We start from the raw sequence: 72089 nt of genomic DNA on the forward strand, positions 1-72089 counted from the left end.
GTTTTGATGGAATGGTTTGATAACTATGGTTTTATTTAATGGTTTAAAACGAAATTTTTGGTCATGATTTTTGGGATGTTACAAGTTGGTATCAGAGCCTTAGTTTGAGGGATTCGGGCAGACTATCGGGTGTGTCTGGACTCAAACTGAGGACTTGGTATAAAATTTTCAAAAGAAAACCATTTTTATAAAAAGGATTTTGGAAAAGAGAAAAATGGTGTGGTGCATGCAATCAGCCGAGCTCAAGTAAGTTCTCCCAAATTACCCATACAAGTTTGTTATGTTATGATTATGAGAACTGTATGCCAGATTAGGGCTAAGGATCTAGGAATGATGCATTGTATGCCTGTTATATGTGTATGAGAACTGCATGCTAGTTTAGGGCTAAGGATCTAGGAAGGATGCCTTATATGCCTACTGTATGAGCTTATTGAACTGTATGCTAGTACTGATTAGTCAGTAATATGATGGACTGAGTCGGATATGCTTGATTATGGTTACTCAATGCTCGAGTGCTGCTTGCTTTGTGCTTTTAGGTGTCCTAGTTATCTTTAACTAACTAGTAAACGAATATGTTAAGTTACATATTACGAGGACTAAATAATTTACGAAGGTTAGGTTTAGCTCTATTTCGCAGCTCTCGTTTAAGTCTAACCGTTGTAGGGTAGGACCTCTTATTCGAAGAATTATCTGGTCTTAGTGATATGTAATGTTATTTGTGAGCTAGTTAGGGGAGATAGCAGGGACTTCTTATGCAGCTGATGGCGGAGAGTGGGTTGGAGATTACCCTAGGGCAAGCCTAGGATGAGATTAGCGCAGAGAGCAGTAGTAGTGAAAGGGACTTGGTGGAGTCAAGGCAGTTGTTGAGGAAAGTACGGATAGATGTGGAAGGTAGTATGGGCCCATACCACTGAAAGCAGAGGATCTGTACTCGAATCAAGAAGGGCTGATATGAATCCAGGGAACTTGTAGTGTGTGTGATCCGTCGAGTTATGATGAGTATTCTGATATTTGTTATGGCGTATTTTCAATACGGTGAGGCTACGCACTAAACCAGTTGGCAGTTCTGGCGCCGGTGAGGGATCAGGATCGGGCTCTGGAGCCGGGCAGCTTGATGATCAGATGAGAGAGTTCATTTCAGCTGAGGTTAAGCGCAATATTATTGACCAGACTCCTGTGATCTTCGGTACGGTCAAGGAGGGTATTTTGGAGATTCTGGACAAGAGGTTGGGTGCATTCCGCACCAACATGGTGGCCATGGTGGGGGCACACACATTGACATTCAGGGAGTTCAGAGCTTGTGGAGCTCCAGACTATCATGGGGCTAGGGACCCCATTGCTAGAAGTCGGTGGTTGGCAGATTTCGCCAACGCTTTTCGTACTAGCCGGTGTCCCGAGGGGGACAAGGTCCGACTCGCCTCCTGTCTTTTGAAGGACAGAGCACGTGATTGGTGGGAGGAGGTTGGACATGCTATTGGAGACGATGTCGCTATTGACGCGATGACATGGAGTGACTTCTCGGCCAGGTTCAGGGCCGAGTTTGCACTAGTGATTGAGGTGCATCAGCTGGCATGGGAGTTCTAGGACCTCCCACAGACTATGAAGACGGTGGCGGAGATCACCGCCAAGTTCAGAGAGAGGGCCCTTCTTGTTCCGCAGTATGTAGGGGACGAGGAGATGAAGAAAGCCCAATATCACAAGATGCTAAGGAGCAACATCAGGCAGTTTGTGAGCCGATCCAGCTGCAAGACGCTGGAGGATATGATCGCTCGAGCCAGGGAGAGGGAGATCGACTTGGAGGCAGAGAGGAAGAGGAAGCCAGATGAGGTTCAGACATCCGCGGGATCGGTCAAGAGGCCCAAGGTATCGGATTATAGATTGAGGGATCATCAGGGCCATAGCCATTGTGGCAGGTGCAGCAGGACGCATGAGGGTGCGTGTAGGAGTGGCAGTGGTGGTGATTCTGACTACTTTAATTGCGACCGGATCGGTCATTATAGCAGGGATTGTACTACTACCACCACCCAAGGATCAGACCTGGTGTGTTTTCATTGCAGTTAGAGGGGCCACAAGAAGGCCTTATGTCCGAGTTTGGTAGCAGTGGGACAGATGATGGCACCTGCCCTGCGACATTAAGGATCACTGACGGCCGTCGGGGCCGGGCAAAGGCGCCTGCGGTGAGGATCAGGGCTTTCCAGCTGACTACAGAGGAGGCACGAGCAACTTTCGATGTTGTAGGTGTGTATCTTTTGCTTTCCTATCAATTCTTATTTATGATTTTATTGTTATTTTTCATGTATCGGTATGAGTAAGTGTATCTTGGAATTATATTTTCTGCTTATGTTCGGATTATATGCCATCTACATACCATGAATCTTATAGTAATAGTGTGAGGTCGTCTCTTTATATAGTGGGATTCCAGGATGCAGTAGTTGTAGCAAGTGTGATTGGAACTCGGGAGGTGTTCTGTTAGTCTTCAAGAGCTGTACTGCTTTAGTATTGGTTAATTTTGGAACACTAACAGCGGTAAGTGTTGGTACCCAACAGAATTGATCATTGGATGGTAAGAAGGATTGGGAATCCTTCCAGTCTTGTGTACCGTAAGATGATAGTCGAATCTAAGTGGGGGAGAAGCGTTCAGGTACTCGGGAACAGAAGTAAGTGCGAAACTAGGACGAGTTCGCATTTCCGACAGGTAGGAAGGCGGCCCAAATGGCTGTTTGGATTGAAGAGTGTGTGAGTTGGGAGTTTGGGAAACTTCCCAACGTTTGGTTCGCGTCTTTTTGGTGTTTGTTAGCTGATGTTGTGGAATCCTCGTCAGGACGCGAGTTCAGTCATGATGTTAGGTCGTGTGTGCTCGATGAGGATCTGTTCAGTTTGGAAATCAGCAGATGACACAGTGTGGGAAGTGTTGTAAGATTGCAGGATACCTGTAGCATACACTAGCGGTCAGATGGAGGGGGGAAAGTATGGTGCAACTGCGGGGTAGCCGTAGCATTCTTCATGTGGTCAGATAGTATGAGGAAGTGTTGTTAGACTACAGAATAAGTCGTAGCATTCATAGATCTAGTCAGATAAGCTAGGCTCGGGTGAGTCAGATCGTAGGGTCGTGGACAGACCACAACGTGATAGGAATCAGGAAAGGAGAGGTCGATGGGATTCGAGGTGGAATTGGACCGGTATAGCTCTAGATAGGTGAGACCTTTGGGCAGGGCCACTCCGTAGCATGGTTTGGGTGAGACCCGTGGGCGAGGCCCGTGTGCTTATAGCAATACAGGTGGAACCTGCAGAGACCGTTGGGTCAAGGTATGGGATTGGGGATCCCAGGATTTATAGAGCCAAGAGTGGTAATGTGGGTAGAGTAGTTTTAGATAGACGAAGTTTTCTTCGGAAGTCGCCGGGAGCGACTGAGAAGGTGTTTTTTGGTTCAGCAACCGGGTGGGAATCCGGTACTCCGAATAGTTGACAGATAAGTTGGGACCAGGGTGGTCTTGATTAGTTTGGAAAGAGGACAATAGACAGCATGATGTTCAGTTAGAAGTAGTGATGTGAGGATTCTTGTGTGAGGAGTAGTTTTCTAATCGAGGATGCTAAGTCACTTACAGTTGGATTAAATAATCTTAGAGTAATTGATTTAACCCTGTTGCGTAGCTCTCGTCTGATTCTAACCGTTTCAAGGATGAATCTTCTACTCGAAGGATTATCTGAGCCTTCTGTCAAGTATAAGTATTATACAACTGGTTATGGATAGAGATTTTGTTCTGATGGTAGCATCGAGATAATCGGGGTGAGAAGTTTTATGGTTGAACAGTTATTCGATGAGGTTTTGGCACGGTAGTTTTTGGAGCATAGGCGGTCCGTCAGGGAGACAGACCATTATAGAATTCAGATCTCGGAAAGACAGAAGTAGTTCTCTGTATAACAGTAAGGATTATCCCTCATTGGGTTTGGAAGGTCTAGATAGTTGGGTTCAGTTGCCTTGGGAAGGCCATTGATTGCGCGGGATAATGGTTGTACTCCCAGGATGGCGGGTGTCAATGCCCGTGGGAAACATCAGATAGTTCAGGGCAGGTAGGAGGAAAGTTGAGGGTGTGACACGTGAGATGTTTGCGGGGTAGGTGACTGTAGCGGACTTCGAGGAAAAAGTCCAGTTTAAGTGGGGGAGATTTGTAACACCCAGAAACCAGAAGGCCAATTAAGGAAAGACAACCTCCAATCAATAAGGCAACTCGTCAAGTCCAAGGGTGAGAACTCGACGAGTAGGAATGTTGTCAAGCGTGTTTTTGGAAGACCAACTCGACGAGTTGGAGGGGACCAAATCGACGAGTTGGACGGGGTTTTGGAAAACCCTAGATCTGGGATTTTGCACCCTATTTAAACACTTTATGACTTAGGGTTTGGCCTCATTTCCAGCCTCCATTGTCCAAACCCTAGATCTCGAAACCCTAATACTATTGTGATCCATTTTGAGTGTTCTTGTGGGTGCTTGAAGTTCTTGGAAGGAAGGAAAGCTTGAAGGAACAAGGAAGAGTTACTAGATCCAGAAACCTCACTCCATTTTCATTACTTACTGGTAATCAAGTCTCAAACTTTCCAAGTAGTTGAGTAGATCTCCTTCTTAGCACTTTTATGTGGTTTTTGGTCCAAATGATATGACTATTGGGATTTGGACGTCCCAAGTGAAGAACACTTCAGATCTAGTGTCTAGAGGGGCTCTCATGGCATAAAGGTGCCAACTTTATGGCCATGGAAGTCCCATGCAACCTCTAAGCCTCTATTTTGGCCTTTCTAGCTCGAAATGGCCATGCATGTGGATAAAGCTTGAAGCTTTACGTGATCTTCTTGTCCATGGACTCCAGATCTATGACCCCATGGTCTTTCTTGTAGTTTTGGTGATGTTTGGATTAAGACTTTGGCCTTTTTGGGTTAGGGTTTGAGCTTAATCCATTTAGGAAAGGTATTAATGGGTAAAATTGGAAACTTTACCCTTCTAGAAGCATTTCCAGTCTAGATTCAGAGTATAGAGTGTAGATCTAAAGAATAAGGGCTTAATCCTTTAAGAAAGGCTAACAGACTGAAGAACTCGACGAGTTCATAGAGGAACTCAACGAGTTGGGTCGAAGAATCCCGACTCTATTTAAAAGGAAGAACTCGGCGAATAGGAAGAAAACGCTCGCAGATTTGGGCTAGTCAATTTTAAGACAATAAGCGTCAAAAATGACTTTTTGATAGAACATATTTAGAATAATTAATATTAACCAAGTTATAGTATATGTCATAAGGGTTCCGTACGTATAAAGAACGCCGAAATCCGAGTTATAACAAAGAAGTTATGACCTGTCGAAGTTTTACGGCTAAACCGGCACGGCACCGCGTAACGTAAAAAGTGAATTTTTGATAAATTACTTTTTAGCCTTAGCGATCTAAACGAATGTCGTAGTATACGTTAAACCGAGAACATGCATAAAAAGAACGCCCAAATCTGACTTCGTATGAGGAAGTTATGATTTTTCTAAGATTTGGCATAGCCGTGCACAGCCCGGAATTCGAATTTTAGATCGATCGATTTTTTTCCAATGCAACCTAAATGAGAAATGAATATCTCATTAATAGGAGCTCAACGATAAAAAGACAGACGAAAACGGATTCCGTATGTAGAAGTTATGAATTTTACACGGTCATTTAACAGTGTAATCTTCTCATACTGTTAAATTCAAAATCGGTTGAGAGTTAGTCGATGGAATCAAAAGGAGAGTTGTAGATCTTGTCAATACCTACGCGTGGATATAAAGAAAGTCGAAAACGGAGCTCGTATACGAAAGTTACGGGGTTTAGAAGTCTGCAGGTTGTTGCTGCGAAGAAGGTGACGTGGCTGAATCTGAGCCATTGCTTTCTCCCCAAGCCTTGCCACCAGATGGAGACATGTGGCACCAACTCGACGAGTTTGAGGCCAAAACTCGACGAGTTGAGCTGTGTTTTAGCCTATAAATACCTTGCGAGATCACCTTCATTTCTCACACCAAAACCCACTTCCCTCTCACTCTAACTTCTCTCTAAACCTCCCAAAACACCCCTAAGCCCTAGGAAACTCCCCTAGCAATAGAAGAAAGCCCTGGAGCGCCCGAAGGCTCCGAAAAAAAGAGCTTTTCGGCTCAGAAGTTCTGCTCCAGCAGAGCCCGGTTTTTAGCAAAACCCGTTGTAAGTGAGATACGCCTACCCTACTTTAAATATAGCTTATATTTAAATATAATAAAGTTATTATGAACCTATAAACAAGATTTATCAGTGATTCCAAGTCGTTATATCGATTGATCTACTTACGGGGATGATGTCTAGGCTGTGATTTAGTGAGGTGTTCAAAGTGAGATTTCCAAACAGTATACTTTATATACCAAACGGACCCTACCTCCGATATGATCCTACCTGGTTGTTCCTTACTTGATAGATCATGAAAGTAGACTTTGAGTTATTGATGAATCTAGACTAATAATTAGTCGCAATAAAGGTTAGACTAAAACTTAGCGATAATAATGCTAGGTTTCGTCGAAGGAAAATAGAATCGTTAGAAGCGAAGCGCTGCCCGAGTTTGGAATCATCATTTTAATAGGTGAGCGCATAGTCCCTTTAATGAACATGATTTTAATACAAGTATTTATTGAAGTATTAAATATATGTTTATGTGTGAAATATTTGATGTTGCCTGAAATACGTGTTAAAGAGCATACTTGATAATATATGATGATTTAGGATAAAGAGTAAACCTAAATTAATTATGAGGAATATTGGGTAGTATCTTCTTATGAGTACGAGTGAGATATACACGGATAATAGAACTTTAAATTATTTCATAGATCCGGGAGCATGGATTAGACATATTCATTTGTCCCAAGTCTGAGAGTATGGATTGGGCACAGTCATTTGTCATTAATCCGGGAGCATGGATTAAGACATAGTCAGTTGTCCTTAGTCCGAGAGTATGGATAGGACATAGTTATTTGTCATTAATCCGGGAGTATGGATTTACACATAGACAATTGTCCCTAGTCCGAGAGTATGGAAGAGGCACAGTTATTGATCCGAGAGCATGGATTAGATCCGGGAGTATGGATTAAGTAAAGAGATAAATTTTATGGTCCGAGAGTATGGATAGTGTCGTTGTGAGGATCGACGGGGTGGGGTAAGAGTTGCTTTAATATGGTGAAATTGTATACTTTGTGAGTTCTAATATATATATATATATATATATATATATATATATATATATATATATATATATATATATAACATTGTGGGATTGAAATCCCTATGCACTCACCAGGTTTCCCAAACTGACCCACTCAATTTTATTTGTATCACAGGTGTCGATATGAAGCTACTTTACACTGAGAGATTTAAAAGAGATGTAGATCTCTAGTGTAAATGAATGTAAGGTCTGTTTATGCTTATGTTTCTGTATTGACAAGGACATCCCAATGTTTTAAAATAAATAAAATATATTTCTTCGGAAATTCTTTGATAACGTACTTATCATGTTTTCTGGGAACAAATTCTGCAACATATTTCTTTAAAAGATACTATGATTTTCAAAATAAAGCATAAACAAATCAGTCTTTTCTGGCAGTGAAAATGGGGATGTCATATTATCGAACATGGAAAGGTTACTAAGGATTGTTTTATGTAGGGGTTTGAGTAGAGCCGATCGCAGGGCAGAGACGTTTCAGCTATCATCCGACACTTGAGGTGAGTCTCCTCCAGTAAGGACGGGTAGAAGGCACAAATGTCAGCCCGTATGTATGATTGTATGTTTTCCGGATTACGATCTGATCCCGGGCGGGGCTCGAGGAATGTTTATATGTATGTTTCCGGACTAAGGTCCGATGTCGGGCGGTGCCCGAGGAATGTTTATATGTTTAGTTATACTCGTGGTCTTTGTGATACTTGTATGTGCCTGGTAGGGAGGTGAGTGTGGGCGAGGCCCATATCTCATCATTAGCTGAATAAGGACGGGGTTCCATATCTCATTATTAGTAGAGTAGGGGAGGGGCCCAGGATAGGCGAGGCCTTAGGACTGGAATATATAGTACTGTGTATGATTCTTTATGTGCTTGTATGATTATATGATATAGTTTATATGTGTATAGCGGGCGATGCCCAGAGACGGGCGGGGCCTAGAAGAAACAGATTTGTATACAGAGCGGGGCTCGATGCCTGGTGGGGCCTAATGCTGTGCGGTGCCTGAGGAAGGGACTGGGGACCAGTATATGTGTTATGTGTATGGTATGTGGTAGTATGTGGAACTCACTAAGCTTCATGCTTACAGTTTTCAGTTTTGGTTTCAGGTACTTCCAGTTGCAGAGAGAAGAGCTCGGGATGACTGCATTGCACACACCATGATGTTTAGCCTGGGATGTTTACTCTGATGTTTTGATTTGGAAACTCTGATAATAATGTTTTGAAATACTTTGACTCATGTTTTGATGAAATGGTTTGATAACTATAGTTTTATTTAATGGTTTAAAACGAAATTTTTGGTCATGATTTTTGGGATGTTACAGTAACAGATCAAAAGTAACCCATAAAATTAAAATGAAGATATTATATGGTGTAGTTTCAGAAAATAACCCTTTGCCTTTCCATTCTTCCACAATTTCATTGACTTTAAATAATAGGAACACAAATCATGTCGTGAAAAAGGGAAGATGATGGAAGGGTGTAGGACATTGCTAACGCGTTGTTGCGGGCGTATTAAACAAATAAATGTTCACTGCTAGTTGCACTATTAATCTAGCATAGAGAAGCAGGGTCGAATCTTCAGGGACACAACCTAACGGTCAATGCCTTTTTGCGTCAGGCACATTCTAGTCAAGAAACAGAAAATATAAAAAGGGGGTTTTTTTGAATTAAAATAAAAACTAAAAATTGTAGTGAAAGTAAATTAAACGAAAATAAATAATAAAAACAATTTCGGTTCTGCTGCGACTTTCCTAATCATGCAATCGGTTAAGATCTGATTATTCAGAATGCATTCTATCTAAGCTGATACTAAGAAAAACTAACAAGCTCTAGTATAATCTTGTTTACCTAAATTAGTTAACCAAAACAAGCTCTTTGAATTAACCTTAAATTTTTATTGTTCAATTAAACAAGCTCTTAATTAAATAAAAAAAATTGCATTAAGTTTTGTGTAAAATCCCCATCAATACCTAATACTTCTCACAAGCTCAGAAGCGTAAATATATGATTTTTACAGTTTATATCAGAGTTAAATCCCAACACTGAACCAATATGATACTTTTTACTTTTTACCAGTTGACAAGAACAATTACGGATTCTAATAACTGATTAACTGGAATGATAAAAACCCTAGCTAGGTGATCATACTAACAAGAATTTGAAACCAAACATTCATTAAGCTCAAAATTGAAAAATCTAGATAGAAACACAAAAAGAAAACCATATCTGAAAACTAATCAAATGAAAAGTATTATTCTATGTAGAACTGAAAACTAAGGTTTTAGACAGATATGATTAAAAACGAAACTAAACTAATAAAGAGAAACATTAACCGAATAATCAAGATAAACTAAACGAATGAGATGATTCGCAGTTTCAGATCCTCAGAAATCTTTGTAAGGTCTCAAAAATCGTCTTCAGAAGGGTATTATACCGTCTGGAATCGTCTAACCCTCGGATCTGATAATGGGGGTCATATTTATATGCGATATGGAAACTTTCAGAGAAAGAAACCGAAAAATGTGATTGCATATTTTGAAATACGATCGCATATTTTATGATTTTTTCCAGATTTGCCCCTCAATAATGCAGGATGCTACTTTCAACGTTTTCGGGACTTCGAGACAAAAATGCGATCGTATATTTTGGTTTTTTTCTTCAGATGACTTCCAGATGACTTATTTTGACCATGAGAAACTTTGTGGCAAAAATACGATTGCAAAAAAAAATGTGATCACTATACAATCACATTTTGGCCTATGTGACCGAATTTGTGGCCTTTTCACAAACACTAAAGTCGTCCGAAATTTTGTCTAGTTTTCATAACATTTTGAATCTCGTCTATCGGAGTTACGATTCATGAGATATGGTCAAAACACTGACAGGGGGTCAAAGCTGCTATCAACATCCTTTGGGCTTCAGATCGTAGCAATCTATCTTCGTATGATCAATTCGATCGAAATCTTCTTGATCAAAACATCTTACAAGAATTCCTCAACATCCTCCTTCAGTTCCAAATCCATTTAGGCTCCAAATATGCATCCAACTTCTCCCAAAGTACTACTCCACTCGAACTATCTGAAATTGACACAAAAATGCTAAGAGTACGGGAATTCTGATAAAAGACATGAACTGAAAATTATTTAAACAAATTACATGCAAATGTACAAAATGTGATACTAAATGATAATAAAAACTACCCTAAAAGATGCATAAAATGGAATCTATCAAATTTCCCCAAGCTTGAACCTTACTTGCCCTCAAGTAAGAAAAATGATTAAACATTATGAACAAATGGAAAGATGTAGAGGACCTAAAAAGAATTTAGAATAAAATAAAGGAACATAAAAACTTGAAATAAAAATACTTCACTCGTTTTTCTTCACATGATCAGATTCCACAACGAGGAAGCTCCAATGAAACCACTACCTAGACAACAGTCTCGATACTTTTATTGCAAATTCAGAATTCATATTTTAAGTCAAACCAAGCTTGAGCAAATAATTTTTACGACGAATTAAATTTTGTGAAAAACAGTGTATTTTTAAAAATATTTTCACAAAAATTCGTTAATAAAAACTTAGCTTGACCGACCCCTCCTTTTTTTCCAAACTCGTCCAGTAAACGTGGCAAGCTTCATTATGGACATAAAATCCAAGCTTACCCCTATGATTCCACTATCGAGGTATCAATCTCATTATACCACACATCTTCTTTGTGTTGATCAACTCTTCATATTTAACTTGCTTGCTTCTTGATTTCGAATTGAACTTGACTTGTATTTGACTTTGAATTTCAGATTTCTTCAAGTTGCTTGATGTACCATTTCTAACATATATATTGAATGGGCACGAATTTTACTTTGTGGTCCATCATATCTTCAATACATCAAAAATGATAATAAATTGTGGATATAACAAGAGTTCTCTTTAACCTCAAAAGGCGTAGAAATTATAGGGTTCAATACTTCAAGGAAAGAAAAGGGTTATCAAATCTAGGTTCTTTTTAAGGCATCTAATAAAATTATTTCTAAAACACTGTTCGTTTTTCTATCCTACACTTCCATTGTAAAAATTATCTGACTCATGTGTTGGTTCATATTTCGAAAACATTTAAAGCACTTGAAAAGATAATTCTTAAAATTGATTGTAATGAGACTGTTATTTTCAATAACTATCACACTTCATCTTAACAGAGCTATCGAATGTAAAAAGATATCCTCATCTCATGATTTTTTTTAAATCCAGAAAATAAAAAATAAATAGAAATAACTAGAAATAAAATCTTTTTGATTTTTTTTTATGAATGCAGAAAAATAAAAAGGAAAATATTTTTTGGACTTTTCGAATTTTTTATGCAAATGCAATGCAGAAAATAAAATGCAAAAAGGAAAATAAAATTTGAAAATTTTTGCCTAAAAATCAAAAAATTTAAAATTTTAAACAAAAAAATGCAAATTTTTACAATAACCCCCCCCCCCCCCCCAAGCTTAAAATGATGCATTGTCGTTAATGCTCAAAGATGAACGAACAACTCAATAAAGCATATAAAAATAAAAAGGGTGCAACTAGGAATAAATGTACCTGATAAGTTTGAAAAAATTCTGATTTTGACGATGAATGTTAATGAAAATTTTGAATTTCAGCAACTTTTTAGATCCCCTGATTTCTCCAAGCTTGCTTGGAACTGTGACTATCTCTTTATTGAAAACGTAAAAAAAAAACTAAAAACTACTCATCAGGTTGCCTCCCAGAAAGCTGCTCATTTTTAAAGTTGTTGGCTCTACTTTGCTCAACCAGATTTGCTAACTCGTGTGGTTGGGACTTCTCTGAAGTTCAATTCTCTTCCTTGTCACTCCAGATCCTTTTATGGCAAGATTGGTGGATCTAGAACTTGTCCTACAAACTGAAAAGACTTCAGATTGTCTTCAGATAGGTTTTTCAAATGATTTCCAGACTCCTTTTGTTTTTTGATCTTCCTTTTCTTTCCAGAAATCTTCTCATTGAATTCTTCAGATTCTGTTCTTTTCAAAAAAAAAAATTCAGAAACTTTCGCAGCAAAAATCATCACTTTTTCTTTAATACTTTTTTCTAGAAATCATCTTTTCTTCCTCCCCAAGCTTATCTTTTTCTGCCAGCCCCTTCTCTGATGTTTCTTCAACAAAAATTATATATTCCTTCTCCGTTTCAGTTTTATCAGCTTCTACTAATTTCTTTTCAACAACCAATTTCCCTCCTTCGATTTCCCCAAGCTTTCCCTTTTCCAGCTCTTCTGATGTGTCTAATAAATTTCTGTCTACAAATATTTCTTACACAGAGACATTAGAAAACTCACAGCAACCCTCAGATAAAAGACTGCTGGTACCCAGATAATTAACAGAAATATTATCAAAAGGAAAATTATCATCATAAATTTTAAAATTAACCACTTCCTCATCAAACTCCATTGAAATCGTGCCATTAAAAACATCTATTTTTGTTTTTGCAGTTTTCATAAATAGCCTTCCCAAAATGATAGATTTTTTATCTGATATGTTTAAATCACCCATGTCCAAAATATAAAAATCAACGGGAAAGATCAGATTATCGACTTGGAGAAGAACATCCTCAGTACACCTTTTAGGTGTACTGTCAAGTGGTTAGCCAACTTGATAATTGTCCCAGTCTTTTGTAAAGTTCCCAATTTTAATTTTTCAAAAATAGAAAAGGGAAGGACATTGACTGATGCACCTAAGTCAAGCATGGAATTTGAAAAATTAAGGTTCCCCAATTTACCAGGAACTGAGATAATCCCCGGATCCTGGCACTTTGGAGGTAAACCCTTTTGCAAAATGGCAGAAATATTTTCGCCAACTTTGATAGTTTCATTAAATTTCATTTTTTTTCTTTGAAACACATAAATCTTTCAGAAACTTAGCATATCGAGGGATATGTTGGATAACATCTAAAAGTGGAAGATTTACCTCAACCTTACGACAAATTTCTGTTGGGACTAAAACCCTAATTGTGATTTGATGAACAAGATGCGGAAAATAAGAACAAACACAAATATGAAGATTATGTCAAATGATTACTCGATTTATTCAAAACATGAGGAATAAATTACACTTTCAGCATAGACTAAAGAATCTAACACTACATAAGAAACCTCACGTGGCGGCTACATTTTGCCTCACTCTTAACCCTAATAATGAATAATACATGACTATTTATAGGGAAAAGACAAGTCTTGGGCTTTTAACCTACACTTCATCAAGGGGGCCCATTGCCATCATCCATGGAGTGCTTTGAAACCTTACAATCTCCCCCTCAAAGTATGGAATGGATGACAATGCTTTAACATCCAATACAAGCATCTAGCAAATAAAAAGATCTGCAACGAGGAATATATGAAGCAATCCACGAATCTTGATTCTTCAATAGTCTTCAAACACGGGCTCTAGGATATATAAACCAAGCACTGAAGTAATGTCTTTAAACTTCATTTTCGAATGTAATCCTAAAAAAAACTTCATGAAAACCAAACCCACCATAAAAAACCCATTTCAGAACAAAGAAACCAAATCACTTCTTGTCTTTGAAGAGCTCCCCCTCCAAGTCACAATGATCTTCAAATAAGCTAATGATATAAGCCATCAAAAAATATCATGTAACAACCCAAACTTTAAGATTCGTAATGTCACTTGATCGAGAAAATACTAGAAGTCGGAGATATAACAAGTCCTTAGCAGAGCTCGATAAAGAACTTCCGCTGTAAATGATACTTCTCTGTAAAACCTTTAGCAGAGCTCGATGAAGAACTTCCGCTGTAAAAGCTACCTTCATAATTCTACCACAAGCTTTATCAAAAAGTCACAAATCCAATTTCGAATGGCCATACCAAATTCTCCCCCGATTTATAATCAAAAATGTGATTATAAAGCCTTCAAATGGTCATGAGAATGATCTTGAATGAATAAAAACTTATCGTGCTTCCCCGTGACAAAATGATATACATAACAAAGTATAAAATCCGAAAAAGTCGTGAAAATTTGACGTTATCACGAAAAACGACTTTCCGAACCCCTGAGACTTGATGGAATCTTTATTTTTCTGTTCACGAAAAAAAATATGTGCATTAAATAATTCAAAACTGTTCACCAGCCCTTAAAATTGCAAACTTTTCGAAAAATGGGCTGAAATTGGCACTTGCTGAAAAACAGGGGATGGAATGGTAATTCTGCATCAATATACCCCTTTATTTGTAACAATTTCTAGGATTGGTCCAAAAATATCAAACTGTGAAAACAACAGGGACCAAAAGTGCCAATTCGCTGAAGTTATAGGGACCACATATGAAACATTAAAGCATCTTCTTCCCCATTTAAACACCTGATAAAAGGGATGCAGCGACTGGAACAAATGCGAGGCCCCAAAATTAATACCCGCGAATTATACTTTCGTTCCAAGTACTAGGATCGTTTGAGAGATGTGAGATGCGAATCGACCATTCGTTCCAAGTACAAGCAACCGAAACCAAGTTCGGTCCAGGTTCATTGAAACGAAACCATGTTCGGTCCGAGCACAGGTTCGCTTTCGGTCCTTACCTCTTTCGTTCCAAGCATAATCACGCGAACCCAAGTTAGATCGAGGTTCGTTCCAAGTCCGTCGATTATACCCCAAGGCGAATCTCCATTCTGAGGTTCGCTTATTGTTCTCACTCTACATTCTCTTCAAGACCTTTCGTTCCAAGTTTTAACAAGCGAACCCAAATATTCCAAACTCCGAATCAATTGGCTCCGATTGTTCGTGAAAAGGAACGCAAGCACAGACAAAAAAGCTCGAATCGTTCACAGGTGAGATGTTCGCAGTATCTCAAATTTTGACTTTTCATTTGACTGGCAATTGCGAACAGATCCACACCAATTTCATCTGAGTTCCAATCACGACTGTGAGTCCATCCAATACGAACCACACTTCCAATTTTGACTTTTCTTTCATTAACCGACAAGATCGATTATTGACAAACCCAAAAACATCTTTTCTCAGATCAATACAATCCCAAAAAAAATCGATATCCAATAAAAGAACGGATTCACAAGTTTGAACACAAAATCAAAAATCGATTTTGATAATAGTATCGTTCACAGATAACGACTCATGAATGGAAGAACAAAGATTTCAAGATACGATATTTACAGTTGGGTCGACTGGTAATAGTATCAAAACAACAATCGATTATTCAAGTGTTGACAAACAATAGCATCAGTCAATCGTTGATAGTTAATTTTGACGAACTTAGATAGATCGATCTTTCGAAAAACCATACCAAGCAGAAGTGACGCAAATGGAAGTTCTTGATATTGAATTAAAGCAAAAGGGATGGACAATGAACAGTGAGTCGGCCAAAAGATTGGGCCAGATCAAAATAAATTGTACGCACGGATCAATTGGGTCAAAACAAATAACTAAAATCGATTGATTTTTGGATTAAGCGAACAAACAGATCCATTATGAACATATGAACGAATCAGATTGAAAAAAATACCAGATGAACAGTATAAATCTCCATGAACAGTAACTTGTACAAAAATCTTGATTCCATACCGCCAAAACACCAAAATCTTCAATAACTTGTGCAGAAAATCATCAAATCAAGAACCGATACTTCAAAAATCAATAGATCTTCAAAGACCCGCTATGATACCACTTGTTGGGATTAAAACCCTAATTTTGATTTGATGAATAAGATGCGGAAAATAAGAACAAACACAAATAAAGAAGATATGTCGAATGATCACTCGATTTATTCAAAACATGAGGAATAAATTACACTTTCAGCATAGACTAAAGAATCTAACACTACATAAGAAATCTCACGTGGCGGCTACATTTTGCCTCACTCTTAACCCTAATTATGAATAATACATGACTATTTATAGGGAAAAGACAAGTCTTGGGCTTTTAACCTACACTTCATCAAGGGGCCCATTGTCATCATCCATGGAGTGCTTTGAAACCCTACAATTTCCATAATGTCTTCATCCTCTCTTTCATGCTTCATATTTCTCAATCTTGATGGAAATGGAGGTAGAGGTTTGTACTCCTTCAGATTCGGTTGGACTGGTGTTGGAGTCTCTTTTCCTTTATCTTCTTTAGCATCTTCTTCAACCAAAACCTCTTCAAACTCTTCTTCTTCTTTTTTTTTCTGATTCTTTTACATCTTCTTCTTCAACCATAACTTCTTCATAGTCTTCATCAGCTTCTTCTTCTTCTAGTTCAGAAGCACATGGGCCTCCATAATTTTTCCCACTTCTCAAGGAAGTAGCACTCACATTGTGCTTTAGATTGTTTTTAGTGTGGCCCGGTAACTTTCCTTGAGATTCCATAAGACCCATAGAAGTGGCAAGTTGAGACACCTGTTGTTCCAGATTCTTGATCGCGAGTCTACAGGCCATTGATGTGATGACGGCAGGACCGATATAGTACCGTGAGCTTATCGTTTAGTGGTTAGCAGGTGTCACGATGTATCGTGGACTAGTGGTTGTATGATTTGTATGGGTAAGACCTGATAGCCTTTTAATTGAGTGTCTTAGGTCTCGGATCATTAGCTTTCTTGGCATATTTAGGTGATATTGCATTGTGGGAGTCGGGAGACGCAGTGGCCAACTGGTTTGGATCATGTGGGCAGTTAAAGGTTGTTGGGAATAATAGTTGTGCATTAGTAGTCACTTGCAGAGTGTTTGCATTATGAACCCCGTTTGCTTGCAAGCTATTATCAGGAGTTCGGTTGCTAATGTTAGGTATCGGTTATGGAATCTCAAGTCATGAAGTTCATTGTGAATGTCTCAAGTAATTTTTCAGGTGGGGGTACACCTGAGTTGATATTGGATTTGAATGCAATGTGAGAATTCTTGGATTAACCATCCCTATGCTCGTGGGATCAGCAGGTTGGTGACGACTTGTCAGGAAGTCAAGTGCGTATTTAAGGTTGTTAGGCACAACCTCCGGATTAGGGATTGGGTGAAATTCACTACCGATATATTTTGAGTATTACTTATGCATGGTAGAGTAGTGTTCCTAGTCAGAGACTAGGGGAGGGTACAACGAATGAATGATCAGCAACCTAGGGAATAATTTATGGGGTTTAAATTGATGGGTTCATGTTTTCAGGAAGTTTCCTGCTTTGAGTGGTTATCGCTGTAATCTGAGGTCTTTTAGTTGGCAAGAGTAAGGTAGTTGTTTCAGTTTACAGGCAGAGCAGTTGTGTTTCTTTCTTTCGCTGAGGGCGGAGTGCTAAGGTTCATTATTTCGGAGGTATAAGTGCTTTCTGCGAAGATGGGGTTTGGTGGTAGGATTGGGAGGCGGTCGTCAGTATGGGATGAATCTTCGATCTTAAATGGAATGCAGGAAGTTTAGGAAGGATCGACTAGCATGGTAGAGGAAATAGTAATGAATGATTTTGAGGACGAAATCTAATTTGCGTGGGGGAGAGTTGTAACATCCTATTTCGAGAAGTTTCTTATTTTGGGATTGTGGGAAAAAATGGATCAAGAAAAGGCCTTGGGCTTCAAGGGACTAAGGTTTACTCACTATTGGATGTTGATAATATTGTTTATACAATCCAATCCCTTGGTTCTGTTATGGAATCAGAGGGTAAAACAAGGAAAAATGATGTTCCAGGTGTCTTTATGAATTTAGGATTTAATATTGGAAGGTTTTTGTAACATCCCAAAAATCATGACCGAACATTTCTTTTTAAAACACTACTAAACCATAAGTATTAAATCGTTTCAACCATAACTAAAGGGTTATATAACAAATCGGAGTATCATTTCAAAACACTTGTTCATTTTATCAGAGTAAACATCCCAGGCTAATCTTCTTGGTGTGTGCCATGCGATCATCCCGAGCTCTTCACTCCGTTACCGGAAGTACCTGAAACCAAAATTGAAAACCGTAAGCACGAAGCTTAGTGAGTTCCCCAACATACCACATACCATATACACATAACCAAGAACACATAACCACATACTGGGCCCCCGCCCGCTGCATCGGGCCTCGCCCGGCATCGGGACCCGCCCGGCATCAGGCCCCGCTCGGTATACAGATATGTCTCCCTTAGGCCCCGCCTGTCTCCGGGCCTCGCCCGCTACACACATACATACAATCAAATAGCATACTAGAATATACATAAACATACTCTAACTGTACCCTGATCTAAGGCCTCGCCTAACTTGGGCCCCGCCCCTGGTCTGCTACAGAAGTAGTGGAACCCCGTCCATACTCCTACTAGTAGTGAGATACAGGCCCCCACCCACACTCACATCCTTTCTATCACGTACCTCGCCCCTACTCTGCTAATCATCGAGATATGGAACCCCATCCATACTCATCTAGTGATGAGATACGGGACCTCGCCCACACTCACCTCCCTACCAGGCACATATAAGTATCACGTAGACAACAAGTATAATCTAACATACAACATAAGAATCTTCCTCGGGATTACCCCGGCATCAGACCCCCGGTCCGGAGACATACTATTATCTATCATACTTCGGGCTTACCCCGACATCGGACCCTCGGTCCGGAACCTATCGTACTGACACATGCAAGAATCACAAAGACCTCTAGCATCCTAACATTCCTCAGGCCTCGCCCGACATCAGGTCGTAACCTGGAATATATAACAATAATTGCCTAGGGCTAACCCCCGGGCCTTCCTTCTATACATAAACATAACCATAAACATAATGGGCTGACATTGTGGCCGTAGACCCATGCACACAGTGAGGAGACTCACCCCGCACTGCTGAAGACTAGCTGAACACTTCTGACTGCTAACCGGCAACTTCTGAACTGTTGATCCTTCGGCTTCCCAAACTATCAATACCCAAAATAACATTTAGACCACAATACCCTCAAAAGTCAACCCAGGTCAAACTTGGTCAAAGTCAACGGTCAAGGTCAACGCTCCGAGTTGACCCAACAACTCGTCGATTTGACCCACCAACTCGTCGAGTCCCACAGTCCACACAAAACTCTGGACTTCGATGCTACTCGCCGAGTTCTCCGTGAACTCGTCGAGTGCACTTTCAACACATCGGGACCCTCCTTCATCAGACTCGTTGAGTTCCCCTTTGAACTCACCGAGTCCACCTTCATAAATTAAGGAGATTGCCTTAGACTCGCCGACTTCCTTCCTTGAACTCGTCGAGTATGATGATCTTCATGTCCACTATGGACCCAGACTAACTGAGTCCCTTACCAACTCAACTCATACCCTTTTAATAAAAGGGTTTGGGGTAGAAAAACGGTCTGACGCGCTGAGTCCCACAAGTGACTCGTCGAGTCCCTCTACGTCCCAATCTATTTAGACGATTCTGAGGATCTCAAAGCATTCAGAACATAGATCTGGACCCAACCACCTCATATCCATGCAAAGCTACTGCCTTTTTCCTCCATTCATGGCCTTTTGAGCTAAAAAGGCCAAAAGAACACTTCATATGCTTGCATGGGGATTCCTATGGCATAAAGCTTGCACCTTTATGCCATAACAGCCCTTAGTGGTGCTAGATCTAAAAACACAAGCCCTTGGGACGTCCATTCCTCTCGTGCTAGGGCTCTTAGACCAAAAACCCCCAAAAGTGACAAAGAAGAGATCTACATGCATAATGATCAAGGTGGAAGATTTCTTACCAGAAAATGGAGGAGAATGCAAGAGGTTTTGGATCTACTAATCTATTCTTATATCCCCAAGGCTTCACCCTCTTCTTCAAGCTTCACCACACTCAAAAATGCTCACAAACTCATGGAAGGCACTAGGGTTTCGTTCTGGTCTTGAGAGAGAATCCAAGAGGCTGAGGAAATGAGAATGTGATGCTTAAACAGGGCACCAAGTCCCAAAATTAGGGTTTCCCAACCCAGACCAGACTCGCCGAGTCAGTCCCCCGACTCACCGAGTCGGCCACTTAATCCGCGACACGAAACTCGCTTCTACTCGTCGAGTTCTTCCCTGGACTCGACAAGTTAACTCCTTGACTTAGGGTTTTCCTTTCCTTTCTTGGTCTTCTGAATTCGGGTTGTTACAGTTTTAAGGCAGGGGAGAGTTGATAGAATTGTAGAGCTTCTCAATGCCTTTCAGTGGACATAAAGAACGTCGAAATCGAAGTTGGAATGAAGAAGTTATGACCGTTTGAAGTTACGAGGATTTTGGGCTAAGCCGAGTATCCTGGGCATATAGGGATTATGTTGGGCGTAAAGGCTCAAGTTTGATCGCGGAAGGCAACCACGTATGCTGGGCGTATATGGCATACACTGGGCATACGGATATTTGCGACAAACCCTAGTTTTTAGGGTTTGGACCTTATTTAAACACTTTATCTTTCTCTTGGATCTTCTTATCATCAACCTCCTTCCCTCTAAAGACTCCCCACGAACCCCTAGCTTGTTCTTGTGTGTTTTTGAGCCTTGGTGTTAATCTTTTGGCATTTTGGTACTCTTTGAAGAAGGAAGATCTTGGTGGTGAAGCTTTGGTTGGATTAAAGCTTAAAGATCTAGAGTCTTCATCAACTTTGCTAGCATTTGAAGGCATAAAGCTCTTATATTGATGACTCTAAGTGTTAGATCTGATTTAGGGCTTGTTTTGAGCTTAATATGGTCCCTTGAGTCATCCTTGTGAGTATGAGCTACTCTTGGAAGCTTAGAATGTTAGATCTTAGCATTTATGATGTTTTTAGGGGATAAAAAGGTCATCTTGATGGGTTTTGATGAAGCATGTAAGAGTTGGTATCCATATTATGGACTTAGATGGATAAAAACGAGTATTGGGTCCCATTAAGACATGCAAACGAGTAAAGTTGCCAACTTTACGTATTAAGAATTTATTGGCAGTAGATATGAGGTTTGGGCGTTGTGGGCTTAATGGATTAAGTCATTTGGATTGAGAAATGGGGACTGACCAGTACGTTGGGTGTACTCCAGAGTACGCTGCTTATACTGGGCTAAACATGTGTACGGTGGACGTAAGTCTGAGTATGCTGGTCGTACTCAGCAGTTGTTGACTAGTTTTGACTTTTGTGGACCTGTTGGCCTTTGGTCAACTATTGAGTAGCTTGGACTTATTGGGAGGGGGGGGGGGAAATGGTCTTTTGCCCACTCTTAGAATTGTTGAGTTGTTGTCTCGCTCGATGGGTATTATCTTAACTATTAATTAGGATAATGGTTTTTACTTGATTAGTGTACGTGGAGCTTTCTTCGCATCGAATCGTGAGCATAGTTGGTTATCGACTAGTTGAGGTGAGTTTGCTCACTATATTGTAGGACACTAGGGTATGTTATGTGTTTGTAATCTTTGTGACTCCTGTTGTATGTGTTGTATGCATTTGTGCCTGTTTGATATATATATATATATATATATATATATATATATATATATATATATATATATATATATATATATATATATATATATATATATATATATATATATATATATATATATATATATAGACACACACACACACATATGATTCGAAAGGGAAGAGCATGGCTTGATCATAATGCTTCCACCCATCTTTCAGCAATCATATGATTCTTATATTGTACTCTGATAACTGTTTTACTCTGATATACTTTTGAATGATTGAAATGGTTAAATGGTGTTTTTGGTTGACTTAAAAATGAAATTTTTACCTTATAATTTTTGGGACGTTATAGGAGATCATCCCCATTCCTACACATTTGAAGGAAGCTTGCCTATGCAAGGGTTTTTGTTCAACCCTCACATGATCAACCTTCAAATGGATTCTTAATGTTCCTCCTTACTATATTACTTCGTTTGCTCACTTATTTAATCTTTTTAACAATCAATTTTCTTGTAGCAGAACATTCGAGAAGATCACTAGTGATCTTTACCGGGTAGTTCAGGATCCTAAGGAATCCCTTAGGGATTTTTTGAACAGGTTGGGTAGGGAAGCCCTAAGTATCCCCAACATCGATATGGCAACTGCCGTAGAAGCCTTCAAAATGGGCTTAAAGAAGGACTCTGCTTTCTACGAAGACCTTATAATGACTCCATGCAAAAGAATGGACAAAGTGAGAAACAAAGCACTAAAATTCATAAGGATCGAACAAGACAAGGAGATCCAAAAAGAGGAGTAACCCACCAAGCTCCTATGATAACCCCAATAGGAAGGCCGACTCCTCGGCCCAAAGATCCTATAAGTCTAAACCTTATTCTAGACCTGATCATCATACGGTCAACGCCCTTGAAGATGAAGGGGAGGAAGAAGAATTTCCTAAGATCATTAACTATTGCTTTTCTGTGGATGTTTCAGCTTTAATATTTGCTATGCAGGATCTTGGCGACAAAGCAAGATGGCCAAGAAAGAGAGAAAAGTCCACCAACTGGAAAGATAAGTCCAAAGGGTGTGCATACCACGAGGACTTTGGTCACGTTACGGAATATTGCATAGCCCTCATGAAGGAGATCAGTTACCTACTCATCAAGGGATACTTTAAATACATCATTGGAAGAAGAAAAGAAAGATCCAAAGAACAGGATGAGGATCCTCATAAGATCCTAGAGAAACCAGGATCCCCTCATGTGGATGCCAAGGTAATCATTTTTATCTCAGGAGGATCTGACATCTGTGGTACCTCTTATTCTGCAGCAAAAAGGCATGCCAAAGTGTTGAAACAGAGAAAAAAGAAAGACCTAATAAGAATACGTAATTCACAAACGAGACGGAGTTCACCTTCGACGAAACAGATAGAGTAGACGTCCAGGATCCCCATTACGATGGACTGGCGATTACTATTTACATCGCCGACCATTTTGTTAGAAGGATCCTTGTCGAAGGAGGATCCTCGGCCAACATTATACTCCTGGATGATTTAAAAAGGATGAACATCCCAGAGTCCGAAATAGTCAAAATATCCTCAGTGCTAATAGGATTCTGTGGCGAAACAAAGCATACAGTCGGCGAAATAAAGTTGCCTATCTACATAGAGGGGGTAAACTCTATGCAACGATTTTGTGTAATTGATACATTATCCCCCTATAATGTTATATTAGGAAGGCCACGAATCCACAACATGAAGGAGGTCCCATCAACATACCATCAATGTGTAAAGATGCCCACCCCATGGGGGACAATGAAGATCACAGGTGAGCAAATAGAATCCAAGGAGTGCTACAAGACATCGATGAAGACTTCTACACTCCCACAACAAGCATAACAATTAAAGAAAAGGGCACAAGATGTACTAGAAGCCGAAGAACAAGATACAAAAGAAGTGCCCCTTGATCTTAAGGATCCCGATATGAAAGTACTCATAGGATCCTCACTGCCGGAAAACATAGAAGAAGATATAATAAAGTTCCTGAAAGAATGAAGGAAAACCTTCGCATGGAAACATGAAGACATGACAAGTATAGACAAAAATATTATAACTCACAAACTGAACATTGATCCTTCTTTCAGGCCCTTACATCAAAAAATAAGGAAGTTTGCACTCGAGAGCAATCAGATCATCCAAGAAGAAATAGAAAAACTTCTTAAAATAGGGATGATCAAGGAGGTGAAGTTCCCAAGGTGGCTAGCCAACGTGGTCGTCATACATAAGAAGAATGGTAAATGGAGAGTATGTGTGGACTATACAGATCTTAACAAGGCTTGTCCTAAGGATCCTTTCCCCCTGCCACACAAAGATTCCATGATGGATGCTATGGATGGCCATGAACCATTAATATTCATGGATGCAACAGCAGGGTTCCAAAAAATTCTAATGGAACTATTTGACCAAGAGGATACCACACTTATAACCCCAATAGGTATATATTGCTATATTGCCACGCCCTTTGGTCTTAAAAACACAGGTGCAACATACCAATGGCTAGTTAACCGGATGTTCAAGGGCAAACTGGGGGACACCATGGAAGTCTACATCGATGACATGGTGGTCAAGTCAAATAAAGTTGAAGATCACCTCAAGGATATTGAAGAAGCTTTCAACATGCTAGACGAATACAACATGAAGTCGAATCCTTCCAAATTCCATTTTGGAATGAGATCATGAAATTTCCTTGGATAAAAGGTAACAAAAAGAGGAATATAAGCAAGTATGGAGCAAATAAAGGCCATCATCGACTTAAGATCCCCATCCTCAATAAAGAATATTCAAAAACTAAAAGGAAGAGTAGCAGCCCTAAACAGGTACATCTCAAGATCCTCAGAGAGGTGTAAACCTTTCTACGACATCTTGAAGAAGAAAAAAAGGTTTGAATGGAATAAAAAGCACAAAGAAGCTTTTCAGGAGCTTAAAAATTATTTAAGTTTAGCACCCTTGTTAGTCAAACCATTAGATGGGGAACCGCTCCTTGTATACCTTTCAGTATCCTCTAACGATGTAAGTGCAATTTTAGCCAAGGATCTTAACGGGGACCAACATTCCATCTACTATGTAAGTAAAAGTCTCTTGGATCTCGAGACAAAATACTCCCATCTTGAAAAAACTAATACTTGCATTAGTAACTGCTTCCACAAAATTAAGACACTATTTTGAAGCACATACTATACATGTAAGAACTAATTACCCCATTAAGAATGTTATGCGAAAACCAGAGATGTCAGGTAGGATGGAAAAATGGTCTGTAAATCTAATCACATATGACATCAAATATGAACCGAGATCAGAAATAAAATCACAAGCACAAAAGACTTTGTGGCTGATTTTAGTGATGATCTACAACCTGAAGCAGAATTGGAAAGCAAGGAACTCCATACAAAAGAAAGCATGGGAAGATGGACACTCTTCACTGATGCAGATTCCAATTTTAGAGGAAAAGGCCTAGGGGTCATACTAAAATCGCCACTAGGGGACATCATACCCCAGGCAGTCAGCTGTGAATTCGATGCAACCAACAATGAGGAGGAATACGAAGCACTCATCATGGGATTACAGTTGGCCAAGGATCTTCAGGTATTCGTTGATTCCTTATTATTAACTAATCATTTTAATGGATTCTATGCAGTAAAAGGCGAAAGACTAGCACTGTAGTATCTTCCCTCAGGATTGGCCAATCTAGGATCTTCCCAGTGAAAAGAATACCGAGGCAAACACATTGGCCAATCTAGGATCTTCCTGCAGGATCCCGTCATAAACCAGGATCCCAACGATAGAGGATTCCTATAACCCATATACTGATCCCAGCGATAGAGGATCCCTCCAACAAAGCAGATAATCCTAATGATTATAATCGAACAATGAATTTAGCAACAATCAAAGATACTGACCCGTAATCACTTCTTCAAGATCCTAATTGTCAGGATCCCAACATCCTGGATCCTATGCAAACTTTGAAATCCTGGATCCATCCCATTATTGAGTATCTCCAAGATGGCACGATTCCAAGAGAAGACAAAAGCGATGGGGCATTCCAGATGATGGTCTCTTGCTTTAAATGATTCAAGGGAAGCTATATAGGAAATCCATGGTTGGTCCATACTTGAGATGCTTGGAAAGTCATGAAGCTACCAAAGTGTTAAAGGACATACATGAAGGAGATTGTAGTAACCATACTGGGGGCAGATCCTTATGCTCCAAAGTATTAAGGACGTGATACTACAAGCCAACGATGAAGAAATATGCCTTCTTATACGCACATAAATTTGATGCTTGTCAAAGGCATAGCAACATCCTTCATCAACCTACAGAACCATTATATCATATCAATGACAGACTATTACTCAATAATGGTAAGTTACATAAAGCTCCCGGTGGAAAGGTCTTCATGCTAGTAATGACACACTATTACTCAAAATGGATAGAGGTTGAAGCCTTTGTTCAAATACGAGACACAGAAGTAGAGGTGCACAAAAATCGGTCCTGAACCGGTCCTGGATCGGTCCTAAGTCGGTCCTTTTTCTTTCGGATCGGTCTTTTTTTGGACCGGTCGTTTTTAGACCGGTCCTGATCGATTATTGGTCGGTCCTTTTTCGATCCCATCATTTATTGGATCAGTCTTTTTTTGGACCGGTTTCGCTCTAATCTGGTCCGATACCGGTCTTTTTCGGTTCGGATTCGGATTGTTTTCGGGTTTGGTTTCGGCTTTTCCAATTTTTTTTGCTCCGATTGTCTTATCATCAAGTACACATATAAATATAATAACTTCAACATTTTTATAAATACACATATAACTCCAACATATCATTAATATATTAAACTTAAAATTTGGGTTCATAATATTACATAGAAAACTTAAAGATATTGGGTTCATAACACTGCATAAAAACTTAGAAAATGCAAATAAGTTCAAAACATTAGTGAGTATTTATAAGAAGTCAGAAAAAGTAAGAAATAGCATTTATAATTGTAGCCGTTGATGAGTAATTTAGTACTCCATTACATTATTGATTAGTTAATATAGATTAAAAAGAAAATGGGAAGGGAACTTTACTCATCCCACATCGGTTGTGTTAAAGAAAAAGCAAAGTTTGGAGCATTATAAAATGGAAAGGAAGATAGGCTCCAAACACACACACAACAAGTGACACAAAAGGATTGCTTAATCGGAGCCTCATAGGTCTGTTGCTTAAATGGGCTTCCGAGAATATTTGGATTTTCAGTTTAAACTTTTTGGAGCCTAGGATCGGTTGGACTGACTCCTGTTCAAAAATTTGACTGGTTCATTTTATGACCGGTTCATTATTGGACTGGTCTTAGGATCGGTTAAGGACTGCCACGTATGTGTTTTTAAGGACAGATTAAGGCCTTCAGTCCGGACTGCTAATGGACTGACCGATCAAGAACTAGTTCAGGACAGGTTCAGTTCATATACATTTTTTTTGGATTGGTTTAGACGGGTTCTTTTGCCCACCTCTACACAAAAGTAGTCTCGTTTATGAAATGTAATATCTTGACTAGGTTCGGGATCCCTACACAGATCATATGTGACAATGGATCCCAATTCATAAGCAAAAGGACTAGAGACTTTTGCTCGAGTTGGGGAATTAAAATGATAATGTCCACTCCTTTTCATCCTCAAGCTAATGGTCAAGCTGAATCCAATAACAAGATCATAGTTAATTTGAAGAAAATATTAGACAAAAAGAAAGGAAGATGTGCAGAAGAACTCCCTTTCGTCCTATGGGCAGATATGACCACTTCGAAAATAGCCACTGGCCAAACTCCATACGCCTTGGTGTTTGGAATAGAAGTCATGATCCTTACTGAAGTAGTGATCCTAAGAACAAGATACCAACTACATGATCAAGAGAATAACAATAGGATCCTAGCCCAGGATCTTGACACTATCGATGAACTCAGGGATCTTGCTAGGATCTGGATTGATGCTAATCAACAAAGGATCACCAAAGCATACCATAATAACATTAAAATATGAAGATTCCAATAGGTGACTTGGTCCTTAGGAAAACATTCCAAAATACCAAGGATCCTAATGCAAGTAAAATGGAACCTAAATGGGAAGGGCCATATCTCATTGATTTAAAAGCAGGAAAGGGGGCATATTGGCTAGCTACCCTTAAAGGAAACGTCTTACCTAGATCTTGGAATGTTGTACATATCAAGCATACTTCATGTAAGTTGTATTAATCATTTTCCAACAAACTCAAGGTGCATACTCTCTAGCCGTTACTTTTATTTGATTCTTTTTTATTTAATTTTTCAAAATCCATTACTCACTTAAGAATCGGAGGGACAATAGCCAAGCTAACGACCACCCCAAGCTAATGTTTGTAACGTACAAGAATGTAAGGATCCTAATAACCATGAATAGAGACTGATCATCTCTCCTACGATTAAGGGTACTTAATCCCCTCTAAGGTTTAAAGATTTAATAACCTCTTTCACACAAGATAATGTTTCCACACCTCGTTTGGACGCACGATATCTAGCTATGGGATGTGAATAAGGGGATCATTCCACGCTTTAGTGACTTGGCAACTGTATTATTTATGAACATATGTTAAGATCCTAAAGCTTAAATCTAAGGTTTATAACATTATCATGTTATCCTATGTCGGGATCCTCCCCAGTAAAATCCTAAGGTTTATAACATTATCATATTATCTTACGAGTTGGGATTTCCCCCAGTTAGTATGGGATGTTCCCCAGTTATTATTTGAAGTGGGATTTTCCCCAACAATTATAGGATTTTCTCCAGTTATTATTTGAAGTGAGATTTTCCCCAGTTATTATGGGATTTTCCCCAGTTATTATTTGAAGTGGGATTTTCCCCCGCTATTATGGGATTTTTCACAGTTGTTATCTAAAGTGGGATCTTCCCCAGTTATTTTCTAAGCAATATTTCTCTCAGTTAAAAAGCAAAGTAAGGATCTTCAAATATCTCTTAATAGGGATCCTTCTCTATGTACACTCCAAAGATCACATGCAACTAAAGGGATCATAGCTCGAGACTACTCCTAAGTCAAAAGATTGCAAAACATAAAGATCACCAAGTTTTATCTATCTTTAAAGTCATTTTTTGTACGTAATGATGAAGGGTTTATTCTCTTGAAGATCTTAACTATTTTAAGATCCCAAATCGATAACTAACTCGGGTTATTCGTATTTTAAGAGTTCTTGTAAAGGATCCTTAACATAAAATTAACTATTGCAGGTAATTAAGGATCCTAACAACCATCTGAAGATCCTTACAGATCCTACTGCTACAGTCATATCAAGCGCATCAAACATGCAAGTAAAGAGAAAGATGAAGCAACCATAACATAATGTTAAAAAGGGGTTTCCTGTCAACCCCACAAAATATATTGTTTACAAACAAAGATGTTAAATTATTGTCACTAATCAAAACTAACAATAGGCTTGATCATGCCCAACCGGGGCCTTCTCTGCCTTCTTCTTCTCTTTCTCCTCCTCCTTCTTCTTCTTTCGTCCTTCTACTTCTCTCCCTTCTCCTGTAATATCCTGACAAGTATTGAAAAGCCTACCAGTCAGTTTGGCTAGAGCCTCATGTCACCCAGTTACGTCCCAAGATCCCGCGTTCTTGATATCCTCTGCCAACTTGATTTTTTCTTCCCAAACCACCTCAGTGAAATTGATCCTGCCCTCAGCTATTACCTCTTTGATCTCTGCTGTATGCTCCTCTTCTCTTTCTACTTTCTCATTAACTGGTTTCTCCATCCTTTGTAAAATATCCTTGTTGACCGCCTCTTATTCCCTCAAAGCTTGCTCTGTATGGCTGAGCTTAGCCTTGAGATCCTCGGAAGAATGGGAGATATGATCAGCCACCTGTAAGAATCAACGGTCAGAAAACTGAGAGCATACATAAGAAAAAAGAGAGAAACCTACTAAGGTACTTACAGATTGCAAGAATGGGAGCATCTTTTTCAACGCTTCATCCACCTCGAGGTTCTCCAGGTTGAAGAATTCAATTGATTTCCTTTTTCGGGATCCTAGAGTCTTAACAGATAAATCTATGGGAGCCTTCTTGGAAAGGAGAGAAAAATTTTCTTTCTTGACCACTGGAAATGGCAGTATCAAGGTCGGCAAGAGTAAAACGTGCACCAGAATGGTTAGATTTGAATCCTAAATCATAGCAAGAATTTATTTTTATCATTTCAGGATCCTTCTTGTGAGATGAATTAAAATGAAGGATCCTTACCGGTAGCCATGATGATAATGGCAGTTGAACTTTCTTCCTGGCTAGGATGATCATGCTTGTTAGTTCTCTCAATCTCGGGCAGGGCGAGAAAATACTCAATCCTATTTTCAGTATCTTTGGTAGGAGGGACAAGCTCTTCAAACTTGAAAGCTGCAAAAAAATCAAACAAAATAAGAAGTGTGAATGTCATCATCCTTATCGTAAATATATGAAACCCAACCCTTTTTAACCCAAGGATGTGGCAAGAGATTTCCATCAGGGATAGAGTCGCATTTCACATAGAAATGCTTTCCTTTCCCAGACCCATCATTATGCTTGGATTTCAGAATGAGGGGTGTTTTATTAGTTTTGAATTTCAGAAAGAAACAAGAGTTCCCAAAGGTCGAAAGGTCATAGACATAAGCTAGTTCATTTAAATCAATACTGAGATCCATGGAGCGGTTCAGACGATCAATCCAGTAGAGGATACTCTTAACCGCTGGCATGGATTGAATATACGAGATTTTGGTAATCTCAAAAAACTCGGAAATAATCCTGGGAAAGGGGTAAGAAAGACCTGGAGTGAAATGGTACTCGGGAAAACAAACCCAAGATGAAGAGACGCAATTCGGGAGGATCCTTGCATTAAAAGCTCTAAAAAGGTACCAGGGGGAAAAGCCCCAGCAGATTTCAGGGCTTCGATATTATTGTCATCGAAAGTACAAGTTTCCTCGTAAGACAAGGCCTTCTGATTGATGAAATCATCATCAAGAACGACAATGACGTTTATACGAGAGCTAATTACCTATTTACCCATGAGTAAAGACGAAGAGAGACAAGAAGAAAAGAAACGAAGATAGTACCTTCGATGATATTCGATGAATGTCTGGAGGGAGCTAAAAGAGTAAGGCCAAAAACAGAAGACTGAACATCCTATTTATACAAGAATCATGGAGAGATAGAAGGGTGATTTGACGGATTATTGTGCCTGCTTCAACGGCTAGAAATCTATCCATTGGGATTGAAATTACCCTATCTATTAAAGTTTAAGAAACTTTATTTTCTCTTTTCATTTTAAAATTGTACCATTAAATATTTGAAATTAACTTTGATATTTCGCAGGTATAACTTGGGCGCAGTTGTTAGGGACAAGATCCTCAACCCTTTTCAGGATAACGGATCTTCACAATCTTTCAGGATCCCGAACCTTTCTTAGGATCTTGGCCGTTGTTATTATTATTTCCTAACACTCTTAACGGTCATATTTCTATTTGTTTTTATCACATATGTAGAAACGGTCAATAAGAGACTCATTCTCAACGAAGAATCACTTCAACCAGGATTAAGACCCGAGAATACCAACTCAAACAACGTACATATCTTTATTCAAAGAGGATCCCGGAAATATCAGACTTATTGTTACTTAGTCTAGACTAGAAATACACCAGTAATACACACACTAAACACACGATTAGCTCTGCTATAACACTTGTACTCGTATTATCTTCATTATTTTTGTAATTTCATATTCAAATCAATTAAAACAAGAAGGCAGGTGATCATTATTACCTCCCAAGGTTTTATGTCGGAGATCCTAAAAAGGAACAAGGGCTTTCCTTGTAACTCACTTGTCCCATTTTGATTACTATGCGATATTTGCATCGCCTAAAACACCACAAGCTCTTATAGAATTTGGTTGAATAACACTTGATCAGTTTTAGACCAAAACAATATATATATATATATATATATATATATATATATATATATATATATATATATATATATATATATATATATATATATATATATAGGCTGTGGATCATGTGAGAAACAAAACGTTCGTGAAAAATGAATCTAATGCATATTTTTTGACGAAACAAAGACATGAATCAGTAAATTATAGAAAAATAAGATAATTCACAAAAAAATCTCCGAAAAAAACGGTTCCTAGATTCATTTTTTTACATTACGAACTAAAATTGTCCGTAAAAAGAATCATCATCTGAGTCACTAAAAAATGAATCATCAAGGCACTTTGTCGGTCAATCTTTTCTAACCCATGTTATTTTTGTATTATATAATGAATCATTTATTTGTTTTGCCAAAAAACAGACAAATGGTTCCATTTTTACGTTTCTCATTAAAGTGATGTTTCTCACCTGATCTTCTATTATATATATATATATATATATATATATATATATATATATATATATATATATATATATATATATATATGTATGTATGTTAGGGCTAACATCCTCAATCCTATCCAAGATCCTGGATCTCAAAGATATTTAAGGATCCTTAAACCTATCCTGGAACATACATCAAGATCCTGAACATTGCCATTATTAATTCCTAACAAGTATACCAACTATATTTCTTGTTTATTTTTCACATGTGTAGAAATGGTCACATATGACTCATTCACAACGAAGAACCACTTCAACCAGGCTTAAAAACCAAGAATACCAAGTCAAAGCACGTTGTAAATAGCAGTTTAGCAGGATCCCAGAAATATCAGACTTTTAGTTACTTAACGTAGTCTATATATATACCTATAAAATACACACAGCAGGCACAATCTTTTGACACCTTACAAACCTAGAGCTAGGCAAACACTTGTAATCGTATTTCTATCATCATCTTTGTAGTTTTCATTCAAATGAATAAGATCATAAAAGGAAGGTGATCATTATCATCTCCCAAGTTTTTATGAAGGAGATTCTATCAAGGATCAAGGGCTTCCCTTATAAACCACTTGCGTAATTTTGTTTTAATTTCGATAACCAATTCAACAAAAACACCACAGCCTCTCATTCACCTTGGTTGATATTCATTTGATTGGTTTTTTGACCAAAACAATTTGGTGCCCACTGTGGGGTTGTGGTGTTCACAATCATTCAAGAATCATGTCTACCCAACCAATCTTATCCTCTTCCTCTATTCCTCCCATTTCCTCTAAAAATCTTCCACCACCTCTAAGCGGAGCCCCTAAGAAGACTTCTGAGGCACCAAAGAAAAACACCTCTCCGGTCACTACCCAAGGATTTCAGGATCCTCCTATAGTGATTTCCAACAACAAGCTCTTTGTTATGATGAAGAGACTAGAACGAAAAGTTACCCAGCAACAGGAGGACAACAGGATGGTGTTAAAGGAAATAGAGAGAATGAGGACAGAGCTACATGAACTACAAGAAGCAGCACCCTCGATCTTGTAGCCCAAGATCCTGAACTTTGACAATATAGGATCATTAGGAAACCACCATGAGATAGGATCATCCACACCAACACATGCTCCCATTTGGGGAAAAACTCCAAATGAGCGAGCCCATGTGATCCAGGATCCTGACGAAACGTTCATCACTCCCAACAACGCGAATTCTGGTAACTTCGTCAATAATAATACTTTAAATACTAACTCCATGGACCTTGATGCAGAAATAAGCTTGGTCATGGCCAAAGAACTTCAGCAGTTAAGGAAGATGATCTCAAGTAGGCCAGGAGTGGTCCAACCAATTCCAGAAGTATCTCCCACGAGTCACAGAATCTCGATATTTTCTCCTGCGATAGCTGATATTGAAGTCCGGAAGCACTTCCAAACTCCCAACACGAAGCCTTACGATGGAACCACATATCCTGAAGAACATGTGGCGCAATACATGGAAAGAATGGAGATCATCCCCATTCCCACACATTTGAAAGAAGCTTGTCTATGCAAGGGTTTCGGTTCAATCCTCACAGGATCAGCCTTAAAATGGCTTCTTAACGTTCCTCATTACTCTATTTCTTCATTTACTCACTTAGTTAATCTTTTTAACAATCAATTTTCTTGTAGCAGCACATTCGAAAACATCACTAGTGATCTTTACCGGTAGTTCAAGATCCTAAGGAATCCCTTACGAATTTTGTTAACAGGTTTTGTATGGAATCCCTGAGTATCCCCAACATCGACATGGAAACTTCCGTAGAAGCCTCCAAAATGGGCTTAAATAAAGACTATCCCTTCTACGAAGACCTTGTAATGACTCCATGCAAAAGAATGGACGAAGTGAGAAACAGAGCATTAAGATTCACAAGGCCTGAAGAAAACAAGGATATCCAAAAGAGGAGTAACCCACCAAACTCATATGATAACCCCAATAGGAAGGCCGACTCCTCGGTCCAAAGATCCTATCAGTACAAACCGTATTCCAAACTTGATCATCATAGGGTCAATGCCCTTGAAGATGGAAGGGAGGAAGAAAAATTCCCTAAGATCACTGACTATTGCTTTTCTATGGATGTATCACGTTTAATATTTGCCATAAAGGATCTTCGTGACAAAGAGAGATGGCCAAGACAGGGAGAAAATTCCAAATGGTATGCATATTGTTTTGGTTAAAAATCGACTAAGTGGAAATTAACCAAAGTGTATGAGAGGTTGTGGTGTTGTTGATGAATCGATTAGTGAAATTAGAACAAGATTACACGAGTGGTTTACAAGGAAAGCCCTTGATCCTTGTTAGGATCTCCGGCATAAAACCTTGGGAGGTGATAATGATCACTTGCCTTGATGATTTTATTGATTGAAATGTATGATTACAGAAAAAATAGAATGAGTATGAGTACAAGTGATAGTATTCTGCCAAGTATCGTGTGTAGTGTGATGAATACAAGTGTTTTATATAGTCAAAACCGAACAACTAGAACTCCCAAAATTCCAGGATCCTCCGAGATTACTTATAGCCATTTGCTTGACTTGGTCCTCCGGGTCTTTTGCATGGTTGTGACGACTATACGTTGAGAATGTGACTTTGACCGGTTATTTCTGCACATGTGAAAAAAACAAAAGAACATATAGCAGTTATAGATAATAATAAATAGTAGTCAGGATCCTGGAGTTTATTCAGGATCCTGAGCCTTTGAGTATCATATATATATATATATATATATATATATATATATATGATAAGGGTTTTTGAATTTCAAACCCTAACAGAGAGGATTTATTCGTTCAAAAGTCATCATAACCGGTCTAATCAATCTTTCTCTTTCTTCTGCCATTAGCATAAATAGAGGCAATCGATTAGGTCTACTCTTTTGTGCATCTTTAAGCATTCATCCAGTTGTCTTTGAAGATACATTCCTCTCTTCTTCTCTTTAGTCTTCCATTTCTTTAACAATGGGCAAGAAAATGACCTATCTGGTAAGAATATCCTTGCGTCTTTTGAAGATGATTTCGTCGATCAAAGGATCATATCATATGACGAGATATGTTCCTTCGACGAAGATGATATCGAGTCATTGAAGACAGTTGCCGCTTTCTCTAGCGAAGCTGTTTTCAAACCCTTTGATCCGAAGCGCCAACCTGACTTTGCTTCCTCGTCTTGGGTCTGCTTTCCCGGATATCCCTTTGATTTAGGTCTGAAATACCCTTTCTCTAGGATTATCCCCAAGTTCTTCAAAATCACCCAAATTTTTTACACCCAAACCATGGCCATCGTCTGGAGAATCTTGTTTTGGATCGAGAAACTGAACCAGTCCATAGGACTAGATATAGGTTTAGCTGAGTTGGCTCACGTGTATGACCTCACTACCTTTGGGAACTCCCGTTTTCTTCTTAGGCTTAAACCCCATAAAGTCCCTTTTGTTCTGAAAACGAAACATAACGACGGTGATTGGTAGGAGAAATACTTCTTTGTGAGACGTGATTCGATCCCTGGTGGGGATTCCCTACCGAAGTCTTGGGTTAAAAAGGGTAGGAATAACTTTTCTTTGTATCGAGGATCCTTGATTTCACATTTCATTACTTTGTTTGGTGTTTTACAGCTTTTAAGTTTGAAGAATTCATTCCTATTGCCGGAGATACCGAAGAGAATATATAAAAGCTTTTCACTGTTCCTGCAACTGACAGGTCCTTCAGGTTTGATTGCTCTAGTCTCCACGAAGGTTCATCCACCACCGCGTCAATGGCTACTACTAAGAACTCATGTATTCTCTGTGGTAGCTTGAAATCGATGAGGATCCTAAATTAATGAGGATCTTATGTGGCGTGCAGGATCCAAGGCTATCCATTCTAACGCTCGATTCGCTTTATCTGATCTCGAAGACGATGTGTCTAGCGGCTTGATCATAGCCAAGAGGGAGAAAGCTGCCTTGCCCCTTCCTCTTAAGAAGTCCCTCATTGATCTTACTGTGAACATATCGGGTTCCCGTAAGAGGCAGACTTCAGAAGCCACGGATCTAAGCCTTGAGAATCCTGGAGCTGAAGAGTCACTTCAAAAGTTGCTTTCTTTTTCACAAGTCGTAAGTGTTTGTGTTATATTAGTCTCTGAGTTCTATTAGTCTCTACTAACGCTATGCTTATTTCAGGTTTCTGCTCATGTTTCCTAATCAGTGGTTGCTCTGAGGATCCGAGATGAGGAGGCTGAGCGAGTTATGAAGGAACGGGAAAATGAGTGGAAGGAGACCAGTGAATATTTCCTCAAGAGGATCGAGTTGTTGATCAAGGAAAAGGCCGAGAAGGAGGAGAAGCACATCTTGGAGATTGAGGAGGTGATTCCTGACGCAAAGGTGAGCGCGGTGCTGTCTATCTGGGAGGCCAAGATCAAGTTAGTTGAGGATCTTGATAATTCAGGATCTTGGAACATAGTTGGATGGCGCGAGGCACTAGCCAAAATAACTGGCAAGCCTGCCAATGCTACTGATTATCCTGGGTCGAAGCCTGCAGAAGAGGAGAAGGGGAAGGACGTAGGCGATGGTGACCAGGCTAAGGTTTATGCCTGCAAGAAGTTAGTTTAAGTAGTTTTTGTTTTTGTTAATGATGTAAAACAATTAACTTTTTTGCTGTTGGGTTGGTGTGCAACCCCTTTTGAATAAAAGGGTTATGCTTCCTTTTCATATTTCTCTCTTGATTTTTCAGCATAACTGTTACGATACTAGGATCCTAGAATCCTGAAAAACTTGGCTCCTGCAAACAATCCTGAGGAAAAACTATTTTATTGGATCATTTCTAGTATACTTGAGTTCTGATAATCTTTATCCTAAAAAATTTAGGATCTTCAAACTTTATTTAGAGTTTTTCAAAAATAAGGATAGACGAAACCTGGTGATCTTAGGAAAATTTTGAAGTCATGAGTTCCCAGTCTTTGTATGATTCCGATACTATCATGTGAAAGGATATTTGTTTTAAAACCTTGATGGGAAGGATCTTATCAAATTTCAGGAAGGATCCTTAACCTTAGCTTGAAGAAAGTCTTTGCTATGAATCTTGTTTATTTTATGGGAAGTATCCCATCTTCAGCTAATGTCATGGCAAGCTTTCGGGAAGAATCCCAGTGTAAATAAGGAATTTCGTCAATCTAATATTATCTAATAGTAGTAGAAAAATAGCATCGGTGTCTATTACTATTAGAAGAGTTGCCTCCCCCAGATAGCCTAACCGAACAAAAACTGAAACTCTCAGGAAATAACCAACCAAAGGCTATTTGTTATGATTGGTAAGTTCTTAGCTTCATATATCGATTTATGCCTTGATAGACTCCTTGATCACCCTTGGAAAGAAGGAAAGCGTTCATCCCAGACAACTCCGCAACTACAATACGATATCCTCTCCTTAGCGTAAAGCATCCCCTTGGATTCATCCGAAATCGATTCCGATTCAACCGCAAATGCTCTTTCCAACTCCCTCAATAAACGCTAGCATGCAGCTCCCAGAGCTACCATGAGGTAAGAGCTCTCACAAAGCTTCCAAACCAGGAGGACTCACGAAGGGGTCTAGGAAAGGTAACATGTTAATGTTACAATCTTTTAGTGAATTACAGGGAAAAATCCCAAACCGTATGACAAAAATGTTATAAGCTTCATGCGTTTTCAGGGGAGGATCCCAACTTAAGATGTTGGTGCAGGATGTTGCTATGTCTTTGACAAGCGTCGCATTTCTGTGCATGGAGGAATGAGTCTTTCTTCATTTTTGGCCAATAGTATCATGTCCTTAGTTCTTTGGAACATAAGGATCTGCCCCCAGTGTGGTTGCCGCAGTCCCCTTCATGGATGTCCTTCAAGACCTCTACAGCTTCGTGATCTTCTAAACACCTGAGGTACGGTCCTGCCATAGATTTTTTATACAACTTACCTTAGATTACAATGAACCTTGATATCCCGTTCTGAATGTTCTCTCGCTTTTCTCTTCCTTAAGGATCATGCCATTTTGGAGGTATTTCATGATGGTTTGGATCCAGGATCCTAAAGTTAAGGAAGGATCTTGGATGTTGGGATCCTGACGTTGGACCGTTGAGTCGGGATCTTCGATTACGGAAACGTCGGTAGTCTCCATAAGGTCGTGGGAGTCTTTAGGTGTCATGATGGGATCCTCGATTGCCAGGATTAATATGTGGATTACAGGGATCCTGGTTTCCGGCGGGATCTTTAAGGAAGATCCTAGATTGGCTAAAGCATCCGCTTCAGCATTGTCTTCTCTAGAAATATGGTTTAGGCTGAATGTTTGAATTATGAGGCTAGGTTTTTGAGGATTTGGAGATATAGAGCTAGATTTTCTCATTTCACTAAGTGGGGTCCATTTAAATGGTTAGTTAGTAGTAAAGAATCGACGAATACCTGAAGATCCTTGATTTAAAGATCCTTGGCTAACTATAGTCCCATGATCAGCGCCTCGAATTCTGCTTCGTTGTTGGTTGCGTTGAATTCACAACTGATTCCCTGGGGTAGGATGTCCCCCTGTGACAATTTTAGTGTGATCCCCAAGCCAGTTCCTCTTTGGTTCGATGCTCCATCTATGAGTAGCGTCCACCTTCCCATGTTTTGCTCTTCTAGAAGCTGTTTGGATTCTATTTCAACTTTAGCTCTTACATCATCACTAAAGTCAGCCACAAAATCTGCTAATGCTTGGTACTTAATGGTGGATCTCGGTTCATACTTTATGTCATACGTGCTTAACTTCACAGACCATTTCGCCATTCTTCCTGACATTTCTGGTTTTCTCATAACATTCTTAATTGGATAGTTAGTTCTTACAATTATAGGGTGTGTTGCAAAATAATGTCTTAACTTAGTAGAAGTTGTTACCAATGCAAGTATAAGCTTTTCAAGATGAGAGTACTTGGTCTCAAGATCCAAGAGACTTTTACTTACGTAGTATATGGGATGTTGGTTCCCATCGATATCCTTGGCTAATACAGCGCTTACCGCGTTTGAGGATACTAAGAGGTAACGAAGGAGTGGTTCCCCATCTAATGGATCTACCGATAGAGGTGGTGAGCTTAAATATTTTTTAAGCTCTTGGAAAGAATCTTCATGTACCTGGGTCCATTCGAATCTTTTGTTCCTCTTCAAGATGTCGTAGAAAGGCTTGCATCTTTCTGATGATCTTGAGATGCTCCTTGTTAGGGCCAAGATCCTCATTCCTATCCAGGATCCCAGATTTAAACGATATCTAAGGATCCTTAAACCTATCCAGGATCACGGATCTTAAAGAAGTCTTAGGATCCCGAACATACATCAGGATCCTAAACAACGCCATTATTATTCCCTAACAAGTTTAACAACTATATTTCTTGTTTATTTGTCACATGTGCAGAAATGGTCAACATAGGACTCGTTAACAACGAAGAATCAATCCAACTAGGCTTAAGACCCGAAAATACCAAGTCAAAGCACATTTTAAATACTAGTTCAGCAGGATCCCAGAAATATCATACATTTAGTTACTCAATCTAGACTATAAATACACCTGTAAAACACACACAATGGGGACAATTCTCTCACACCTTACTCATATAGGTTTACTTTATCACTTGTAATCGTATTATCAAGATCATCTCTGTAATTCTTTCTTCAATTAATAAAATCAAACAAGACAGGTGATGATTATCACCTCCCAAGGTTTTATGTCGGAGATCCTAACAAGGACCAATGGCTTTACTTGTAAATATCTCGTGTTATTTTGTTCTCAATTCACCATTTGCATTAGTCATAACACCACAACCTCTCATGCAATTTGGTTGATATCCACTTAGTCGATTTTTGTCACAACCCCGGATCAGACGGCGGAAACGTCCGAAGGCGGGTGACTTCATTGTGCAGTATCATAACAAATATAAATGAAACAGAGCAATCCAAATGTCATACATTGAGATAACAAACTTACATTGTTTACATATTGTATTTGTCCGATAGACACTTCCTAGGTTCGACACATGTAACACAGGGTGTACGTCACTAAGCTTGGAGGGTAGTTGGAGTTTGTAGGCTACCGGACGGATCCGTGCAAGGATCTCGAATGGTCTGATGCATCGGGGATTTAGTTTACCTTTGATTTCAAATCGTGTCATCCTTCCCCGATGGAAGATCTTTAATAATACCCTGATCCCCTACTTGGGATTCCAAGGCTTTAATCTGCTATCTGCATAGCTCTTTTGTCGACTTTATGATGTTTGGAGTCGTGTTCGTATTTGGACTATCCTTTTGGTGGTTTCTTGAATAATCTCGGGTCTAGTGAGTGTGCTATTGGGCCTTTGTCCTCTTGTCAGTTGGGTGTCTCCCACCTCATCCCAACAGAGGATGATCTGCACTTCCGACCACGCAGGGCCTCGAAGGATGCAACTCCTATGCTCGAGTGGTAGTTGTTGTTATATGAGTACTCGATTAGAGGCAGGTGGGTATCCCAAACTTTTTCAATGTCCATTACACATGCTTCTCTTCGGGGTGCGGATTCTTGTTTACCTCGATCTTGTCAAGTGGGATTTCTAGAGCTTCGGTGGTCCGACACTTATGAGTGTTGAATAAATGGAATGTGAAATGTCTGAAACTGAGTTCTTAGGTTAATCGGAGGCTATGGGTTATCGGGCCTTTCTTGGCGAGGACTTTTGAATGGTCTTCTAGGGATCGGGATCCTGGTGTCCTAGAAGTAGAGTTTTCTGGGCATTAAGAGTTGGTACTATGGTCACCAAGGTTGAGTTTGCGTGTGATGTAGTTAACCTTATGAGTCTTAGATTATCGTGGGAGTTTTCTCCCTATGGTTTTCCGAGCTAATGGTAGGTCGGCCTCTGCCAGTTCCTTACTGTTGGTTGAACGAATCTCCGATTCGGGGTAGGGAGTATCGATCCTTGAGGATGGTTTTGTTTGGCTTATTCGTAGTCAGTGGTGCTTATGGTAATTTCGTCTTTCGTCCTTATGAGTTAGATAGGTGCTTCCTGTGGTTAGGGGTTGGGTCTGATGTTTCCTTTATCTATTATGTCGATCTTGTGATCAAACACTATCTGTTCTTGTGACAGTGCTAAATCGTATCGGGTGTTTGGTTATTGGGGTGGTTCCATGAGTCGAGGTGATTCTATCTCCGCTTAGCAAATGGTTGAGGTTTCCAAAGGGATTTTGGGAATCTCTGGAGGAAGGTTGGAAGCCTTTCGGATTCCCTTGATGCCTTTTGCTTCTTGATTTTCAATCTTTATTGGGGCTAGGGAAGGGCGTGGTATTTCTTACACCAGGACTTAGGTGTCTGGTTGCTAGGGATTTGTCGTTACCGGCTGAAAGAGTTTTGTTATCCGGTTGAGTAAGACGAAAGTCTATTTGCAGTGCTCGAGGGTTGTAAGGTGAAGATCAAACCTGTCCGTGCCAATTGATGACATTGGACTCCTTATTATGACAGGTGTTACGTCGATTGGGGAGTATTGGTTGTTAGGAATGACAGAGTTTTCTATGTTCATGTTCTTATCACTACTAGTTTCGTTTTTGTTGTTACCATTGGGTCTATTTTGTTCCTGCTTGCTAGGTGTTTTAGTTACACAAGGGCGCTGCCATAAGGCAAGGGAATTTGTAATCCGAATTTTGCCAGGTTTTTCTTTTATAGATGGATGTGACCTAACCGTACCTACTTAGGGTTTTTAAAAGATAATTGACTGCGGGGTTCTGTCCTAATCAATATACAGCCCAGGGACAGGAAAATAAGGCGGAATCCCACGCTCTTAGTTTGTGGGATCCTAACTATATACTAACGTTCATATGGAACCATCATGGTCCGTTCGTAAGGATCTATAGCTTCTCCATGATTTACAGGATTTTCTCTAATGAGGAATTAGTTTTTGGATTATGTTTTCAATTGACAAAACTTTTTGTGATAATTTGATGCCTAAAGTTTATCGTGGGAACATACCAAAAACTGCGGTAGCGTTCCTTGTCGTCTCTTCCTGTCTAGTTGTCATCTCTGTTGGACAATCTCTCTTGAAATGCCCTGTTGCCCCACATTTGTGACACACTGGACTTACTTCTAGGTTGAGGGTCGGAGTGACGCATGGGGCCGGGCCCTACAGTAGCGGGGGTGTGCCCCATCTTGTTGCACGTTTTGCAACGAAATTTCCGGCAGGCTCCCCGATGATGGTATTTGCACTTGTTGTAGCATGGAACGTTCCCAAGATATGATTGTCATGGTATGGGAGGAGTAGGGTTAGTAGGGGTAGGGACTGCTCCCGCTTGTTGCCATTTTGTAAGCCTCTGAGTCGAACTGCCTCCTTTTTCGTTCCCGAACTTTCGTTTCTTGTTCTTAGGTTTAGGTTTTTGAGTGCATTGGTGAGTTGTCCTTTGTTGGTTTCCTTGGTTCTTGTTACGGTTAAAATTATCGACACTACTTCCAATTTCGTTTGTGTTTTTGGCATTGAAGTATGCCATGACGGCTGCCACGGCAGCTGTTACAGTGGCTTGGAAAGTGGCGGAGTCTATTCGTAGGACCGGTGCATCGTCGGGGTACTGGTTATCTTTATGAGAAGACATGACTCTGTTGCACATGAAAAATGAGCTCGTAAGCACTCGTAGTTAATTCCAAGTGAGTCTACTCGTATAATCTTAACGTACTCGTGCTAATTGCGTCACCCTACATCCCCATGATGTAGTTATGGTAGAGAGTGGAAACATATATTGTATGACGTTAAGTCCGTCAAAATAGCACATAGTTAGCAATATAGCTAGCGGATTTGGTTGTATGGATTCTTGGAGGGTGTACTCCTCTTGGTTTACTACTACTGGTTGCGATTAAAGGCATTATGAACCTAAGGCGAGTAGTGAGGTGATCCTCTTTTATCGACATGCCGCACAAAGTGCTTGGCCATTTCACTTATACTATGAGTGCCCTTTTTGTGTTCCTTACACTGCTAAGGCTGTCGTAGCCTTGATTGCTATGAGTTCTGGTCTCCAGATGACTACTTCTTCGTTCAAAGAGTGTAGATGGTCTGCATAGTTTTCTGGTCCTACTTGTAGGTTTCGTAAAGCATTTGGAATGGTGTTCTTGTTACTTGTGGGGGATCGGATTTACATTGTTGTACACCGGGCTTTGTTTATGGTCTCCATTACTCCATGACAGAGGGTTGGAAACCGGGAGTCAATTCGGGTTACTTGTGGCCCAAACGGAGGTGATGCTTGATTCGTGAGGATGTTGGCTATCGGGGTTCGGTTCACGTCGATTGTGGATCGGATTGTCTTTTGTGGAGATGCGCCCTGAACCGGGTAGGATTTAATCACTAAGCTTGTCTTTGCGTGGGTATTGTTTTGTTTCTAGGTATGTCCATTCCAGGGGCACTTATATTGGGTGTTTATGTATCTGGGAAGAGAAGGGTGAAAGGGTCTCTGGTCTACTCCCAATTGGGTAAAGCTCGTTAAGGGTTTCCTTGGCGCTTTCATCCTTGCTGGGCTCTTAGTCGGAATCCTCCCTTTCACAATTCATCTCTTGGTATTCCTTAGGATCCACTTCTGGGTTTTCCTCATGGACTTCTTTTGGTCTCTCCTTGCCCCATCCGCAAATCATCGTGACAGGGTAGTAGAAGTCTTGGTGAGGAATTTCAACTATGTTGTTTGTGCAAGAATCGAGGTACGAGATATACGCGGAAGGTTTAGGTGTGGGAGGGGTTTATAGTATCCTAAAATACTCCTATAGTATTTTAAACTTGATGTTCGATTCTAATGTTCTCTTGTACGCATAGTTGGTAGGTTTTAGGTTTGTTGCAACACCACCATCACTCCCAAGCACATGTTGGTCATATCTCAAATAAATATAGTTGATCAGGCTATATTTATCCCAGATATGATTACATAACTGCCCAGATTTGACTGTAGTGTTCAACCTGTAGTTACTTTCGGTTTCTTCTCGTTATGATACTATGTTAGTAAATATGTATACTTTTACAAAATACTTATCTTTCTAAAGTATACTTTTAGGCAGAGTGTGTTTTAGTCCCATTGTATTTATAGTTGTATATCTTGTATGGCTAGATATACTAGTTCACTATAAACAATGCTTTGATACCAATCTGTCACACCCCCGGACCAGACGGCGGAAACGTCCGAAGGCGGGTGACTTAATTATGCAATATCATAACAATTGAATATAAATGAAACAGAGCAATCCAAACGTCATACATTGAGATAACAAACTTACATTGTTTACATATTGTATTTGTCCTTCAAATTACACAAAAGAGACATAAGCAGAAAAATTCCAAACTACAGCAAAATAGTCCTGCATCTGCGTCCCTTTTTACCTGCTTACTAGATCCCTGAGAATACAAGTCGTTTTGAAAAGCGTCAACTAAAAAGTTGGTGAGTTCATAATCATTTTTGTATAAAATGGTTTTACACTTGTTTAGAATCGTTCTCATTGTACTTTTAGAAAATCCGATATTTTCTATGAAATCGTTTGAAGTCTTGCTTTGAAAATTGTGGATATATGCATGCATGTCGTTACTTTTTGTTCATCCTTATAAGGAGTGATTTTGGAAAAGTAGTATAATTTGTAAAGGCGAGCTGTGTTCGGGAATAGTTCTTTTGAGTAGTAATCACCAATAGTTTGCAGAAAATCCCCTATTTTCAAAAAAAGAATATAATTGTAAATCTTGTTTTTCTTATCGGGTATAATTGAGTGTGCGTTCTAGTTTATCGTTATCGAATTCGTATAAAATCGTTTGCTCCAGAAAAACCTATATTTTCTGCTATAAAATATTCGTAAGTTCTGTTTCCAATTGTGTATACTTGCATGTGTGTGTGTTAGTTTATCGTTTTCAAGATCGTATACAATTGTTTTCCCCAGAAATCCTATGTTTTCTGATTTGTAAAATAGCAGTATTAAGACTCTAATACTTGTTAGGTGGAAGAAATCAACACGGCGATTGTGGACATTCCGCACAATGAAAAAGGACAGTCAACACAATAAATGCGGACCATCACTACCATGCGTAGGGCTGTCAACACAACGTGCCAAAATTTATTTATGAGGTTTTCCTTACATAAATTTTCTAGATACAATAACATATTCTAGTGAGTCGTTATAACCATACTAATATGACGGAGACCTGTTTTGGCGTTTCTCAGGCGCCCATGTTTTGCTTAAAGATATTTGTCACCCTAGACTGGCCGGTCTAGCTGTAGCGAACAGTGAAGGTGCGGGGTGTCAACCCCGTATAGATCTATACACAAATTCCCGCTCTCCCTCCAGGAGACTCTGGCTATAACTCCTTACAGGACTTTAGACGTACACTAATATTTTATATTTAGGTACTTTTGAGATTCGTCTGACTAGAATATTAACAACTTTTTGAGCAAATCGTTGAGATCCATTATTTATTAAATATATAATGATACTTGTACTTGTTGACTAGGTCTATCGTTTTCGTTTATTGGAATTAATCCACTTTGAATTACCATTATCAAAAATGACTCGGTATTAATTAAAGGTGTCATGAGTAATTCAAAACCAGGTGCATCGTTGAGAATGGCCCAATTCTTATAAAATGTTCATTATGGGCTTATATTTATGAAACATTTAAAATGCCCTTGTATATCCAAAAATTTCATTTTTGGTCCTTTAGAAATTTAGATGTTCAATGATTCTTCAAATCCATTTCGTGTTCCAAAAATAATATATATATATATATATATATATATATATATATATATATATATATATATATATATATATATATATATATATATATATATACATATGGACGAAAAATAGCCTAAGATATCAATATTTATGTAACTGAATATCTTCAAAATATTAGTTCCAATCTTTTGTTTAAACAATTTCCTTGAACAATCCTTGTGGCTTTTGGCGTAAGATTTTATGAATGATAATTCATATAAATACTAGTTTTTACTTCAAATCAACAATAGTTTGTGAAATATAGTTTAAGTTCTTGGGACTTAACCAAAATCTCGAATTTTTGGGCTTCCACAAGGAGTTTCATGAGTTTTAAACACATATATCACAACATGCAAAATATGGACAGTAAATAGTTACTGATTTCACAAGACCTTTGACTTGTATCCTCCCCCAAAAACAATAGAAATCTCGAAAAAGTAGGGGTATGAAGCTCACCTTGGTTTAGCTTGCTGGGTGATTTGAAGAGGTGTTAAGGAGTTTCCAAGTTCCAACACTTGGAAGGTTTGATAACTCTTTGAACTTTAGAATATCCTAAGACTATGTACCCATAATTTTTATGTGTAATTATAATGAAGTTTTAGGAATAATGTGGAGAATCTCTAGTCAGAGAAGATGAAATACTTACAAAAATCTAGAAATTTTCTTTGAAGGAATGGGACTTGAAGCTTGAATAAGTTGAGAGCACTCTTAGGAGTTCACAAGTTGAGGATATGAGAAGTGGGAAAGGGAAGAGTAGTTCACGTATCTAAATGGAGAGGATAAGGAGTGAATTGACACTTGCTTGGAGGACTGGTGGACAAACCTATTATCTATGGTTATTTTGTGTTTTACTGGGATTTACATGGGAAAATGGGGGATTTACATCACATCATAAAGTCAAACCCCCTTATCTACTTAAAATCCCTTTATAAATCTTGGGTATTATTTTATATAAATATGTTTAAAATAATCAATTTTGGCATAAAATAGGGGTTTAAGGGGTCTAAGATATGAAAAGTACGAGTTTGGTGGAATTCCCGACGTCAAAACCTCCTAAACTGAAGAAAAGGTCCGAAATGGACAAAAATCCGGAGTGTAGTCCGGCATCTGCGAGGGTCCGAAGTGCTTAGGGAGGTTTCCAGAGCCATTTAGCAAAATCCGGAGTCATTTACTCAATTCCAAAGCATTTTCTCGGATCCGGAGTCAGATGTGAAGTCCGCAGGTCCGGACCGGAGTTGCGAAGCCGGCTAGCAATTCTGAAGCGAGGCGAGGTCTTCCGAAGCAAAACCGAAGGATCCGAACGAGGGTGATTCCGGAGTGAAACCTTCCGGAGTGAAGGTGTTCTGAAGTGAGCAAGGGTATTCCGAAATCCATCAGAAGCTCCGAAGCAGTGAGGGGTTCCGGCCCAAGAGGGTTCCGGACCAAGAGGGTCCTTTTGGGTTTTCTCCTTCGGTTTTGAGCTGTTTTCGAATAAGGAATATACATACAGAGATTTGAGATACATGGAGAGATTTGGGAGAGATTTGATATTCATGGAGAGATTTGGGAGAGATTTGATATTCATGGAGAGATTTGGGAGAGATTTGAGATCCATGGAGAGATTTGGGAGAGATTTCAGATACATGGAGAGATTTGGGATACATGGAGAGATTTGGGAGAGATTTGAGATACATGGCTCATTAGGAATCATATTGTACACTATAATGTGTTAGCACAAGTCTCACAATACCCATTGCTTACGTGAGGACGGAATTTCCTAGCCAAAAATGCTAGTTGTGACAATTTTTGACCAAAATAATTTGGCACCCACCGTGGGGCCGTGGTGTTCTTAATTCTCGAAAATTATGTCTACACAACCAACTTTATCTTCTTCATTTATTCCTCCCATTTCCTTAAAAAAAATATTCCACTGCCTCCAAAAGGACCTCCTAGTTAGAGGAAGACTCTGGATACCTCTAAGAAGTACACTTCTCCGGTTATCAGCCACGAGAAGTCAGGATCCTTGAGATTCCAGGATCCTCCTGTTTCGCAAACAACGAACTCTTCTCCATGGTGAAGATGGTAAAGAAACAACTAAACCAACAACGGGAGGAAAACAAGACTACACTCAAGGAGATGGAAAGAATTAGGGATGAGATCCATAAACCCCAAGGAGTAGCACCCTCGATCTTGCAATCCAAGATCCTGAACTTTGATGATGTAGGATTCTCAGGAAATCGCTGTGAGATAGGATCTTCATGAAACCGCTGGGAGATAGGATCCTCAACACCAACACCTACTCCCACTTGGGGTGTGACTCCAAACGAGCAAGCCTGTGTGATCCAGGGTCCCGACAAAATCTTCATCACTCCCGATAACAAGGATCATGGTAACTTCGTTAATAATAATACTTTTAATACTAAATCTATGGACCTTGATGCAGGAATAAGCCCGGTCATGGACAAGGAACTTCGGTAGTTAAGGGAGATGATCTCAAGTGTACCCGGAGTAGACCAACCTATACTAGAGATATCTCCCACGAGCCACAGAATCTCAAGATTTGATCTAGAAATAGTTGAAGTCCCAAAGCGCTTCCAAACTCCCAAAATGAAGCCTTACGATGGAACCACTGATCCTGAAGAATGTGTGGCATAATACAGAGAAAGAATGGAGATCATCACCATTCCCACACATCTATAAGAAGCCTGTTTTGGTTCCACCCTCATAGGATCAGCCTTAAAATGGCTTATCATTGTTCCTCTTTATTATTTGTTTTGCTCATTTAGTTAATCATTTCAATAGTCGATTTTCTTATAACAGGACATTCAAAAGGATCACTAGTGATCTCCATTGAGTACTCCAGGATCCTAACAAATCCTTTAGAGATTTTGTAAGCAGGTTTGGCAAGGAAGAGCTGAATATTCCTAATATCAACATAGTCACTACAGTAGAAGCCTCCAAGATGTATTTAAAGAAGGATCCTCCCTTTTATGAGGATCTCGTAATGACCCCATGAAGAAAAATGACAAAGTCATAAGTAGAACATCGAGGTTCATTAGACTTGAAGAAAGTCTAATCTTTACCATGCAGGATCTTGGCGAAAAAGCAAGGTGGCCAAGGAAAGGAGAGAAATCAAGTGGCCGGAAAGACAAGTCTAAATGGTGCACATACCATGAAGATTTCAGCTACATCACTGAGGATTGTGTAGCCCTCAGAAAGGAGATTAGCTATCTCCTAAGCAAAGGACATCTCAAAGAGATCCTAGGAAAACAAAAGGAAAGATTGAAGGAAAAAGAACAAGATCTTGAGAAGATCCTGGAAAAACTAGAATCCCCTCCTTCAAACGCCAAGGTAATTAATGTTATCTTTAGGGGTTCTGATATTTATGGAACTTCTTACTCTACATAAAAAATACACGCTGAGGTATCCAAAAAAAGAGAAAGAAGAAAGACCCTGGAAGAAGACTTCGATAACACAAGGATCCGGGTGGATGAAGGATCCTCGGTGAACATCACACTCTTAGATGCTCTGACCAGGATGAACATCCCAAAATCCGAGACAATCAAAAGACCCTCAGTAGTAATGGGATTCAACGTTGAAATAAAGCATACAATTATAGAAATCAAACTACCTATCTAAATCGAAGGGGTAAACTCTATGCAATGCTTTTATGTTACTAATGCTTTGTCTTCCTACAGTGTTATATTAGGTAGCCCATAGATCCATGATATGAAAGCATTTCCATTAATGTACCCTCAATGCGTCAAAATGCCTACCCCTTGGGGGACAGTAAAGATCCTTGGAGATCAGTAGGAATCCAAAGAGTGCTATGGGACCTCAATGAAGCTTTCCTTAGTACCAAGGCAAGCATAGAAATTAAAGCAGGGGGCACGAGACGTACCAGAAGTTACCCTAAACCTTGAGGATCCTAACACCAAAGTACTCATAGGATCCTCAATACCAGAAGACATCAAAAAGGACCTAATTACATTCCTGAAAGAAAGAAGTAAAACCTTCGCATGGAAACACGAAGACAAAACATGTATATATAAGAATATTATAACTCATAAACTTAACATTGATCCTTCTTTCAGGCCCATACATCAAAATAGAAGGAAGTTGGCACCTGAAAGGAACCTGATCATTCAAGAGGAAGTGGAAAAAATTCTCAAATAGGGATGATCAAGGAAGTTAAGTTCCCAAGGTGGTTGGCCAAAGCGGCTATAGTATAGAAGAAGAATGGCTCCATGATGACGCGGCAACGAGTCATGAATTATTAAAATTCATGGATGCATCAGCGGGATTCTAACAGATCCAGATGGAACCATCCGACCAAGAGGATACGGCATTCATAACTCTAACAGGTATCTATTGTTAAACTACCATGTCGTTTGGTCTTAAAAATACAGGTGCAACATACCAAAGCCTAGTCAACAAGATGTTAAAAGAGAAACTGGGGGACACCATGGAAGTCTACATCGATGACATGGTGGTTAAGAAAGCTGAAAATCACCTCAGGGATCTTGAAGAAGCCTTCGATATACTAGACGAATACAATATGAAGTTGAGCACGTCCAAATGTCGCTTTGGAATAAAGGCGATCAAGTTCCTTGGTTACCTGATGAAGCGAGTCGTGACCAAGGATCTTCGAATGGGGAACCACTCCTCCTATACCTTTCCGTATCTTCAGATGTTGTAAGTGTTATTCTGGCCAAGGATATTTACGGCAAACAACATCCTATTTACTACGTAAGTAAAAGTCTATTGGATCATAAAACCAGGTACTATCACTTTGAAAAACTAATACTTGAACTAGTTACAACTTTTACCTAATTAAGACATTATCTTGAAACTCATACTATACATGTCAAAACTAATTATCTTATCAAGAATTTCATGAGAAATCTAGAAATGTCAGATAGAATAACTAAGTGGTCAATAAATCTCATCACATATGACATCAAATATGAGTTAGGATCCTCCAAAAAGTCATACGTACTAGCAGACTTTGTGGCTGATTTTAGTGATGATCTACAACCCAAAGCAGAATTGGAAAATCGACAACTCCAAAAAAAAGAAATCATGGGAAAATAAACGCTTTTCGCAGATGGAACTCGCAACCTTAGAGGATCAAGCCCATGGATCATACTAAAATCTCCACAGGGGGCCATCCTACCCAGGAAGTTAGTTATAAATTCAATGCAACTAACAATGAAGCAAAGTATGGAGCATTGATCATGGGGTTACAGCTGGTCAAGGATCTTAAGCTCAAGGATCTTCACTTATATTTTTTATTAATAACTAACCACTTTAATGGATCCTATGCAGTTAAAGGCGAAAGAATAGCACTATAACTTCAAATTCTTAAAAAATTAGCCTCCGGATTTGAAGCTTTTAGTCTGAATCAAGTTCCTAGAGAAGATAACGTCGAGGCAGACATATCAGTCAACTTAGGATCTTCCTTCTGGATCACGCCAAAGACCAGGATCCCAATAACCCATATAATGGTCCCGGTGATAAAAGATCTCTCCAAGAGACTAGACGACCCCGACGACCATGATCAGACGACCGACCTAGCAGCAATCGGAGATCCTAATCCTCAACCTCCTCACCAGGATCCTAATAATCAGGGTCTTGATCCTAATATTCAAGATCCTCCGCAAAGTTCAAGATCAAGGATCCACCCTATTGTGGAATATCTCCAAAATGGCACAATTCCAAAGGAAAAGAAAAGCGACAAAGCATTCAAAATGAGGATTTAACTCTTTGTGATGATCTAAGGGAAATTATATAGGAAAACCATGGCAGGTCCATATCTTAGATGTTTGGAAGATCACGAAGCTATAGAAGTTCTAAAAGACATACATGAAGCGGATTATGGCAACCACATTGGGGGCATATCCTTATGTCCTAAAGTGTTAATAACACGATACTATTGGCCAACCGTAAAGAAAGATGCATTCCTACATGATCATAAGTGTGATGCATATCTCATTGATTCAGAAGCAGGAAAGGGGGCATAGTGGCTAGCATCTTCCCAAGATCGTGGAATGTTATACACCTCAAAGTGCACTTTATGTGAGTCGATTTAGTTACATTTCATCACAACCAAGGCGAGGTACATACCTACTCCATACTCTCGTTTCTTTCCTTTGTATATTTTTATTCCAAGAATACCACTGACTTAAGCATTGTAGGGCATTATCCAAGCTAACACCCACCCCAAGATAACGTTTGCAACATGCAGAAACTCAAGGATCCTAGCCACTACGAACAGAGACTGTTCATATCTCCCCCGATTAAGGGTACTTAATCCCCTATAAGGTTTAAAGAGTTAATAACCTCTTTCATTCGTGTTTGGATTTCCACACCCCGCTTGGACGCACGATATCTTACTATGGGATGTGAGTAAGGGGATCATTTCACGATTTAGTGACTTGGCAACCCTCTTATTTCTAAACATATGTTAAGATCCTAATGTTTAAAGAGTTAATGACCTCTTTCTCACGAGTTTAGCTTTCTACACCTCGCTTGGACGCATGATATCTAACTATGGGATACGAATAAGGGGATCATTTCACAATGCAGTGGCGTGGAAACCCTCTTATATTTGAACATAAGTTAAGATCCTTAAGGTTTATAACATTTTCATGTTATCTAAAATTAGGATCTTACCCCAGAAATTACATAAGGTTTATAACATCTTCATATTATCACACGTTGGGACTTTTCCCCAGAAAATACACACGAATCATAACATTTTCATGTTATCATAAGTAGGGATCTTTCCCATGAAATATGTCACAAGTTGGGATCCTCCCCAGTATATACCATTAACATGTTATCAACTGAACTTATGGTGTTACCCAAGAATTTTGTCAAGGTTTATAACCTAAATATGTTATCCTAAGAAGGGAATTCCCCCGTATGATCTTATGATTAAGGATCCTTATCCTTAAGGATCCTCATCATTAAGGATCCTCATCGGTAAGGATCCTCATCAGTAAGAATCTTATCATCAGAAGTCAACAACGATCCTAAGTTCTTTCCTAAGTTGAGATTTATCCTCAGTAAATTCTAAGATTGAAGAACTTGTGAAGCTTAAGGAAAAACTCAAAGACAATCAGGTTCCATCTTTCCTTGTTCTTAACTTAGAAATTTTTTAAGTAAAATTAAGGATCTTAAACTTTTCAAGATCCTCAACCAATTGCTGATTTATAAACTTTCATCACTTCAGAGTCATTTACTATTTTAAATTGATATCTTTAAAGAAGTTTTAAATCACTTAGATGTACAAAAATTAGTTCGTAAAAAATTCTTTTATACTTGTTTTATTATAAAAATACATATGTTCAGATCCTGAAGTAAATTTCTAAAGTTTATAACATTATCATGTTATCTTAAGTTAGGAGTTTCCCCAGTATTACTTAAGTTGGGATTTTCCACAGTATATCTTCTGTTGGGATTCTCCCCAGTACATCTGAAGTTGGGATCTTCCCCAGTTATTATCTTAAATAGGGATCTTCCCCAGTATTATTGAAGTTGGGATTTTCCCGAGTATACCTTCGGTTGCGATCTTCCCCAATACGTCTAAAGTTGGGATTTTCCCCAGTTATTATCTAAAGTTGGGATAATCCCCAGTAATTCTTAAGTTGGGATTCTCCCCAGTAAAACTATAAACTGGGACCTTCCCCAGAGAATTCCTATGTGGAATCTTTCCCAATGTTACCTAAGTTGGGATTTTCCCCAGTGAGAGTTAAGTATTAATTTTCCCCAGTAATTTGCTAAAGTTTATAACACTGATGCGTTATCTCATGTTGGAATTTTCCCCAGAAAATGCCTAATGTGTATAACATTCTCATCTTATCATACGGTTTGGATTTTTCCCAATAGTTTACTAAGATTGGGTCACTCCCCTGAATATATGCAAGACTTGTAGCATTACCATGTTACAAACAAGAGTTTTCTCAGTTGGATTTACCTCCAAATGATTTCTAAGACGGAATCCTCCCCAGTTCACTAAGTAGAAGCTAAACAAGGATCTTCCATGATGAAATCCCAAAACAAGATTCCTCCTGATTCAAGCTTCAAGATCACGTGGAGCTAAAAGACTTACAATGCAAAACTTCTGCTAAGTCAAAAAGTCTTCAGAAGGTCAAAGCTAAACCTAAGGGTCATCAGGTTCTATCTATCCTTATTTCCTACAGTTTATCCTTATAAGAAGATAATCAAAAGCTCATCCTTTTTAACTAAGGATCCTAACGGTTTCAAAGCCCTTGGCAGATGATTTGCTTTCCTAGATTATTAAGATCCCAAGAATTCTTATAAAACCTGAACTCTTTAGGATCCTAATTGTCTAGGGGTCCTCAAGAAAACCTATTTTGATTCTGTAACCAAATCAATCACGCAAGAAAAGAGATAGACCAAAGCATCAGTATAAAAAGGAGTTACACTCCAACCCAACAAAAAAGAAAATATTGTTTTACATAACATAAAATTTAAAATTGTTTTTAAATTATCAAACTTAATTCAAGGTTTGATCACCCATAACTAGGATATACTCTGTCTCTTTCTTCTCTTCTCTACAGGATCCTGACCAACATCTACAAGCTCACCAGTCAACTTAGCAAGGGTTTCATGCCAATCTTCCACATTCTAGGATCATGCATTCTCCACATCCTCTGCCAGCTTGATCTTTACCTCTCAGTTGACCTCAACAACACCGCTATTAACCTCAAAAATCAATTCCTCGATTTCCAGCGCATGCTCCGCCTGGTCAAGCTTAACCTTTAGATCTTCGGTGGATCAAGAAACATGATCAAGCAGCTTGTAAAAGATCACAATTGCCAGAAAGAGAGCAGCTTCCTCAACGCCTCGTCTGTAACGCCCGTGTTTCTGGGCTAAGCATTAGTGATGATGTAATAGTCTAGGTCAACCATTGTAACCCATTTTAAAGTAATAAAGATGAATTACTTGAATATTATGTGAATTATGTGCTTTTGTGTGCTTATTACTTGTTTATAATAATATAATAAATAAAGGATAAAAATAAGCGTCAAAAATAAAATGTTAGATAAACCCGATATCTATGAAGAAAGTTGTATTGGTCGTGACAAGGATTCCGGAGATATAAAGAGCACCGAAATTCGAGTTATAACGAAGAAGTTATGGTCTGTCGAAGTTTCGCGACAGAACCGGCACGCCACTACGTGACGTAAATAGTGAATTTACGATAGACGACTTTTTAGCCTTAGTGATCTAAAGAAAGTCGTAGTGTTCGTTAAAACAAGAGCGTGCATAAAAAGAACGCCCAAATATGACTTCGTATGAGGAAGTTATGATTTTTCTAAGTTTCAGCTTAGCAGTATGCAGCCCAAATTTCGAATATTAGATTGAGTGGTTTTTAGCCGACACAACCTAAATGAGAATCGAAGGTCTCGTTAATAGTAGCGCAACGGTAAAAAGACAGATGAAAACTGACGTCGGATGAAGAAGTTATGAATTTTTAACGAAATTTTCATGTCCCGGCCTGTTAAAAATATAACTTTAAAAATAGAGTCAAATTACCTAACGTAGTCTAAACGAAAGTTGTAGAGTACCGTCCCGCCTACGCATATATATAAAGAACGTCGAAAACGGAGCTCGTATGCGAAAGTTACGAATTTTAGAAGTCGGAGGTGCAAATTGCGAAGCTAGATGCGAGGCTACGCCCCGCGTAGACTTCGGATGCCTCACGTACCAAGTACGCCCTACGTACACCGAAGGTACGCTCAGCGGTTTAACTTCTTCTGCGATCCGGAGCCTGCCATGATGATCCATGCGAAGACCGACACGTGCCCCTTACGCGCAGCGTACTCTGAGGCCTCGGTGTGACGCCCACAGATCCGGGCTAGTCAATTTAGAGACGATGAGCATCAAAAATGAGTTTTTGATGGAAGATTATTTAGATGGATTAATCTTAACCAAGTTTTACTATATGTTACAAAGGTTTCGTACATATAAAGAACGCCGAAATCCGAGTTATAACGAATAAGTTATGGCGCGTCGAAGTTTTACGGCAAAACCGGCACGGCACCGGGAGACGTAAATAGTGAATTTACGGTAGAAGACTTTTTAGCCTTAGTGATCTAAACAAAATTTTTAGTATACGTTAAACCGAGAACATACAAAAAAAAAAAAGAATGCCCAAATCTGACTTCGTATGAGGAAGTTATGAATTTTCTAAGATTTGGCATAGCAGTGCACGGCCCGAAACTTGAATTTTAGTTCGAGCGGTTTTTGGCCTACGCGACCTAAATGAGAGTTTTTTTTGGAAAGGGAACTTCCCTAAAGAGGGTTTCCGGGATAGCTTTCGCGCACCGACTAATCCCCCGCTGCAAACATGAGGCTTTGCCTCATGCCCTGGAGTCACTGTAGGCGAACCTCCATGGCCACAAGGGCTGAGTAGTGCTAGGATTTGAACATGGGTCAATAGGTTATCCACCATATCATCCACATGCCTTACCAAGTCACCACAACCCAAGTGGTTCCTAAATGAGAGTTGAAGATCTCATTAATAGGAACTCAACGGTAAAAAGACAGACGAAAACGGAGTCCGTATGTAGAAGTTATGAATTTTACGCGGACATTTAACAGTATAATCTCCTCCTACTGTTAAATTTAAGATCAGTCGAGAATTAGTCGACGGAGTCTAAATGAAAGTTTTAGATCTAGTTTTTACCTACGTGTGAATATAAATAATGTCGAGAGTAGAGATCGTATGTTAAAGATATGGACGAAACTTGGTCCCTACTCTTCGAGCGCGATAAATTCGATACAATTTTGTAAATCTGAGATAGAATGAGAATTAGCTGACAGTGTCTAAATGAAAGTTGTAGTACTCGTAAATACCAACGCATGGATATAAAGAACGTCAAAAATGGAGTTCGTATGAACGAGTTACAAATTATAATAGCATATTTACGTATTAAAATAAAGTATAAAGCATATATACGTACACATATATATACAAATATATATATATATCATTAGATCTATTTAAAATAGTATTATGAAGGGGTGTTTAGTCGTTTATATAACTATAAGGTCATTAAGTAATTAAGGAGGATAGTTTTTGTAAATTCAATTACTATAAATAAGAGGCTTGGGCTTTCATATTTCTTGCACCATTCTCTTGATTCAAGAGTCTTTCTCTTCTTATCCCCCGAGCATTTCGGTCCCTCGTGATTCGACTTCTCTTTCTGTAGTTTTAGTATAGTAAGGTGAGCGCTGAAGCGCTGCACGAATCTTTCTTAGAAAGATTCAGCGACGAAGTTCTGCCCCTGCAGAGCCCGACTCCTAGCTAAAACCCCCTTGTAAGTGAGTTATGCTTACCTATTTTAATATATCTTATATTTAAAATTAGTATTGTTATTATGAACTTATAATAAATATTTGAGCTATTATTATGACTTATATAAGTGTCGTTATAATATATTTTTAACTACTCGCGGTACGGGAATCTGGTTTAAAGGGCCGCATAGGGTTGTTGGATTTCAGAAGTGTTATATGCCAAAATGGTCCTGCCCTTCGGTGTTTTATGTCTGGCCCATGTCTGTACATAGTGGTTGGAAAGTATTGTTTAAACGCTTATATAATAATAATAATAATAATAATAATAATAATAATAATAATAATTAGTCACGGTAAATATTAGACTAAAATCTGGTGGTAATAATACTAGGTTTCGTCGAAGGAAATTATTTTAAAGTAAACGAAGCGTTGTCCGAGTACCGAGTCACCACCTTATAAAGTGAGTGCATAGTTACTTTCATCTTACACATAGATATGAAGTATTTTATATAAACTACGTGCTATGTGTGCATATTATCTGTATACTTGCTATCTATGCTGGATGAAAGATTTTATACAAGTTTTATATGATTTAAACTGTATATGTATTTATATCTACATAATATGTTGGGTAAAACATGGGTAGATGAAATATGAGTTGGATGATGAGTTGAGATGTGATATAGACCATGAGGTAAGGGTGAGAGGTGGACGATGTGAGAAGCCTTGTTCCCAAATGTTGGCCCAGTCATCTAGCAGAGTATGGATGACAACCACGGACTATTCTAGACAGTCCAGTGGAACACTAGCAGGCTCGCAACCTGTAGGTGTTGTGAATGATGTGTTCACCCGGTGTACTCTAAACCTTGGCGATCATGCAGACTTGGTGCCTAAACCTTGGCGATCATGCAGACTTGGTGCCAAAACCCTGGCGACAATGAGGACTTAGTGCCTGTTGTATAAACCTTGGCGACTATGCAGACTTAGTGCCTAAACCCTGGCGACTATGCGGACTTAGTGTTTGTTGTATAAATCTCGGCGACTATGCAGACTTAGTGCCTAAACCCCGGTGATGATGGACTTCGTGCCGATTCCTTAGGATGATCCTTAGGAATGAATGAACAAGAGATAGCTGATTCTTAGGGTAGATCCTTAAGAGTAAATAAGATAATGGGGATGGGTAATTGGGTTAATTGTTTGATGATTAAACATAATAATTATATTATTGTGGGTTGAAAACCCTATGTACTCACCAGGTTTCCCAACCTGACCCACTAAGTTTATTTGTATCACAGGTGTTGATATGAAGTTACTTTACACTGAAAGATTTAAAAGAGATGTAGATCACTAGTGTAAATGAATGTAAGTTCTGTTTATGCTTATGTTTCTGTACTGACGATGACATCCCAAATGTTTTAAAATGAATAAAAATACATTTCTTCGGAAATGCTTTGATAACGTATTTATCATGTTTTTCTGGGAACAAATTCCGCAAGATTTTTATTAAAATAAGTACTCTGATTTTTATAAAGCATAAACAAAATCGGTCTTTTCTAGCCGTGAAAATGGGGATGTCACAGTTGGTATCAGAGCATTAGTTTAAGCGAACTAGGAATATGGATTTATTTCTAGACTTAAACTTAGAATGCTAAGCAATGATCGTGAGGAGTGTGTCTAATAAAATTTAGGTAATACACCAGAATAGACACAAGCACTAGCTAATTTACGGAAAATGTCTAACATGATTTTATGTGCTAAATGATTTATGATGCTTTATGATGCTATCGTATGATCGGATCTGTGGTCTGTTGCCGACCGGATGTGGAAATTTTATGTGTTCAGATTTCTAAATGTTTAATTACGGTATTAGAACTGGCATGTAACTTTTCGGAGTAATAAGGAGTATTACACGTCTAAATCTTTTTTATCTATATTCTCGTCTTGATGCGCTGGACGCATGCTTCCGTGAATGTAACGCCATGGTGAAGGCTCGTAGCAAATTGAGTAAACGAAGGAAACAAAAAGGCTTATGATAGTGAATGACACCTATCAGAAGATATCGTAAGAGTGGTACCTTGCCTTTAGAGTACGTCAGGAAAGATAACAGTACGTTTAGAGGAGTACGGTACGTCCGAATTACACCTTCGATTGGCGGGATGATGAAACGATTGGCGTAATTCCTAAAGTTATCCTACCCTCTGGCATTTTCACCACCGAGTTGAAGCAGAATTGATTATTGAAGATACACATGGAAGAAATCCTAGTAGAGTCTAGGGAAAATTTTATGATTGATTGGACACATTTTTATGTGTTAAAATTGTTTTTGTGATAGTAACTTGGAAAGCTGCGAGACAATACTTGGGACGAGTATGAGTAGGTGTGAATGGTAGTAGAGGCCTATACTACTGGAAGCACAGGACTCACGCTTGGATCAGGGAAAGTCACAAGGTTACCAAGCAGCTAGTAATTGATTTCGTTTTATTCAAGTATGTCGTTACCATCGTTTCGGTAATGACTAAGAAGATGATTGTTATTCCGACCCTAGTGGTCATATCAAATTGAGTCCGACTACGCTGAGTATGTTATGTGGTTCAGAGAATCAAGTTCGATATAGCATCTGACTTAAGACAGAAGATTGAAATAAAAAGCGATCGGTAGAGGTATCGCGAAAAGTTGTTTGTAGCTAGAAATGCTACCTTTTAAGATGAGATTAGAACATGAACGAAAGTATAGTCTGTTCTAGAAGACTCTAAGAGACCTGAGTCTAAGCGTTGCAACATACGATGATAGGTCATTAGAATATGACACATCGTTCCATTGTAGTAATAAAAGAAAACTTATCTTAAGTTCGTATCCAGTGAGGATTGAGATTGTGACTTGAAGGTCATAATTTGGAGTCTAACGTGAGATAGGGAGCAAGTGCAAGATCGAGCACCGCCTGCAATCGAGAAGACCAAGAATTAGATACTCATTCGAAGGAACATAGAAGTTACGACTATTACCTAGGATAAAGAGATAACATACAGAGTCATTATACAGCCCTGTTTCGTTGATGATTCCAGGACGTAATCATCCTAAGGGGGAGATAATTGTAACGCCCGCAGATCCGGGCTAGTCAATTTAGAGACGATGAGCATCAAAAATGAGTTTTTGATGGAAGATTATTTAGATGGATTAATCTTAACCAAGTTTTAGTATATGTTACAAAGGTTCCGTACATATAAAGAACGCCGAAATCCGAGTTATAACGAAGAAGTTATGGCTCGTCGAAGTTTTACGGCAAAACCGGCGGGGCACCGGGAGACGTAAATAGTGAATTTACGGTAGAAGACTTTTTAGTCTTAGTGATCTAAACAAAATTTGTAGTATACGTTAAACTGAGAACATACAAAAAAAGAATGCCCAAATCTGACTTCGTATGAGGAAGTTATGAATTTTCTAAGATTTGGCATAGCAGTGCACGGCCCGAAACTCGAATTTTAGTTCGAGCGGTTTTTGGCCTACGCGACCTAAATGAGAGTTGAAGATCTCATTAATAGGAACTCAACGGTAAAAAGACAGACGGAAACGGAGTCCGTATGTAGAAGTTATGAATTTTACGCGGACATTTAACAGTATAATCTCCTCCTACTGTTAAATTTAAGATATGTCGAGAATTAGCTGACGGAGTCTAAATGAAAGTTTTAGATCTTGTTTTTACCTACGCATGAATATAAATAATGTCGAGAGTAGAGATCGTATGTTAAAGATATGGACGAAACTTGGTCCCTACTCTTCGAGCGCGATAAATTTGATACAATTTTGTAAATCTGAGATAGAATGAGAATTAGCTGACAGTGTCTAAATGAAAGTTGTAGTACTTGTAAATACCAATGCGTGGATATAAAGAACGTCAAAAATGGAGTTCGTATGAACGAGTTACAAATTATAATAGCATATTTACGTATTAAAATAAAGTATAAAGCATATATACGTACACATATATATACAAATGTATATATCATTAGAAAGGTATCGACGTTGCGGTTATTATAAGACTAGTGTTGAGTACTTTCGACATTAGTTTAGTACAAATATCATTAAATCTATTTAAAATAGTATTATGAAGGGGTGTTTAGTCGTTTATATAACTATAAGGTCATTAAGTAATTAACGAGGGTAGTTTTTGTAAATTCAATTACTATAAATAAGAGGCTTGGGCTCTCATATTTCTTGCACCATTCTCTTGATTCAAGAGTCTTTCTCTTCTTATCCCCCGAGCATTTCGGTCCCTCGTGATTCGACTTCTCTTTCTGTAGTTTTAGTATAGTAAGGTGAGCGCTGAAGCGCTGCACGAATCTTTCTTAGAAAGATTCAGCGACGAAGTTCTGCCCCTGCAGAGCCCGACTCCTAGCTAAAACCCCCTTGTAAGTGAGTTATGCTTACCTATTTTAATATATCTTATATTTAAAATTAGTATTGTTATTATGAACTTATAATAAATATTTGAGCTATTATTATGACTTATATAAGTGTCGTTATAATATATTTTTAACTACTCGCGGTACGGGGAATCTGGTTTAAAGGGCCGCATAGGGTTGTTGGATTTCAGAAGTGCTATATGCCAAAATGGTCCTGCCCTCCGGTGTTTTATGTCTGGCCGATGTCTGTACATAGTGGTTGGAAAGTATTGTTTAAACGCTTATATAATAATAATAATAATAATAAGACTAATAACTAGTCACGGTAAATATTAGACTAAAATCTAGTGGTAATAATACTAGGTTTCGTCGAAGGAAATTATTTTAAAGTAAACGAAGCGTTGTCCGAGTACCGAGTCACCGCCTTATAAAGTGAGTGCATAGTTACTTTCATCTTACACATAGATATGAAGTATTTTATATAAACTACGTTCTATGTGTGCATATTATCTGTATACTTGCTATCTATGCTGGATGAAGGATTTTATACAAGTTTTATATGATTTAAACTGTATATGTATTTATATCTACATAATATGTTGGGTAAAACATGGGTAGATGAAATATGAGTTGGATGATGAGTTGAGAGGTGATATAGACCATGAGGTAAGGGTGAGAGGTGGACGATGTGAGAAGCCTTGTTCCCAAATGATGGCCCCGTCATCTAGCAGAGTATGGATGACAACCACGGACTATTCTAGACAGTCCAGTGGAACACTAGCAGGCTCGCAACCTGTAGGTGTTGTGAATGATGTGTTCACCCAGTGTACTCTAAACCTTGGCGATCATGCAGACTTGGTGCCTAAACCTTGGCGATCATGCAGACTTGGTGCCAAAACCCTGGCGACAATGAGGACTTAGTGCCTGTTGTATAAACCTTGGCGACTATGCAGACTTAGTGCCTAAACCCTGGCGACTATGCGGACTTAGTGCTTGTTGTATAAATCCTGGCGACTATGCAGACTTAGTGCCTAAACCCCGGTGATGATGGACTTCGTGCCGATTCCTTAGGATGATCCTTAGGAATGAATGAACAAGAGATAGCTGATTCTTAGGGTAGATCCTTAAGAGTAAATAAGATAATGGGGATGGGTAATTGGGTTAATTGTTTGATGATTAAACATAATAATTATATTATTGTGGGTTGAAAACCCTATGTACTCAACAGGTTTCCTAACCTGACCCACTCAGTTTATTTGTATCACAGGTGTCGATATGAAGTTACTTTACACTGAGAGATTTAAAAGAGATGTAGATCACTAGTGTAAATGAATGTAAGTTCTGTTTATGCTTATGTTTCTGTATTGACGATGACATCCCAAATGTTTTAAAATGAATAAAAATACATTTCTTCGGAAATGCTTTGATAACGTATTTATCATGTTTTTCTTGGAACAAATTCCGCAAGATTTTTATTAAAAAAAGTACTCTGCTTTTTATAAAGCATAAACAAAATCGGTCTTTTCTGGCCGTGAAATGGGGGATGTCACACTCGACCTATAAAAGGGTGCGAGGGCTGCCGAGATTTTTTCTCATTTCCACCTTCTTTCTCTCACTAATTTATCTCTCTAGCCCCCTAAATCCCCCACTAAAGCCTAGGAAAAAACCCTAGCCCCCTAAGGAAGCCTCGGAGAGCCCGAAGTCTTCGAGAAAAAAAGTTTTTCGGTTTGAAACTCTGCCCGTGCAGAGCCCGGTTTTCAAGCAAACTTCCCGGTTTCGTCAAAGAAGATTATTTTAAGAAGCGAAGTGTTGTCCAAATCACTCCTTATCAGGTGAGTGTATAGTCACTTTCATCTTACACATAGATATGAAGTATTTTATATAAATTACGTGCTATGTGTATATATGTTATCTGTTTACTTGGAATCTATGTTGAACGAAAGATCTGAACCTCTTTCTTCTCAGATCTAAACTTTTTCTTTCAGATCTAAACTTTTCTTCCAGATCTGAACCCTTTTCCTTCAGATCTAGACTTTCTCACTTCAGATCTAAACTTTTCAGATCTAAATTGTATATGTATGTTTTATACTTTCAGATCTATGTTATATGAAAGATGTAAACTTTGTTTTCCAGATCTGAACTGTATATGTATTTTATGTCTACAAATATGTTGGGTAAAACATGGGTAGTTGAAATAGTTGGTGTGTGGTGAAATAAAATGATGAGAGGCCTCGATGTTGATGTTGATTCAGTCATCTAGCGGAGTATGGATGACGACCACAGACTTTTCTAGGAAGTCCAGTGGAACGCTAGCAGGCTCGCAACCTATAGGTGTTTGTGAACGATGTGTTCACCAGTGTACTCCATCCCCCCATGGTTGCCTTACGGACACTTATGGCTGAGGAATCCCCTTAGCAGTAGTTTCCATCCCGATGAAATTCCTTAGGATAGGTCCCTTATGATAGATGCTTTAGGGACGTAAAGTGAGGATAACGGGAACGGATAATCGGGTTGAATGATTGTGGAAAATAATAAACTTATTTATTGTGGGTTGAAAACCCTATATGCTCACCAGGCTCCCCGGCCTGACCCACTCAGTTTCTTGTATTACACGTAATGGCAAAAGCATAGTTGGATGACTTGACGAGAGATTATGGATTTTAGGCTAGTAGAGAATAAATGGAATGTTGTAAGGCCTATGTTGTTTTGAGGCCAGATTGTGCTTTGTGGCCTATGATATTTTTGGTTTATGCTTATGATCTGTATCGATGATTGACATCCCGAGTTTTTGTAATGTAATGAAAATACATTTCTTTAAGAAATGCTTTGATAAATTTTTATCATATTTTGTTTTGGGAACAAATTCCGCAACACCTTTTATTAAGAAGTTACTCTGATTTTTATTAAAAAGCATAAACGAAATCGGTCTTTTCTGGCCATAAAAATGAGGATGTCACATCGTCCACCCCAAGGCTCTTAGCATACTTCCTCTTTCGGGATCCTGGAGTATTGACGATCAGATTTATCAAGGTTCTCTCCGGAGGAAGAGAAGATGAGTTATTCTCCTTCTTCACCACAAGTTGGCCACCAGACATGGCGGAGTCGATATCAACAAGGGTGAACCAAGCACTAGAGTGTGTAGCATTGGATCCTAAACATAACAAAGGAACTTAATAAGCTCAGGATCCTTCATGAAAAATAAAAAATAGACAAATAAAGGAACTTTACCTTTCGACGTGGAGGCAATAGCAGATTTAACTTTCGAACCTAATGGATCTTTCAGTCTCAGGAAAAGCAAGGAAACTCCCAATCTTCTCCTTGGTATATTCAGCAGCACGGACGGGATCCTCGAACTTGAAAGTTGCATCAAAACAAATAAAACAAGGAAGTGTGAATTTTACATCATCAACGAAATAAAATAAAATCCTATCCTTTCTAACCTAATTTCTTGGCAGGAGATCACCGTCGGGGATGGATTCACGTTTCACAAAGAAATATTTCTCTTTCCAAGAACCTTCGTTTTGTTTTGATTTCAAAATAAGATGTGATTTACTAGTTTTGACTCTGAGCAGGAAAGGAAAAGACCCAAAAGTTTGGAGATCACAAACATGAGCCAACTTAGCTAAATTCCATGTTTAGATCGTTAGATTGATTCAATTGATCAACCTAAAGCAGGATCCTCCAGATCATGAGCATAGTTCGGATGGGACCAAACCTAAGTATGAGAGACGAAGTCAGGTTGGGTCTTAGCATCAAAAGGCTTGAAAATAACATTTGAAGGAAAAGCCCCGATTAACTTCAATAACTCAATGTCGTCATCACCAAGAGAATAGCTATCTTCAAAAGATAGGATCCTCTGATCGATGAATTCCTTGTCGGAAAATCAAGGATGCTCGAGCGAGAATGGAGTGCCTCTTTACCCATAATCTACAAACAAGAAAAATAAGACGAAAGGAGAAAGAAATTTACCTTCAAACCAAGGAGAGAAAAGTGATTTGACAACATAATCATATCTTTTGAACGGATACAATTCTATCTGTTAGAGTTTGAATTTCGAATCCTTTATTTCCAATTAATTAAATTATACACTTTAAATACTTGAAATCAATTCAAATATTTTGCAGGTATAATTTAGGGGCAATTGTTAGGGCCAAGATCCTCAATCCTATCCAGGATCTCGGATCTAAAAGATATCTAAGGATCCTTAAACCTATCCAGGATCCCGGATCTTAAAGGAGTCTTAGGATCCCGAACATACATCAGGATCCTGAACAACGCCATTATTATTCCCTAACAAGTTTAACGACTATATTTCTTGTTTATTTGTCACATGTGTAGAAATGGTCAACATAGGACTCGTTCACAATGAAGAATCAGTCCAACCAGGCTTAAGGCCCGGAAATACCAAGTCAAATCACGTTTTAAATACCAGTTCAGCAGGATCCCGAAAATATCATACATTTAGTTACTTAATCTAGACTATAAATACACCTGTAAAACACACACAACGGGGACAATTCTCTGACACCTTACTTATATAGGTTTACTTTATCACTTGTAATCGTATTATCAAGCTCATCTATGTAATTCTTTCTTCAATCAATAAAACCAAACAAGGCAGGTGATGATTATCACCTCCCAAGATTTTATGTCGGAGATCCAAACAAGGACCAATGGCTTTCCTTGTAAATCTCTCGTGTTATTTTGTTCTCAATTCACCATTTTCATTAGTCATAACGCCACAGCCTCTCATGCAATTTGGTTGATATCCACTTAGTCGATTTTTGACCAAAACACTCCTTTTCTCTTTCTACTTTCTCATTGACAAGTTTCTCCACCCTTTGTAAAATATCCTTGTTGACCACCTCTTGTTCCCTCAAAGCTTGATTTTTATGGATGAGCTTAGCCTTGAGATCCTCGGAAGAATGGGAGATATGATCAGCCACCTGTAAGAATCAACGGTCAGAAAACTGAGAGCAAACATAAGAAAAAAAGAGAAACCTACAAGGCTACTTACAGATTGAAAGAAGGAGAGCATCTTTTTCAACGCTTCATCCACCTCGAGGTTCTCCAGGTTGAAGAATTCAACTGATTTCCTTTTTCGGGATCCTAGAGTCTTAACAGATAAATCTATGGGAGCCTTCTTGGAAAGGAGAGATAATTTTTCTTTCTTGACCACTGGAAATGCCAGTATCAAGGTCGAAAAGAGTAAAACGTGCACCAGAACGGTTAGATTTGAATCCTAAAGCATAGCAAGAATTTTTTTTTGTCATTCCAGGATCCTTCTTGTGAGATGAATTAAAATGAAGGATCCATACCGGTAGCCATGGTGATAATGACAGTTGAACTTTCTTGCTGGCTAGGATGATCATGCTTGAATGTTCTCTCAATCTCGAGCAGGGCGAGAAAATCCTCAATCCTATTTCCAGTATCTTTGGCAGGAGGGACAAGCTCTTCAAACTTGAAAGCTGCAAAAAATCAAATAAAATAAGAAGTGTGAATGCCATGATCCTTAGCGTAAATATATGAAACCCAACCCTTTTTAACCTAAGGATGTGGCAAGAGATTTCCATCAGGGATAGAGTCGCATTTCACGAAGAAATACTTTCCTTTCCCGGACCCATCATTATGCTTAGATTTCAGAATGAGAGGTGTTTTACCAATTTTGAATTTCAGTAAGAAACGAGAGTTCCCAAAGGTCGAAAGGTCATAGACATAAGCTAGTTCGTTTAAATCAATACTGAGATCCATGGAGCGGTTCAGACGATCAATCCAATAGAGGACACTCTTAACCGCTGGCATGGATTGAATATACGAGATTTTGGTAATCTCAAAGAACTCGGAAATAACCCTGGGAAAGGGGTAAGAAAGACCTTGAGTGAAATGGTACTCGGGAAAACAGACCCAAGATGAAGAGACGCAATTCGGGATGATCCTTGCATTAAAAGCTCTAAAAAGGTGCCAGCGGGAAAAGCCCCAGCAGATTTCAGGGCTTCGATATTATTTTCATTGAAAGTACAAGTTTCCTCGTAAGACAAGGCCTTATGATTGATGAAATCATCATCAAGAACGACAATGATGTTTATACGAGAGCTAGTTACCTATTTACCCATGAGTAAAGATGAAGAAAGACAAGAAATAAAGAAACGAAGATAGTACCTTTGATGATATTCGATGAATGTCTGGAGAGAGCTAAAAGAGTAAGGCCAAAAACAGAAGACTGAACATCCTATTTATACAAGAATCATGGAGAGGTAGAAGGGTGATTTGACGGATTACTGTGCCTGCTTCAACGGCTAGAAATCTATCCATTGGGATTGAAATTACCCTATCTGTTAAAATTTAAGAATATTTATTTTCTCTTTTCATTTTAAAATCGTACCATTAAATATTTGAAATTAACTTTGATATTGCGTAGGTATAATTTGGGCACAGTTGTTAGGGCCAAGATCCTCAACCCTATTCAGGATACCGGATCTTCAAGATATTCCAGGATCCCAGACCTTTCTTAGGATCCTGGCCATTTTTATTATTATTTTCTAACACTCTTAACGGTCATATTTCTATTTCTTTTTCTCACATATGTAGAAACGGTTAATAAGAGACTCATTCTCAACGAAAAATCACTTCAACCAGGATTAAGACCCGAGAATACCAACTCAAACAACGTGCATATTTTTATTCAAAGAGGATCCCAGAAATATCAAAATTATTGTTACTTAGTCTAGACTACAAATACACCAGTAATACACACACTAAACACACGATTAGCTCTACTATTACACTTGTACTCGTATCATCTTCATTATATATGTAACTTCATATTCAAATCAATAAAAACAACAAGGCATGTGATCATTATTACCTCCCAAGGTTTTATGTCGGATATCCTAAAAATAATCAAGGGCTTTCCTTGTAACTCACTTGTCCCATTTCGATTACTATGTGATATTTGCATCGCCTAAAACACCACAAGCTCTTATAGAATTTGGTTGAATAACACTTGATCAATTTTAGACCAAAACAATATATATATATATATATATATATATATATATATATATATATATATATATATATATATATATATATATATATAGGCTTTGGATTATGTGAGAAACAAAACTTTCGTGAAAAATAAATCTAATGCATATTTTTTGACGAAACAAAGACATGAATCATTAAATTATACAAAAATAAAAGAGTATTTTCCAATAATCATCCAAACATTTAAATAAAACTCCAAGTATCATTTTTCATAAATAAGAGTGAACATCAGAAGCGGAAATCTCAACGGTGTGTGATGCAGTCATCCCGAGCTCTTCCCCTTGGATCCAGAAGTACCTGAAACATAAACTAAAATCATAAGCACAAAGCTTAGTGAGTTCCCCCAAAATACCACATAACAAACATACAATAAACATATAGTGGGCCCCGCCGGTCATCGGGCCCCGCCCGGCTTCGGACTCCGTCCGGCATCGGGCCCCGTCTGGCATCGGGCCCCGTCTGGCATCGAGCTGAGCTCGGTAAAACGGGCCCCGCCTAACATATAATAACATATATCAAAATAAACACATACACATGCAATAATCATAGAGACACATAGCATACAGATATCCATCGGGCCCCGCCCGACATTGGGCTTTAACCCGGAAAACCTATAGACACAACACATGCAAGAGTCACGAAGATAACTAGCATACCAACAGCATAATGTAAACATGGGTCGGCCTTGGTGCCTTCGACCCGCTAAGTCCGATAAGGAAACTCACCTCGAATACTGAAAGATAACTCGATAAATTCCCAGCCCCAGAAACAACTCTACTCAACCCCTAAATAGAAACAATCCCTTAGATACCTATCAATACTTTAAAACCCCTTAAAGCTCAACTTGGCCAAAGTCAAAGTCAATGCTCCGACTTGACTCAACTCGTCGAGTTATCCCACAACTTGCCGAGTTTCCATTAAGTATAGAATCGCGATATTTTGATCCAACTCGCCGAGTTTCCCTTTAACTCGTCGAGTTCCTCCTTTTTCAACAGAATCGAGACAATCCCAACCCAAATCACCGAGTTCCCTTAAGAACTCATCGAGTTCTTCGATCAGCCAACCCACTTAATGCATTAAGCCACTATTCTTCAAACCAAAGCCCTATCTTCCAGATCTAGACTGATAATACGTCTAGAAGGGTAAAGTTTCCAACATTACCCATTAAGAACCACTCCAAAGGCATTAAGCTCAAAACCTAATCCTAAAAGGCTTATATCTTAATCCAAAAACCACCATATCTTCAACATAGAACTCATGAACACAGATCTGGACCTTAAAGGCTAAAAGGTCACATAAAGTCTTCAACTTTACTCACATGCATGGCCAAATGAAGCTTAAAAGGCCAAAGCAAAGGCTTAAAGGATGCATGGAGCTCTTAGGGCCATAAAGTTGGCACCTTTATGCCATGAAATCTCCTTAAGACCCTAGATCTGAAAGCGTTTGTCCATATGGGACGCCCAACTCCCAATGACCACTTCATTTGGATGAAACCAAGCAAAAGAACACTAATATGAAGATCTAAGCAACCACAAAGCAAGGTTGATACTTTTTACTAGAAAGATGTCGAAAATGAAGCAAGGATTCTAGATCTAGCAGCTCCTTCTTGCATCTCCCAAGCTTCCCTTTCTTCCAATTGCTTCAAACACACACAACACACTAACAAATGGCTCACAAACTCTCAAAAGTGCCTTAGGGTTTCGAGGTTAGGGTTTAGGGCAATGGAGGCTAGAAATGAGGCCAACTTGTGGAGTTTAAGTTGTTTAAATAGGGTGCAAAACCCCGGAATTAGGGTTTTATTTCTTCCATCCAACTCGTCGAGTTGAGACCTCCCAACTCGTCGAGTTGGTTACTTAAAATACGCGGTCCAAATCATTTCAACACGACGAGTTCGGGGCCACCAACTCGTCGAGTTTCTCTATAAAATTGAATAAATTATAAGTTTAAATACATACCATGAACTAGGGGTGTGCAATAAACCGCACAAACCGCATAAATTGCCCGCACCGCACCAAACCGCACCGCATAACGCGGTTTAAAACACTCACGGTGCGGTTTGCGGTTTGTATTTTTGTTAAACCGCATTATGCGGTGCGGTTTGCGGTTTACGATTACTAAATTGGGGTTTAAACCGCACCGCATTGATAAAATCAATTAATGATTATATATATATATATATATATATATATATATATATATATATATATATATATATATATATATATATATATATATATATATTCGAAAATAATTTGACAGGTCCTAAATTAGTGACGTTATCTTAAGTTTTTGAAATGTAATATTAATTAATCCAAAATTTAATGGAGTGACCATTTTTTTATACACTATGTTTTCTTAACTTATGTATATTCATAAGTAGTTAATGACCACCAAATTTCTTAATGACCACTTAGTAAGCCGTTAGTGACGACAATGATAGTATTGTCATTAAATTTAATGTAAATAATTACTCAAACCGTAAAACCGCATAAACCGCCCGCACCAAACCGCACCGCATAATGCGGTTTTGAACGTTCGCGGTGCGGCTTGCGGTTTCTAAATAACTCAAACCGCATGTGCGGTGCGGTTTGCGGTTTTGGCTCTAAACCGCACCAAACCGCACCGCGCACACCCCTACCATGAACCATGCATTACAATGGGGGTAGCCCATGGTATTCTGGGTAAAGACCATGGGGTAGCCCATAGCACTTGGATATCCGACCAAGGGGGTAGCCCATGTCATTCCAGGTAAAGACCATGGGGGTAGCCCATGGCAAAGTTATGTACGTTGCATGGTATTTTGTGGTTGTATGTTATGTGATATTTTGGAAACTCACTAAGCTCTTGCTTACAGTTTATTTGGGTGTTCTCAGGTACTTCCGGTACTAAGGGGAAGGGCCCGGCTTGATGGCGCATCATTCATTCTCCAGCACTTTCCATATTTATCTATTTTGATACTCTGATATTTGATACGATATGATGTAATGGATTTTTGGGAACAAATTATGATTGTATTCCTATTTTAAAAAATGGAAAATTTTATCTGGGTTTCGGGCTGTTACAAGTTGGTATCAGAGCCTTGGTTTGAGGGATTCGGGCACACTCTCGGGTGTGTCAGAACTCAAACTGAGGAAATGGTAACCCTTTTTAAAAGAAACAAAAGTCAAGTTTTCTGAAAACGGTTTTCTTAAGTAAAAAGGGAGAGTGAAATGCACGCAATCGGCCGAGCTCAAGTAAGTGTTTCCTAAACTTTAACCATGCTTATGAATTGTAACTATTATGTTAATATGTGAAATGCATGCTAGAATAGGGCTAAGGATACCTTTAGGAGTTATGAAAATTTCCTGATTTGTGTGATGCCTTGTAGCCTAGGAGAATTCAATGCTATGAATATAATTCTTGGAATCAATGTTGATTTTGTAATTTGCTAAGTGTATACTTTCAAAGTTGTATATGTTTAGGATTGCGTATCCCTAGAATGATGGATTATGCCTCATTACTTGTTCCTTGTTTGGTTGTGGTTTTAGGGTTGAAACTTTATTTGACAGTCTATGTGATTCTATTTATGTATAACTTGCATG

The 72089-nt window shown here is 38.8% G+C and overlaps 1 protein-coding gene across 1 annotated transcript; it reads left to right on the forward strand.

Annotated features, from left to right (window-relative positions):
• Positions 1-33275: 33275 nt before the first annotated feature.
• LOC145130761 (uncharacterized) lies at positions 33276-34234 on the forward strand. The gene is made up of 2 exons (XM_079065531.1): positions 33276-33724; positions 33769-34234. The coding sequence occupies exons 1-2, from the start codon at positions 33276-33278 to the stop codon at positions 34232-34234; spliced, it is 915 nt and encodes a 304-aa protein (XP_078921657.1).
• Positions 34235-72089: the final 37855 nt, after the last annotated feature.

This window comes from Lactuca virosa, chromosome 8, assembly GCF_052849685.1.
Source record: "Lactuca virosa cultivar CGN04683 chromosome 8, Lactuca_virosa_CGN04683_v6, whole genome shotgun sequence".
Classification (NCBI taxonomy): domain Eukaryota; kingdom Viridiplantae; phylum Streptophyta; class Magnoliopsida; order Asterales; family Asteraceae; genus Lactuca; species Lactuca virosa.

Bases quoted from the DNA above. Each gene is read 5' to 3' on its own strand.
- LOC145130761 (XM_079065531.1), top strand. From the start codon at position 33,276: ATGGACCTTGATGCAGAAATAAGCTTGGTCATGGCCAAAGAACTTCAG. The intron at 33,725-33,768 runs GTAGTTCAAGAT...TTTTGTTAACAG, and splicing joins ATCACTAGTGATCTTTACCG to GTTTTGTATGGAATCCCTGA.